The sequence below is a fragment of the Glycine max genome, chromosome 19 (genome assembly GCF_000004515.6).
Source record: "Glycine max cultivar Williams 82 chromosome 19, Glycine_max_v4.0, whole genome shotgun sequence".
In the NCBI taxonomy this organism is placed as follows: domain Eukaryota; kingdom Viridiplantae; phylum Streptophyta; class Magnoliopsida; order Fabales; family Fabaceae; genus Glycine; species Glycine max.
In genome coordinates this window covers 30699012-30771100 of record NC_038255.2, presented here as the reverse complement: position 1 = coordinate 30771100, position 72089 = coordinate 30699012, and the positions used below count along the sequence as shown (strand labels likewise).

At 33.2% G+C, this 72089-nt stretch overlaps 2 protein-coding genes across 3 annotated transcripts; one reads left to right on the top strand and one right to left on the bottom strand.

Annotated features, from left to right (window-relative positions):
* Window positions 1-17366: 17366 nt before the first annotated feature.
* On the bottom strand, window positions 17367-25687 carry LOC100819119 (lysine histidine transporter 1). Of its 2 annotated transcripts, none has more exons than XM_003555111.5 (8): window positions 25427-25687; window positions 20129-20286; window positions 19278-19661; window positions 18396-18789; window positions 18188-18293; window positions 17973-18064; window positions 17819-17887; window positions 17367-17728 (listed from the first exon to the last, which is right to left on the bottom strand). In XM_003555111.5, the coding sequence occupies exons 1-8, from the start codon at window positions 25475-25477 to the stop codon at window positions 17630-17632; spliced, it is 1353 nt and encodes a 450-aa protein (XP_003555159.1). In that variant the 5' UTR covers window positions 25478-25687; the 3' UTR covers window positions 17367-17629. The 2 variants fall into 2 exon arrangements, with proteins under 2 accessions (XP_003555159.1, XP_040868889.1); XM_041012955.1 differs by lacking the exon at window positions 25427-25687 and adding an exon at window positions 23571-25395.
* A 4930-nt stretch (window positions 25688-30617) lies between these two features.
* On the top strand, window positions 30618-31632 carry LOC102660538 (uncharacterized). Its single transcript, XM_006605067.1, has 3 exons — window positions 30618-30924; window positions 31270-31463; window positions 31558-31632. Exons 1-3 carry the CDS (start codon window positions 30618-30620, stop codon window positions 31630-31632), a joined length of 576 nt encoding a protein of 191 aa, XP_006605130.1.
* The last annotated feature ends 40457 nt before the right edge of the window (window positions 31633-72089 follow it).

Here is a 72089-nt window from a genome sequence, read left to right as displayed (position 1 = left end):
ATACATTAGACTTCCTACTGCTGACGTATAAGGAATCTTTTGCATCTTTGTTCTTTCAAGGTCATTAATGGGGCATTACTTGAGACTAAATTTGTCTCCTTTGGCTCTCGGGGTATTTCCTGGTTTACTATCTTTCATGCCAAATTTATCTAAGACCTTATATATATAAGTTTCTTGTGACAACCTTAGGATACCTTGAGAGTGATCTCTTAGTATCTTAATACCTAACACAAAAGAGGCTTCGCTAAGATTTTTCATTTGAAAATTTTTTGTCTGAAATTTTTTAGTCTCTTGTAAGAAGCCTATATTGTTGTTAGCAAGCAGTATATTATTGACATATAATACCAAGAATAAGTATTTACTCCAATATACTTGTGATATACACAATCACCAATTGCATTTTCCTTAAAACCATATAAGGTAATGACTTGATGGAACTTGTAATACCATTGATGGGAAGCCTGTTTTAGACCATAGAAGAATTTATTTAGTTTGCAAACCATAGACTTTGAGTCGCCTGATACAAAGTTTTTTGGTTGCACTATATAAATTGTTTCTTCAATGTTACCATTTAGAAATGCAGTCTTAACATTCATCTAATGTAGCTCTAACTCGTAATGAGCTACTAGTGCCATTATTGTTCTAAAAGAATCCTTTGAAAATACTAGAGAAAAAGTTTTTTTTATAGTCAATGTCTTCCTTTTGAGTAAAACCTTTAGCAACTAGACAAACCTTATATCTCTCGACATTGCCCTTTGAATCCCTTTTGGTTTTAAATATCCATTTGCAACTAATAGGTTTCACACCTTTAGGCAATTCGACAGGATTCCAAACGTCATTTTCTTGCATAGATTTCATCGCATCCTTCATGGCATCGACCCATTTTTGAGAGTTAGCACTATGCATAACTTGACAAAAGTTGATTGGATCATCCTCTATTAAACCAATGTCATCCTTATGTGCTTGGAGAAAGATAATATAATCATCTGGGATTGAACTTCTCCTCTCTCTAATAGATCTTCTTAATGACACTTCTTGAAGTTGTTGTATAGGTATTTGAGGGAGAACTTCATTGTTGTCTTGTTCTTGAACAATGTCATCAACAATAATTGGAACATTGTTTTCTATTATTAGAGTTGTTTCTTGAAAAGTAATAGGTATGAGGACTTGAGCACTATCAGTAATAGGTTCTTCCTCAAAGACAACATTCCTTATGTTTTCTTCCTTCTCAAGCTCAACTTTCTCAAGAAATCCTGCATTTCCCATTTCAAAAAAGGATCTTAAAGGGGGATCATAAAACTTATAACCCGAGAGCGTTCAACATAGCCAACAAAATAACAACTAATTGTTCTGGAATCCAACTTTCTTTCATGCGGTCTATAAGGTCGTGCCTCAGTCGGACAACCCCAAATATGCAAGTGTTTAATGCTTGGCCTTTTGCTAGTCCAAAGTTCATAAAGGGGTTTTGTTAACTGCTTTACTTGGCACTCTATTAAGGATGTAAGCTGTGGTCTTTAAGGCTTCTCCCCAAAGCGACTTTGGCAAAAAAGAATGACTAATCATACTTCTCACCATATCCTTAAGAGTTCGGTTTCATCATTTTGCTACACCATTCATGCTAGGTTTTCCTGACATAGTGTATTGCGGAACAATTCCACACTCTTTGAGAAAAAACGCAAAAGGTCCTCGATGTTGCTCTCATGATCCATCATATCTGCCATAGTACTCACTACCACGATCAGATTTGACAGCCTTAATTTTCTTTCCAAATTGAAGTTCAACTTCAGCCTTGAAACTCTTAAAAACGTCTAGGGATTGGGACTTCCTATGTATCAAATATAGGTAACTGTATCTAGAGTAGTCATCTAAGAGCGAGATAAAACATTATTGCCCATTCCAAGAAGGTGTTGGAAAAGGACCACAGATGTCCGTATGTATTAGTTCTAAGACCTCTTTAGCTCTTTTAACAAATAATTTCCTCATGTTTGTTCGTTTTCCCTTTATGCATTCAACACATACTTCAAAGTTTGATAAATCTAAAGGTTCCGTCTAAAAGACAGTACAACAAAAGTCTCAAATAAATCCAAATAAAATCCAGTTTTCAACTTTAATCTAAAAGTTCCTATAGCCTCCTCCGCAACCCTTTTGTCGTCGCCCACAAATATGAATCTGTCATCATCACTTGGCACAATAGGCTCCACAGGCATCCTCTGTATGGTTACACTTATATGAGTAGTAGCATCAGAATCCTACCAAGTATCTTTATGTACAAAAGCTAAATTAACTTCAAAACAAACAAGAGCTTTTAGATTTGTCTATTTACAGCCTCTCTTCCTCTTACACACAATGAGATATAAGATCATTAAGGGACCATTTGTCCTTATCAGTGTTATAGCTCACTTTGAATTGCCCAAAGTGTGCGGGAAATGGGATCAAAACTAAATACACAAGCAGGTCTTCACCAAACTCTAGCTTAAGTGCTTTCAATTTTGATGACAAGTTAGACATTTATTACTTTTGCCCTTATACTTCATGGAGATGAGTTTAGCCAAAAGGTTACTTGGCTCCACCTTCTTGTTTTTGGCAAAATATTGTTCAAGTTCCTCAAGAAATTTCTTTGCATTTTCACCCTTAGAAATAGAGCCCCGAAATGCTTTTATAGAGTGCCTCATGATCATAATGCACATTCGATTGGAACGACCCCATTTCTCAATTTTTGCCTCATTAGAGGTTAGAGGTTTCCAAAGTGAAAGTGAATCGTTCCATTATCAGTGCAAAATCCAAATCCATATCATCGAGAACAATTCTACAGCTTCCTTCCAAACCTTAAAATTTTATCTCATTCATTGTGAGACAATTCACTTGAGCAAGTACATTTGTAGCACTAGCAACATAAATTGAATAATAATAAACATGATAAATAAAATAATTACATGCTCACAAATAAGCCAACAAGTTATATAAAATATATATAACTTGACATGTGCAAAATAGTTCACATAATATACCCGTCACAAGATATCCAACACAACATTAATACATAGTCTTTGGACATATATAGATTAATTTGTAATTGATACACGCAATAGTAAAATATTGACAAATAGTAACAATAATAGACTATTATTCACATAAAAACACCTTATAATTGTCACACATTTATCATCACATGTACAATATTATTTGGCCAAATTACATCTTCCTTTGGACTGAACACAATTTGCATAAATCATTTCATACTAATATCTATGCAATTCTAAATTTACACAATATAGATTGTTTTAGCAACATATTTTTTGTTTCAATTAATTTAATCAAAATCACTAGACACACAAAAAGAGAAGGTTTATAATGGCTAAATTTGTACCCAAATATAACACTGGATTTGTATATGCAAAAACGTAAATCATATAATAATTCATAAAGAAAATAAACAAAAATTAAGATTTTATTCTCTCGGATGAAAGCAAACACTCTAATTTTTCCAACTTCAGGCATAACAATGACCATGTATGATATGTAACATAAAGGCGTGTATATCATGTGAATTATGCCATGTGATGGCTAACATGCTCACACCAATGAAAAAAACTTTCATATCTCTAATGTAATAAAGTCAAAAAGCATGCATGTAAAGTCATGTATATCATGTCATGACATAGCATGTGTTTTGTTTCACAAATAACAAACAATATAACACGAATAACAACGGCAGCCAACAATTACTGGAGTGAAAAAATCTCATGCAATTGCAATGCAAAAATGTTAATGGGTGACAATGACCATTTTTCCATGATTGAAAAAAAGAGTGTCCAAACTCACAATCACAATTTTTAATCAATTCGGTAGTAAAAAAATCCCAAAATAAAATTAGGATTCATGTAACAAAGCAACATAGGTATAACACAAACCAAACAACTTTAATTTCCGATAATCTAACAGTAATGGTGGTTCTAATACCACTTGTTGGAATTTTAGGAAATCCCTACAAAATACCAATAACTACCCGGAATACATTAGGTTACATTATCAAAATGGGTTATTAAGAATACCGGGATTCATAGTATGCAACGAAATTAACAATTATAAGGAACAATTGGTTTGGTCATCTTCCTCAACTAAATCACCATTTTCCTTTGTTGGAACCTTTGTTGTTCTCATTAGATGGGAAGAGGAGAATACAATTTCTTGATTTGGTGTATTGAGTACCACAACCGTGTTTTAGGTTTTTAACCTATTAGAATTCTTATTATTCCCTGACGGATCAAACTGATTTTTGCTTATTAAGCCCATATTAATTTTATGATAATAGTCTACTAAGGTCCCCAAATTAGATTATTTATATTAAACCCATAAAAAAATATAAATAACTAATATAAATATTATAATATAATATGTAGCCCACATTGATTAATTAAGAATTATAAAATTTCAACATAATATACAAATATAGAAGGGTTGTCCGTCGATTAACCAAAATAAAAATTGTTCTCATGAATAATTTTAATAAAGAGACGATAAAGTTATTTCTCTTTGTAAATATATAATAAAAGTAATTTATGACTGATTAAAATGATTTATAATTTTTTCAATATCACCAGAAAGTATGTTCTTAATTTGAATTTACAAAATTACAATTGTATATTACTATATTTTATAAATTTTTTCCAATATACATTTTATATATTTTGAATAATCGTAGCAAATACATATCTTATTTGCATGATTGACATCACTTGCATCACATATAACAAGTAAAAGTTTGAAATATTAACTTCATAACTTTGATTTGTGCTTTCAGAAAAAAAAAAAAAAAGAACTTGATGATTTGTTGCTACATCTATGTAATTTTCATCAAACAACGATATACGCTTAAATTTTTGTCCATTTTTAAACAAGTCATGGAGATATCTCCACTTGTTACTGTGAGCAACGCAGCATGTCCATTTCAACATTCTAACTTGGCCTTTTGGATAATAAAGGATCAGGATTCAGGAGTTATTTTGCGTGGTTAATTTTATTCAACCTATATAGTATGTACCGACTTCTACATGTCCCACCTTGCCTTGGAATTGAAGTAGCGAACATTGTAAAAGTAGTAATATAGTGTTGCTTGTGCAGCTGGACGAACCCGAGATAACTTGTTTTCAATTGAGCTACTGTGTCAGTTTCGTCATGATATCTCAGATCCCTCTGATTGCTAAGAGGAGATGGTAATTCCTATGCCTCCACATTGGGGAGGTCGTTCGTCTACTTCCTCGATCAATTACGTGCATTCTTTGAAAATTAGGTACAAAAGTATATTTAAGGAAAAAGTATTTTTGTAAAAGGATTCGGACCTTTATTTTTATTTCATTTTCCTTTTATTGGTTGAATTATATTGGAATACGCGCTGTAGCAATTACCTAGCTTATATAGTTGAGTCTAGCTCATACCGCCACGTGATTAATCAAGATTTAAATTCTTGTTAAAAGAAACACTCTTATTTAATACACAATTATTCAGTAAAGTTATTTCAATTAAAAAAAATCATGTTAACTCAGTTATGTCCAACATATAGACCGGGTTTAGGTTCGAAATTAAATACATGAACCTATTAAAATTTCACAACAGACAAGAATAAAGGTAAGTTTCATTCTAAGTCATCTTATGAACACCCTTAGTTCAAGGAGAGTACCTGACTTAAAGGCTAGAAGTTACAATAACTATGCCACAAGTTCACTGGAGGGGTTCTGATGAGAATTCATTGGAACCAAATAAATATATTACTAGAAAAAATAGATTTAACATTGTCACTTTAACATCCATTTTGAGAAAAATCGATATTAAGGTTAACACGGTGACATAATTGAAATTAATGTGCAGTGGTTAACATTGATTTTTGAGAAAATTGATGTTAATGAGCTTACGTTAACATCGGTTTTTCACAAACTGATGTTAACGTTAAATTGGTAACATAGAACTTCCCAAATCAAAATACTCAAAACAGTTAAAAATAAATAAATCTTCAAAACTCAAACTAAGTAGGTGCTTGGAAGATTGATTTGTACCTGTTTCCTAAAAGATCTTGAAGATGGATTATCATCTTCTCCTCTTGTTCTGAGAAGTTGCCTTGTTTGATTCCTGGCCTCAGGTAATTAGTTGATCTAAGTCTGCAACTCTTGCTGCATCTTGAAAACCCTGAAAATAACCCCAAAATGGAAAAATCAATTCAGATCCAAAGATAAAACAATGAAACCCAAATGGCCAATATTTCAATCAGAAACATTTTTAAATAATGATCTAATAAACACAACAAAGAACAAGAACCAATATTATGCAAAATAATAATCAAATTGAGTGTAGGGCTAATTAATTAACCTGTTTTGGCAAGAACTGCCCTCCAATTTCCAGGACCATGTTCCTGAATATAAGACACCAATATGATGTGTTGTCGGCTTTCTCTTTTTATTTCTGTAACCCTCTTTACTTGATAGGGTTCTAATGCATGTGTCCAAGCCTAACCTTTGCTTGATGCACATTTATAGCTAAAAATGAATGGGGTAAGGATATGTATGGTGTGGGGCGTGATGAGAAGCTGACTTAACTATATATGGGAAGCAAAGTTTTTGTCTTTCCTTGGTTGTTTTGTGCTTATGCTATGAAGATTCATCAAATAATTGTTTTTGGCTTTTAAAAATGTCATGTGAATCTGGTAAAGTGACCCAACATATACACACTTTAATTCCATAAACCAATTCAAGACACCTCTTGTCTAAATTAGAAACAAAATGATAAATCCAAGTTGAAGCAACTACATGAAAATATATATACCATACATACCTCATATTTATATTGTGCCCTTAGTCGTAGAAATAGTAGCAGTAGTCATGCTTTGTACTGGCGTTGAAGGCTCCGCAGGCATATTAGATGCAAGCATGCCTTCCAATTTGCACATATTTTTCTGAGTTGGTTCCATATCTCCTATATTTTTACTAGAGCACAAATGCATAGCACAAATGTAGCAGTAGCCATGCTTTGTACTGGCGTTGAAGTCACATTTTCTGTATTTTGTCTGTTGGTGATTACAATCTATGGTATTATAGCAAGACTTGTGTGGGCTCTATTTTATTCTTCATTGTATTTTATTCTAGCAATTGTTATAGGAACAAATCCTATCTTTGAAAGGCAGACTAGTATATTCATCAAGAAACAGGAAAAGCAAATAACAAAAATAATAGCAAAAGCTTCCACCTATGGAGAAACCTCCTAACCTTCCTTTTTCCTCTAAACTAACTATCAAATTCACCACACACTCACAATTTCAGAACTCTTTGTAATTTGGTTTTCACCTACAAAATAAAATTATATGGCCTTAGCTTTTGGATCATCAATTCAAAACATGTCTTATCCTCAGGGCAAAAGTATGGGGAGTTGACCTCTGATGTTGGTCTCCTCTTCCCAAGTGACCTCTTCTACTGATTTAGATTTCCAAAGGATCATGCATTCAATTAGTCTTTCCTAGGACATTGGTATGATTAGAAGCCAAGACTGTATTCAGTTAGACTTCCTTCCTATTAGTATCAATACTGTTTGTCATAGTTTGTTGTGCCCATGATATGTTGTAGTTGATATACTTGAGTGCCTAATATGTATCCCTCACCCAACATCTTAGCTACTAAGTCTACTAGTGTTGCGAGTGAGACAACTTATACTATGAGGGAGGGAAACCATATACTGCAACAACAGTAGAACTACTAGTTAAGCCTCTAGTGGTATTATACCCATACTGATTTAACTTTTTTTCTAACTGCCATACACCACACATATTCACAACAACTAAGCTTGTCTCAACAGGTGTACTCGGCTTGATCAATTGACATCAATGGTCTTTACCAATAATAAAATTTTTAGTAATACCATTAACCAATAATAACACCATTATTATTATTAGTATTAAATTTATCTTGGATTTTTGTCCATTCATTTGAATTGGATTATATTATATTTGATCTATTTTTTTCTCCAAAGCATAATTTTTAAAATAAATGTTCCCTTAGGCTTGTATTTCCCAGTGCAATTAGTACTATGTCTGAAGTATTTTCTGCTCAGTAATACATTGGTGACAATGTGCTACAATGCTTCTGAAGTGGACAATAGATATATTTTTCTTTAGAACAGAAATGTGAAAAATTTGTTAACAGATTACTTGAGCATCAAGTGTTGTAAGAATAAAATGGCACAATAAACATACTTGTTGAGTCTTTGAGCAGCACTCTATATAATATGTAGCTCCTACCAGTTTACGCAATTCCTCACCCTGATTAAAGACAAAACCCAAAAGTTTCAATAAACACTGCTTATTGAACTCTTTAGGTGGCTAATAAAGTAAGGCATTGAACTCTTATTGAACTCTTTTAAGGTTAAGTTCAAGACATACTGTGCAGAAGCCATAAATATGAACCGAGACTTGAGCTATCATTTTTATTGACACCTCTTCCATTTTGAATTGATCTGTAATTATTCCAACCACCAAAAAGCAATCTATCTAGCTAGGAAACAAAGAAATTCACGTATAATTAGGTATTTATAAGTTAAACAAGTGACAAGTATACTTAGAAATTTCTAAGTTAATTTTGTTATTATATATAAGTTAAATATGTGATTATAAGTTTCATTTGAAACAAAACTAATTGGTCATCATTGTTATTTTCACTCATTCAGCAAAATAAATATTTGGTCCGAAGCTTATAATTAAGCATGGTTATATATATGGTATGTCTATCCATTAGTGCATAAGATTTTGCATGCCGTGCAAGCTGGTAGGTTAGGTTTCCTCCTTTCAATTCTCAAAATTACGTGGCAGAACTTAGTATGAAACAACTCCACTGCATGCCCACAACACACTATGAAGTGAGAGTCAATGTATGACCATGAAGTGAGAGTCATACTATTGATAAAAGGATTTAATACATCGTGGCTAATTTTTGTATGCTTTTTTTAAGGGTTATCATTTACTACTGCTAATTGGCGTTGCTGTGGAAGCTCTTTGATTATAGCAACTCTAGGTAGGTATGTACGGTCTACTATCTTTATATGTATTATGATAGACTATTGTTTTGACATTTGTCCTAGCATTTATATACACATATACTGGTGTTAGATTTAAAAACAATTGATTGAAGTCTACACCAATTTGAAAGTATTCTGAGTGGAAAGCTAAGAAATTGATTGTGGGGCACAACCCCTCTAGACTTAATTAGCTGCAAGATCTTAAAACCTTCACCTATCTTATTAGTGAGGCACAACCCTTACATCAAAATTCGAAAAGTGTAATTCAAATATTACAAAAACATTAATTTCTATTAGCTTATTGGTAGAGCTTAAAACCTTCCAATATCCTATTAGTAATTAAATTCCAGGTACAAGCCTAACATATTGACGAGGTTAGCCACTAGCTAATATGCTGTTAGGTGAAATTCCATTTCTATCATTCTCTCTTCCTCATTGCTTAACGGGAAAATCTTCTATGGTAAAATGGTCAAATCTGCAATTAGAACAGTTTATTAGGTAGCTAGCTAGGTAATAAATTCCCAGTGTGAACATCACATCCATCTATTTATTGGAAAAATGTTCTATGAAATTGCATTCCGGGCAGTTTTGTAAAAACCTTCAATTAAATCAATGGTTGGTTTCCATCAGTTAGCTAGTTTCGATGTTGCTGCTCTGACACAACACAGCAGATGGGAAAGAACCCTAACCAAACAAGAAAGCAATGGTTGTGGAGTTAGGGCAACAGATAGTGGAGCTATCCACTCTTGTCACAGGCGTCACTCATGATAGCTCCTCCAATTCGTTAGCGGGGCTAACATATCGAACGACTTATCGTGAGCGGCACGTGTGACTAGAGTGGATAGCTCCACCGTCTATTGCCCTAACTCCGCAGCCAGTGCTTTCTTGTTTGGTTAGGGTTCTTCCCGATTTGGTGTGTTGTGTTATATGTCATTGTATTTAAATTGTATGTCATTAATGTGCTTTTCTTTAGATTCAACTTTTGTTCATAATGAGTGAACCTTAGATTCTCGTTTGCATTAATCATAGTATTGAATCTTGAATTGTCCGTTTGGACAGTTTGGGGAGAGAAACATTTTTATGGTAGATTCATTTGTAAGGTTAACATTATTTTGTTTAATTTGATGTAATTATGGTACAATGCATTTCTAGTTGTTCTCTGAGTGCATACTTGATTATCGGGGAATTAATGTCACCGATTTCATGTCGTGTACTTGGAGACCAATGCTAAATGCTGCCGAAATTTCTTCAAATTTAACAAAATAAGATTAATCTTGACGCCTGAATCTACCATAAAAATGTGTCTTCCTAAATGGGATAGGGCCACACATTAAATGAAAAAGTGAGATATCATGCATTGAATGAGTTTCGGAGTATGAATGAGTTATTATTTAGATGGATCGAAGTTGGATGAATGAAAGTCGATTGAGTCCTGCGTATGAGGAAGGCGTCGAACAGTTCCTACAATTTACTTCAGAAAGAAGTCGACCAGATGAAAACGACAAGTTTTTTTTGTCTGTGCATAAATTGTTTGAACGGGAGACGACAAAAAGTCGATGACATACAAAAGCATTTGTTGTGTGACGGAATTAAGAGGAATTATACGACGTGGATATGGCATGGTGAATTGACAGACATGCACAGTGGGTCCTAATTTGAACCGTTTGATGTAGAAATGAGAGATCGCTTGGAGGATATGATTTGTGACCTTGGACAAGAGTCTTTTCAGCAAGCACATGCCCCTATGTATGATACATTGCAAAGTGATTCAAAGAAGCCTTTGTATTTAGGGTGTAAGAATTCATTGACGCTGTTGTCGATGGTGTTAAGTATGGTTAATGTGAAGGTCCAAATTGGCTGAAGTGACAAAAGCTTTAGTTCACTGCTTCAAGTAGTGCACGATATGCTTCCAGAGGAAAACAGGTTGCCTAAAAGTTACTATCAAACGAAGAAGATACTATGTCCAATGGGTATGGAGTATCAGAAGATTCATGCTTGCCCGAATGATTGCATATTGTACAGACATGAATTTGAAGAAATGTCGAAATGCCTTAGGTGTGGGATATCACGGTACAAAGTCAAGGATGATGAGGAGTGTAGTAGTGATGAAAACTCAAAGAAGGGCCCCCCTAGCAAAGGTGTTGTGGTATCTGTCGATCGTTCCAAGGTTTAAGCGTCTTTTTGCTAATGGAGACGACGCTAAAGATCTTACATGGCATGCAAATGAGAGAAACTGCGATGGAATGGTCCATCATCCGACTGATTGCTCCCAATGGAAGAAGATAGATCGTTTGTTTCCAGATTTCGGAAAAGAGGCAAGAAATCTTAGGCTTGGACTAGCCAGTGATGGAATGAATCCATATGGCAATTTAAGCACTCAGCACAGTTCATGGCCAATTCTACTAGTAATTTACAATTTGCCTCCTTGGTTGTGCATGAAGCAAAAATACATGATGTTGTCTATGATGATATCGGGCCCAAGACAGTCAGGAAATGACATTGATGTTTATCTAAGTCCGTTGATTGAAGACCTGACAAAGTTGTGGGACGAGGGGATTTTAGTGTTTGATGGGTTTCGAATGAGACTTTTCAAATGCGTGCAATGCTTTTTTGTACCATTAATGACTTTCCAGCATATGGGAATTTGAGTGGTTACAGTGTTAAGGGTCATCATGCATGCCCCATCTGTGAAGAAGACACAAGCTACATACAACTGAAACATGGTAGAAAAACAGTCTACACTAGGCATCGCATTTTCTAAAACCTCATCACCCTTACAGCGATTGAAAAAAGCATTTAATGGAAGTCAAGAGCATGAAACTGCCGATACCGTTGACTGGTGAGCAGTCTTCAGCGGTTCAACACCTGAATACTATATTTGGAAAGACCCAAAAGAAGGAAAAAAGTAAGACTTGCATATGGAAGAAGAGGTCGATTTTCTTTGATCTTCCGTACTGGTCTGATTAGATTTAGACATTGTATTGATGTTATGCATGTGGAGAAAAATGTATGTGATAGTGTCATTGGGACGCTCTTAACATTCAAGGCAAGATGAAAGATGGTTTGAATACCGTCAAGATCTAGCTGAGATGGGATATGATCGCAGTTGCATCCAAGGTTGATGGAAAAAAATATACTTGCCTCAGCTTGTCATACTTTGTCCAGAAAGGAGAAGATCATTTTTGTCAGTGTCTGCGTGGGTCAAAGTCCCACAAGGATACTCTTCAAATATTAAGAGCCTTGTGCAGTTGAAGGAGCTTAAGCTGGTAGGGTTAAAGTCTCAGATTGTCACGTGTTGAATGCAACAATTGTTAGCGTGGCCATACGAGACATTTTCCTAACAAAGTCAGGTTAGCCATAACTCGCCTGTGCTTTTTCTTCAATGCCATATGTAGCAAAGTCCTTGATCCTGTCAAGTTTGATGACCTGGAAAACGAGGCTGCAATTATATTGTGCCAGTTGGAGATGTATTTTCCTCTGCTTTCTTTGACATCATGGTTCACTTAATTGTTCATCTGGTCAGAGAAATCAAATGTTGTGGTCCTTTTTTTGGTGGATGTACCTTGAGGATACATGAAGATCTTAAAGGTATACAAATTACATCGTCCGAAGCATCTATTGTTGAAAGGTACATTGCAGAAGAAGCCATTGAATTTTTTCAGAGTACATTGAAAAGGCTAAACCTGTTGGGCTTCCGAGTCTCGGCATGACGATAGAGTGGGCGATAAGGGTTCAAGAGGACTGCATGTTATCACTCCAAGTGTAGAAGATTTGTTACAAGCTCACTTGTATGTGTTGAATAACATAATGAAGTTTTGCCATACATACTTCAGCATGAAGGTTTAGTCAAACAAAGTAATCCAAAAATGTCAAAGAACTGGGTCTTGAAAAAGCATAACAAGACTTTCTTTGATTGGTTTAAAGATACAATCTTTGCTGATGAAAATGCTTCTGAAACATTAAGAAAGCTAGCAGATGGGCCTAAAAGAAATGTTATAACTTGGCAAGGATACGACATAAACAAGTATTCCTTTTATACAAAAGCACAAGACGAGAAAAGTACAATGCAAAACAGTGGGGTCACCCTAAGGCTGAATCTCAACACTTCGCAGTGTACATGATGACAATCCCTGTGTAGCTTCCATCCCTTACTTTGGGTTCATTGATGAAATTTGGGAGCTTAACTATGTCAAATTTATGTTTGTGTTTTCAAATGTAAATGGGTTGACAACAACACCGGTGTGCGACCGATGATGTAGGATTTACGTTGGTAGACCTAAAGAAACTAGCTTACCACAATGACCCTTTCATCATGGAGAACAAGCTAAACAAGTATTTTATGTGCAAGACCCTTGTGATGAAAGGTGGTCGTGGTTCTACACGGGAAAACAATTGGTGTTAATGTAGAAGATGATGATTCATACATTGATACTTATGTTAGTCCTTTTCCACACAAATGACTCCTAACGTCGTCGAGAAGAAGAAGCTGACGACGTTCATGCTAATCGTAATGATCATGATGAAGGAGAATTAATTAACATCGTCTAATGTAATTTTCTAATTATGTATTTCATTTGGTACATTCATTTACATAACTATTCATTTTTTGATAATGTTAACTAACTCAAGTTTTTTCTTTACAGGACCATGGCTACTCCACCTGCTCCCTCCTCCTCCTCCTCTCCTCCTCCTGAGTAGCATCACAGTCCCGTCTACCTTGAAGCGGACACGAAAGCACACGCTAGATCTTGGCGACTAGACCACCTGGGGCAGAGAGACCGTGGTCCACGTCGATCCTGCGACCGGAAGGCCGACGGTCCCCACAAGAAGAAATTAAGAACATATTTGGGATTGTCGCTCGTGATAAGGTCGACGTGACATACGAGACTTGGAAGCAAGTCCTGCTGCTCAGAAGGATTTGATATGGAGGATATTCAGGTATTTTAGTTTTCATCTTCATTTTCTTTATTAGCCAAAATTTATAATTTACTAACAATAAAACCTAATTTATTGTTTGTCAGATGAATTTGATATCCTGAAGCATCTGATGTAGGACAAAGAAGAAAATACTTCAGACTGTGGGAGCGGTGGAGACAGTTTAAATCTGATTTGACGGAAATAGGCACTTGCAGCCGACAAGGACGGTGTGGATGACACTGTTGTGAAAAATACGACATTAGCAAGGAGAAATGGCCCAGTTTTGTCAGACCCGAGAGACCCTCGTGGGAGGTATGTACTTTGTCATTTTAATTGTTTTCCACTAAAAATTCATTTTATAATACATTGTATAATGAGTTTCATTAATGTTTGATTTTTGCAGGATGTGCGAAAAAGGCACAGGCCATCCAGAAGCAAAACACGCCCCCACGTGTTGTCTCGTGGGGTTATGAATATTTAGAACAGAAGCTGATGGCTGAGAAGACAAAGAAAAAACTGGAGGAAGCTGCTCAATCCGAAGCACTGAGGCGTGATTGACCCTCCATCTCCCATCAGACGACACGTGAAGTGGAAGATGGCCGCACAAGAAAACTGGCAGATGACGTCTGAGGCAGCAAAGGAAATTGCTGAGAAGATTGTAAGTCATTTCAATTAAGAATTGTAATTATCTTTGTTTATTTGTGAATGACTAACAAATATATGTGTTTGTACAGATTCTTTGGAGGAGCAGGCGTCACAGGGTTCTTTGTCCCCATGGACGTCAGGATCTCCTGACTGCTGCCATTGGGCGACCAGAACACCCTGGCCGTGTGCGTGCTGCTGGAGCCGGTGTGACCATAAACAATACTTTGGATCGGCTCCACGAACTCCCGCATTCTTCCTCCATGCTCCCAAGAACTAGAGCAGCTGACTCAACAAATCAGGGACCAGCTGGAGGAGTCGATCACAAAAAAAGTGACTCGAGCTGATGTTATCCTTCAGCCAGATGCAGTCCCAGTTTCAATCACAGATGCAATCACAGGACTTGCACTGCCTCCGAGCCTGAGGTTGGTCCCTCAGCTGCTCGTGTCAGCACAAAGGGAGTTGTGTTGATCCCTCAGGACCGATCCAGACACGGTGACTCAGACAAATGCGGGTTGTACATCGAAGAAAATCCTTCCCGCCTGGTTGCCCTAGGAAGAGTTTATGAGGGATCCACAGGTTCACAACATCCCTTTGTTGCATGGCCAAGTGAAGGTTGGTGTTGAGGAGGTTAAAGATGCAGATGCTCCGTTCCTGTACCCACTGACGAGGTTATTTAGTGGGGCAGACACTTAACACCTTCCTTGCTTGGCGACACATCTCGTGAAGCGTTTATCAGAACATGTATTTTACTTTCATTATATGCTTTTTTTTCAATTGAATTGTTCACTGTAATTAATTATGTTAATTAACTATGTTGGATAAACAGGAGCTGTGGACCCAGCAAAACCTGCAGATAGGCGGATCATGAGGTCGATGATCCCCTATATTGATGACATTGACCATCCCACAACTTTTTTGAAGCCTTCAGGTTATGTGGGATGCTACCTGTTCGGGTGTTTAATCAAGACTTCCCTTGTACATAAAGCACGAAGATCTGTCTGAAATGCACACGGTGGTCAATGTCTCACATATCTGTTATACAGTTGTGGATTCTGTAAGTCAATTTAGATTATTGTTAATTACCTAAGTTATTGTTTTAAATTCATACATAATTAACTTTGTGTTAACAACAATAGGCATTGATGAGACAAGTATGCGAGGGGAATTCGATGTGTATGGATTCCTCGAGCCACAGTCCATCAGAGATCTGGCAATCACAATTTGAATAGAAAGTTACATGAAGATGGATGCAAATTCAAAACGATGTCTACCTAGGAGCCTACCTGAATGGGTAAGTAAAACTGAACAACTGAATTTAAATAATGTATAATACTACAATAACCATATTGTCTCCACTGCAGCGACACTGGCAAATGGTCGTCATTTTGCCTAAGGAAAATCTTGTTGTCTGGTTTTGTTCCTTGCATAACAGGCCAGACAACTACCTTAAAGGAATAATTAACAGGTCAGTGTTGTTTTTCAATACATTTGCATTAGCATTACTCACAACATCAATATTTTAATGTTCCTTGTATTCAACAGTGCTTTGAAAGGACTTGATGATACTCCACAACCTAAATCCAAGGCTGGTGCTAGGTGGATTGTTGTTAAGGTAAGTGATTTAAAAAAACTTCTACTTATATATATTTTATGTGTGTGTACACTAATTGTAGTTAACGTTTAATATCTAAATTTCATTATGTATTTAGTGTAATAGACAAAAAGAAGCACTGAGTGTGGCTATTACGTGATGCACTGGATGTCCACTATAATCTTAGGAAGTTTCAAGAATAATTGGGAAACGGTAATTATTTATTTCAAACAAATTTGATTTTCTTATCTTTGGTATTACATTATTAACTTATGTTTTATTTTATCATGCAGTATTTTAATGATGTTAGACCATTGGAAACAGAGATATTGAAGGCGCTTCACATCTAGTGGGCACAGTATTATCTCAAAGTTAGAAATCAAACTTAGGATGTTAGGGAACTATGTAATTTTAGGTTACTTAATTAGTTTACTAGCTTGCTTTACAATTTTTACAATTACAGTTTCATTTTAACATTGAATATTTTTTATTGATAGTTATTAATAAATTATTTATTCATAATTATCAATTGATTTTTTACAATTGATAGTTTACTAGCTAGCTTTCTGCTAAAAACTGTTTGAAAGCAGAATGCAAATGATATATGTTGTGTTGTGTGGTCTGATTTGAAATTTACAGGTTAAATTTTGGGTATTTTGTAAAAAAAGAAAGTATATTTTAAAAAAATCCTAATAATAACATCGATTTTTTTTTTAAAAAAACTGATGTTAATATCCAAAAACGTTAACATCGATTTCTGTAAAAAACCAATGTTAACTTATATGTTAAACATCGGTTTTTGTTAACATTTTTTTATGTTAACATCGATTTTTAATAAAAACCGATGTTAACGTATAAGTTAACATTAGTTTTTGAGTTAAACTGATGTTAACGTTTAGAAGTTGAAAACCGATGTTAATGTATAAGTTAACATCGGTTTTGTACAAAAACCGATGTGAACTGTCAACATTCATACATTTTTTTGTGTAATTCTTATTAAATAACATCGGCTATTTAAATAACCGATGTTGTCAATTTTACGTTAATATCGATTTTAACGATAATACTTTCAACATCGATTAAAAACCGATGTAGAAAGTCATAAATAACCGATGTAAAAAGTATATTTTCTAATAGTGATATGATAGCAAACACTTTAAACAGAGCCAAGAGAAAAGCGATTTACATTCATAAGGTAAAAATTGACAAAGTATATATAAAATTCCCTTTTCATGATTTTCTTTTCCACTAACAAGCAAGGTGTGGATGATCCTCCTCAACCAATGCATTCTTGAATTAAAGCACCCAACGACCTAACATAAACTAGATTCTATAACACAAATAACCTTATTCAGCTTTCATTCATTTCTTGTATTTGCAATTGCATGCTTCAGATTCCCATCATTGATTTAGTGAGGAATGAATTTATGAGTAGAACTTGTAGTCCTTGGCACTAATTATGATTGACCTCAAACCTCCAATTGGTGATAAAATCATCAACAATATGCCAAACACAATGCAGATCTGTAATTAATGGAGCAAGATCAATCCTAGCTTTAAAAATGGACTCAACTAAAGGAGAATAATTGAAACAAAAATCAAAATAATACATACCCAGTTGGCCCACCAAGACAAGCTGAATCTCCTTGGTTTGTAGATTGCAAGCCACATGATGCAGGGGAGCTGAAAATTTAAGGAAGAAAATGAACCGTTAAGGAATTTAAGCAAGATTACTGTGTGATTAAATTTACTAATTTATTTGACTTACAAAGTATGTTGTTGGTGCAAAAGCAAATCCCCCAAAAAATCCTAGGAGACCACTAAAGAATGGGAAGGTAATACCAACGAACATTGTGAATGCTGAAAACAAAGAGAATGATATGTTAATTGCACTGAGTCACAAACCAAAATGAAATATCCATGAACTGAAATATCTGCTTATGACCAAGCATATACTTTAATAATTAGAAAGTGTTTACTTACCCACATACACGTTGCGTACAATGAAACGAAGTGTACTACTAGGTTTGAAGTTCAACTTCTTCACCATCACAGTTTCAATCATGTCAAACACTGGCATTGCATAAATCTACATCAACAAAAAAAAGAGTTACTCTAGAGCACTTTAGTTTTTTGAACCAATGTTAAAATTAGAAGGTTTTAGATAAGAGTAAGAGAAACTGAATTTCACCTGATAACTACCAATAACATGGATCACAACAAACATGTTAGCCATTGCAATAAGCCATTTTGGTTTCTCTAAACTGATGAGAATGTTATCTTCAACAGAATTGCCAAACATCCAGTAACCAATAAGGGCAACTGGGAAGTAGCATAAACCCACAACTATGTAAGCAACAACCACTCCTCTCCACATAGGACCCTTGGATGGTTTCTCCGGTGTAGATGGAATTGTTGCTTGGATTTCCATCACCACATTGTGTCCAGCATAGGCAAAAGCAACATCCCCAAGGGCACTAAAGAAGTTGAAGACTGTTCCTGATGTACTCTTAGCTTTGTAACCATATTGTACATTCTCTTGAACACCCTTATGGGCAGAAGCTGCCCAGGCAATTGTAGAGTAACTGTAGGACAATTTAAACATCAAGTTAAAGTTAGCATGTTCAAAGCATGCTTCCGTTTGTATTGCAATTCAATCAGCAAACTCTAAGATGGTTGGCATCAGACAAGGATAATAAAAAATGGATATAGATAATAAACTTAATTGCATTTTTAATTCCCTAATTATCGATAATTAATAAATTTGGTTCTCCTATTTTTTTTTTATCTTAAATTTTATCTCCCACTATTTTAATCGTGCAATTTGAGTTCATTTGTTAACTTGACAAAATAGAAATACTAATATCACAATGTAATAGTGTCACACACCCATATGGATGTTCTTACGTGACAGTGAGTGTCGCGATAGATCGATCAAGATTGCATAATTAAAACAGTAGAAGACCAATATGCAGGAGGAAAAATGAAAAGAAACCAAATTTGCCAAATGACAATAATATCAGGACCAAATATTCAATTAAACCTAGATAATAAAAAAGATTATGACTTTTACCTCAAGGACATAACTGCTGCTGCCAGAGATAAACCAGAAATGGAGTTAAAGCTGGGCAGGTGAGATAGTACAAAGTGAACAGAGGCAAAGATCATAATGAAGAAGGTCAACTTGATCTTTTTGCAGCTGTCACACACGGTGTCATGGAACTTTTGCAAGGATTTTCCCCCAGTGACCATATAGACAATGTTGACCCCAATTTCCACCACAAGTTGTTGAGGCACCACAATATAAAGTCCTAGCTTCTCCCCAAAGGCATACTGCCCAAGTTCATGGTACCTATCAAAACGTTTTCCAGGAACCATTTCATGCATCTCTACCATTTGCCATAGGGTGTACAAGGTAATGATCCATGACAGGACTAGCACAGTTACACCGGGACCCCTGAAGAAAGCATAGTGATTCTCAAATTAAAAAACGCATAGTACATTTTTCTTTCCATAACAAAAACGCATAGTATATATACTATAATGTTGTTTATCTATTTTACTTCTTTGAGATCATAACAAGTGGCCTAGACAAATTATAAATGACAACCTCTAGGAGTTAGGACTACTATTGCAAATGCTAATCAGTATCTTTCCGTGATTTTCAATTATTTTCAACATAACTTTCAACAAAAATGTTCTATAATTGATTTCTTAACCAAGTTGACAAAACCCAATAAATATTTGGAGTGTTATATCCAAGTCATTCAATTTGAACCTCTAACATTATAATTAGAAAATTAATTTACTAGAAAAATTCATAATATTTCGCAATAAACATTTTTCCCTTTTGTGCATTAAAAAGATGCTTAAATAATCTTTTATAATAAAAAGGTTAAATGCAACTTGTGTTTGAGGATATACCATCCTAGCTCAGACATGGCATATGGGAGACTAAGGACACCAGCCCCAACCATGCTAGTGACATTGTGGACGGCAGAGTACCACCATTTTCCATTCCTTGAAGAAGTAATTGGAAGCCAATCATTAATTGCCTTCTGTCTCAGTAATTCTTCTTCAGTCTGTTTAATCAACAATGACAAATATAATCATGAGCTTTTTTTATTTATAAAAATAAAAGATATATACTAAAAGATTTATAATAATTTATGAATTTTGTTGAATCCAATTAAGTCCCTCAATATCTAATAGTATTAGTAAGTCTAACAAAAGAACAAGAATAAACATTTTACAAAGAATCAAGAGAAAGAAAAAGAAAAAATGACACAAGGCTTAGTTTGGAATACATCTTCGTATGCATGAGGGGTCTCTTTTGATTTGAGGGGCGACTCAAGGGCCAAGGCTAGGTTTACGGGTAAAAGACGTGGCAAATGAATTGTGGTCCAACCACTGTGGAACACGTTGTCCCGAACTTCTTGGAAAATGCAGCTTAAAGGTTGTCAATGTAACATTCTATAGTGTTTGTCTTTAACTTATAGTACTTACTTTTGTGCATCATGTGACTTTGACTGTTAACCATTATATTTTTCGAATTAAAAAACACATAATTATGTAATTTAAAATATTTTTAATCTAAACTGATTTATTTGACATGTGTTGTAAACTGTTAAGTTAAATTTTAAAGAACTTTGGCAATAATAATAATAATAATAATAATAATAATAATAATAATAATAATAATAATAATAATAATAATAATATGTAAAACGTAATTGTTGGTAAAAAGTAATTAATACTGATATATAAAGCTGCACCAAATAATCACTTAAAAACTTACAATAACACAAATCAAAATTAAACTTATTTTTTTTCATCAACAATAACAATAATAAGTACTTTTTTCAGAAGAAAATGAAACGTTAAGAAAAATAGTATAGAAAAAACACGTGAAAAATATTCATAATGAACAAGCAGTAGTTCTAATTTTACACCAATATTTTTAACCCGCAATTTTTATTATTATTATAGTAGACATTTTAAATATGCCAGAAAATATCATAAAAATAAATGATGCAACCTTGTCAGTTGTTATATAGTACACTACACATAATATATCCATTTTTCTTGAATATTTTTTGCTAAATTGGTGTGTTTGAAAGATTTTAAGAAAGTGATAATAGAAAGGAAGAACTATCAAAAAGGATCAATTGAAGTTAGTCTACATTGAGATAAGCTCAAAATGAGCCAATCTAGAATATCTAATCTGATTCAAACCCATTAGGTGATTATATTAAATGGGTTGACCCGCAAGACTCCGTGATTGGTTAGTATGAAAAGTCTCTCCAACAGGTATCACACTTTCAACCTTAAAAAAGTAAATCAAAAAACCAGTCTCAATCCAACTCAAAATCAATACGCAGGTCTAGTCAGTTAGTTCCTATCAACTCGAAGCCCGTTATTTTGACTAATTGGGTTGAGAGACTATATATAACCGATTTTAACAATTTTAAATTAAATTTATGAAATATGTTTGCTGGTTGGAAAAGATTATCCTCTAACAAGAAATAAGAAATAACATGAAATTTAATAAATTCTATGTTATTAGTTTTTGTTAAATTATTAGTCAATTATGCATTTTTGGGACCCAATTAATTCAATTCGAATTAAATAATTAAAGAAAAATATTTTTGCGATACTTAAATTTATCTATTCAGATTTCAAAACCATTTATTTCTAAACGCGTTTCGACTTCCCAGTTTTCCCGTAACTGATGGAAGAGGAGGAATTTACGAAGTAATAATCGTTTCATTAAAACTTCAGATGTTAAAATATACAGTACTATATTCTGTTTTGTCTGGAAAATTCAAATTCTGTTTACAAAGACTAAAGAAGTATTGAAACATCTTCCTGTATAAAATATGAAATAAAAGAAATGACACGCTACAATGACATCTCCGAAGAGATTTGTGTGTGCTTAATATATACTCCGTACAATAAGGTAACTCATGGTTTCCCATAATAGTGTTTACTAATGGATGGAGTAAATTATACTAGTAATAAATTAATCTCTCATACATTACACTAATCCCTTAATTACTTGAAATACATTATATTAAGTTATTAACCTCCTTTCATAAAGGTTAATGTTAATATTAAACAAAAAGAGATATTGGCGTAATTTTATATAACTTCAGTGATTTGTGTAATTTATTCATTAATATTTATGTATCAAACCACGTGCAGCCATAACAACAGGCAGAACTAAATGCCAATGAAAAATTATATTTTTTTCAACTTGTTAAGAGAACGTTGGAATCTGGACAAGCTGACTGAATGTTATGGTAAAACATGACTATGTTTAGTTTAGAGAATGAAAATAAAAAAAAATTAAAATAAAATAGAGGATAAAAAGTATGAGTCCCAAAAAAAAGTAAAATATTTTTCTCTAATATTATTTTGGGTAAATAATCATTTTTGTTTTTAAATGTGTTGAGAGGTGATAAGTTAGTCCAAAAAAAATAAAAATTCAAATTTTAGTCCTAAAAGGTGAAAAAAGTGCGACAAATTAATTTATCCATTAACTTTCATATGTTACTGTCAATGAAAGAGTGTACATGTCACATAGGGACAGACATGTTACAAAAATGATTACCAACATGGTTATTGAAGAGATTAGACCAAAATGTTAGTAAGTTATCATTGAACGACAATGTCAGTAAGTTATCATTGGATCAAAATGTTATTAATTTCCAGGAGACCAAAATGTCAGTAAGTTTTCATTGAACCAAAATGTCAGTAAGTTTTCATTGGACCAAAATGTCTGTAATTTTTCGTTGGACTAAAATGTCAATACGTTTTCATTAAACTAATTTATTGGACCCCAAATCTTGTTTCATTTCAGGCCAAAATATAATTTGATATTCATCTTCCCTCCCTTCCTTTTTTTATCGTTGCAAGCATAATATTACAATAAACACTTGAAAAAATAGGAAAATAAACTTAAGTTAGAACAAACATAATAATAAACATAATATTGATTAATAAACATAATTACTTTAACAAACATTCTAACTCTTGCAACTACAACAACACCAGTAACATTTTTTAAAATTTGATTAATTAATTTTATTGTTGCTTACAAGCTATTTATGTTAGATGTTACATATTTGTAGGATGATATTAACTACTCTCGATCAATCTGCTCCACAAGTTAAACAACCCCTAGCTAATTTTGAAAGTACTCTAACTCATAATGCTGAAAGTGTTCCAACTCCAACTACCACTCAAAGTGTTCAAACTCCTAGTGTTGTGAGTGACTTTTACCTATTACTAATTAGTTATTGTTAAATTATGTTATACATAACTAATCACTATTTATAATCGTTGTAGGAAATAAGCTTCATACCTTCACCATTGTCAATTGTGTTTAGACCACCTCCAGTTAGGCCTTCAGCATCAATTCGAATTATATTCTCAGATGTACCATCATCTCATAGGAAACCAATCGAATAACATGAGCTTCATACTCACACCAGGGTTGTCCCGCCGCCAAGATTCGAAGAAGTGAAATATGGGATATGCTTGTCTTTTGTTTATAGCAGATTTTGACTAATTATTATAATTTGGATAAATTTGTAATTATTAGTACACTATTACAATGTTTATTTTTGTGCATTGGTAGAATGTTTATTTTGGAATTTTTCTATTATGACAATATTAGGTAGTGACAAAATCAAGTTGGATCTAATTTTTTTTGTAAGGATTAACTTTATGGTTGTGTATTTTTGTTAGAGTATCATATTTTGGGTAAAATACTATCACATTATAAATTTTATAGCAACAGACAAATTATATTTATTAATCAATATTATGCTTATTATTATGTTTGTTCTAACTTATGTTTGCTTCCCTATTATTTTAAGTATTTATTGTAATGTTATGTTTGCAACAATAAAAAGGGAGGAAATTAAAAATTAAATCATATTTTACCCTTAAATGAAACGAAATTTGGGGTCCGACAAATTAGTTGAATAGAAACGTACTCTCAGTTTAGTCTAATGAAAAGTTACTAGCATTTTGATTCAATGGTAACTTACTGACATTTTGGTCCAATGGAAATGTACTAACATTTTGTTCTAATATTGACATTTTGGTCCAATCTATTCAGTAGTCATGTTGACAATCATTTTTATGATTTTTTGTCTCTCTGTGTCACGTAATCTCTTTCATTGACAGTAATGAATGAAAGCTAACAAATGAATTGATTTGTTGTAGTATTTTTTAACTTTCGAAGATTAAAATTTGAATTTCTATCTTTCGAGGACGAATTTGTTAGCGTCCTACACATTCAGGGACAAAAATGATTATTTATCATATTATTATTTCCTTCCTTTCAAACACACCCCAAAAGAGTATAGACTCCTCAATAGGCTTCCAACATGCCACTAGCCCCTATATTCACACGTATCATGAAGCGAGCATAGGAAAACGGGTTTTGGCTATTAATGATACCTCACATGAAATGGACCAATTTCTCAGCCAAGAAAGGGAGATCAAGGAAGAGAATTCTAGACTCAATATTCCAAAACGACTTTTAGCCCTATAAAATATAAATTCCATAACGACTATTCACTTTAAAGTGAGCGATCTCAGTAGGTAATAAAAAATTAATGGTCAATGCTACGTTTTAGAAAATCGAGATTTGTGGGTTTATCCCATCGGTTGCTTTTACCAGAAATTTCTCACAAAATCAAGGATAGAACGATATTGTGATAGCAATTTAAAACCTTGTTTGTATATACTTAATAAAAAAATATATATTAAAATATCATCAAAATTAAGATATAAAATTGATTTGATAGTAAAAAATAAAAAAGAGCAGAAAAAACAAATTAATTTCGAATTTTTTCAACAACATAAATTAATAAATTAATAATTAATATTTATCAATAAAAAAAATAATCAGAATTGGAAGTGTAAAATTGTAGAATAAATCAAGGTACCTCTGTCGAAGGATTTAAAATAGCAGTCACAATTTAAATTTCCCTGTGATTCTTGATATCACATATGCTGCCCAATTACATTTGCCATGTGATCGTGGGGACAGAAAATTTCTTAACGTTTATGAACCGTTTTTCAAGATCTTCATCTTTGGTTTTAATTTTATGTTAGCAGATACCATAACTTTGTGTGAAACCCAAAGGCAAATAAGCAAAACAATGATAAAATTATAGAAAGAGAGAGACAGAGAAAGAGACTTACAGCGATTTTGAGATAATTGTTATCGACTGGTGTCTGAGACTGAGTTCCCATGATAACCGGAAAATCAGTGACTAACGAAGAATACAGAACGCGCTTTCTGAGCTTTCAGCTTTGTTAGAAAATGTAGAATGGAACTTCTTCACCTTGCTAGTGTATAAAATTATCACCGCTACATACAAAAGTCAATGTGTTACATGTTGAGAGAGAGAGTTCTTGAACCGAAGATGGAGAGATTCTTATATATATATTCTATAGAGACAGAAGCCTACGTATTAGAGTTCTGTTTTCTATTTGGAAGTTTCTTCGTCCCGATCTGCCTTTATTTTTTATTTCTTTTTCTTTAAACTTACTATCATTAGGGCAAGAAGGTATTGCGAATCTGGTATCCATCATCACAAGAAATAACTTGTTAAATAGGGGGAAAATTATTTATTTTTTAGCAGAAACTTTTTAGGAAGATGAAATGCTGTTTTATTTAAAATGAGTTCACATGTTTCAGTTGAAATTTAGTTTAGTGTAATTTTAAATTTCAATTTAGTGCTTTCTTTTGTTGAATTTAGTTCTCTAACTTAAAATCTTAATTCTAATATTATTTTGTCAATTTGATTTCACCAACTCAGGAAAATGTCTATGTGACATATACGTGCTACTGACATATAGTTAATTATGAGCTACTTGTTGAAGATTAAATTGTTGACAATTTTATTCCCTAGTTATTCACTAAGGGTGTAAATTAGACAAGAGATTAAGCATGAAGAGTTTAATTGACTTGCATTAATTAGATTAGAAATTCAGGTGACAAATTTGCTCATGTTCCAAGAACTCAATTACCATGCGGATTAATTAACAATTAATTAATTAGGGTTTGGAGTCACCAATTTCAAATAAAGTGAAATGTAACACAGTAATTCAGTTGACCAAATAAACTGGATTCAATTAAAATAGAGCAAATTAGGATTCCCATATATCTCCCTACACCACAACCCTACCTTAGGGATTTTGCTAATCATAGACATTCGAGAGCTTAAAATCACATAAGGTAACATAAAGAACAAAGAATAAAAAGGGAGAAAAATCTTTACAAGTTTTGATCCCACAGTAGTCTTCATGCTTTTCCCTAATTCACAACTCTCTTAAATACTATCACTGGCTCACTTAGAGAAAATAAATTTCAAAATAAAACAAAAGATGAAAAAATTTCCAAATTTTTTTCTCTTCCTATTTATAGGTATCATCAATGTAGGGTTATGCACAACCATGCATAATTATGCACAGCCCTACTTTGACGATTAAATTGAGCACTCTTCTTCCTTATAAACTAGACTTCATACATATCGTGCTTCAACATCATAGTTGTACTTCATTTATGAATCAGGGTCTTGTTTCCTTTGCATAACCATGCTTAGTGAAGCATATTCGTGCTCCTTTTCCAAAGCGGGGTGTGATATGGAGGCACAATCGTGCGTAGTTATGCACAACCGTGTCACATGTTCTAGGATAGATTCTAACTCTTTTTTAGGCTTCGTTTTCTTTTCTTTTTAAAGAGTCATCTCAATCTTGTATCAAAGTAACACTTTTTAGATGACAAATAGTCATTTAATTTGAAGTGCCAAAGATAGCTAAATGGTGAGAGAAACCCCATCAATAACCATAATTAAAATGAGGTTTATCATCACCTTACCTTTTTATTATTTGTATGGAAGACCTTTCTTGTTTACTGGAAAAAAAAGTAGAAGCTAGGGGTGATATTCATGGTATTATGGTGTGTAGAGGAGCTCTCATCCTCACAAACTTCATTATTTGTTGATGATTGTTTTCTTTTTTGTAGGGAAAACCAAAAGGAAGTGAGTCTTTACATGTTATTCTTAATCAATTTGAGCAAGCCTTAGTCAAGTAGTCAACCTTTGAAAATCTAAAATCTTCTTTAGTAGGAACAATCTTCAAAGCTCCCACAAATTAATCTTCAATTTTCTCATAGTCAATGATATCTAAGTTGATTCTATCAAAGTATTAATTTCTTAAATGCAACATTGATGTTGCAATTTTCAGAGAACAACAAAATTTTGGTGTTGGCTATGCATATGAAACAGAAATGGAGATTTTGTTTTGGCTAAATCATCTTGGAAACATGGTTCCTCACTAGTGTTCAAGGCAGAAACAACAACTTTATTGGATGGCATCACTTGGATCAAAGAAATTAATCAACATGTTATTATCAAATTTGATTGCAAGCACATTGTTGAGTGTTTGGCCAATGACAATCTGAATCACATTGAACTTGGATCCATTTTGCTTATATGCAAGTAAGGGTGAAAATAGGTCAGGTCACTAGACCGAGGCCTATGGCATAGCTTATATCAGGCCCAAGTGAAGCTAGACTTTTCGAGAAAATCAACCAGACCAAGTCTTTTAATAAAGTCTATATAGTTAAAAAGGTTAGACCCTAAGCCATTTGCAAGGTTTTTTAGGCCTAACCGATTGAACTATTTAAAAAAACATAAAGGCATGTTTTTGGTGTTTGATAAATACTCATTTTTTGCGTTTGGTTCCAAATAAATTTTTCCTTTGGATCGAGCCCCTGATATTTGAAAAATTTTGCCGGAGATCCCTATCTTTAGTTGGGATCCGTTATCTGCTTACGTGGCCATTAAAAAATTAGGAACCAAACGTAAAAAATAAATATTTATCAAGGATCAAAATCATAGTTAAGTCAAACATAAACAAATATTCAATAATAATAATAATATGATACTAAATTTGTTATATTACATTACATTTTACATTTATTTTGTCTTTTTAAATGTTAAACATATTGATCTACATAAAAAGTCAAGGTAAAGCTTATAATTAACTTTATTGAAAAATAAATTTATGTCTTATGTGAAGGTCTTATCACAAAATATATTTTTAATAAGTTATCATGTTTTATTAAATCTTAAAAATATGTTTATATAGTATAAATAACTCATAAAGCCTAAATTACAATTTTTAACCTCTATTTTGATATTAAATTATTACAAAATAAACCCTTAAATAGATTTGTCGGCCAAACTTTCACGTAGGTTAGGCCAAATCTTTTTAAAAAAGTTTTTGAAATATAAATAGGTCAAACTCATGCACTGTTAATTACTAAGGCCAGATTCATGCCTAGTTCTATTTTCACCCCTATATGCAAGGAACTGCTTAAATAATCTCAAAATGTTATGATTTGTTTTATTAGGAAATAAGCTAATTGAGTCACTCATATTCTTGCAAGAACGTCTAGATTTGATGCTAGTCACAATGACTATGATTTCATCCCAATGTATATTGAATAGTTTATTACGAATAAAGTGATGCAAGTCATTTCTTACATAAAAAAAGGAAATATCCTAGTAAAAAAACAGTCAAAATTGAGAAATTGTATTGCATGCTGCAACTTTCTGATTGTAAACTTTGTGGAAACTTTAAGCTAAATCATACATAATTACATATACTGCCAACTCTAATTGACCAGAATTCAGCTACTGGGTGGTGGTTATGCCCGCTTTTGCATGCTGTTTTTCCAAACTCTGACGTCCAAACTTAATAAATATTGTGAAAAGCGCTTCTAAATTTGAAACTTATTATTTAGTAAATAAAAGAAAACTGATTATTTAGTAACAGCTTCCCGAAAAGTTAAAAAATTAGATGCATGTTTTTTGATAAATGTCTGCATAAACTTGGATAATAAAATAAAATGAGCTTGTTTTACAAATTAAAATTAGTTTAGGCACGAGTTAAAAATATATTTTTTAAGTAATATGAGAAAAAAATTTAATATTTTTATAGAAAAAAATATAAGTTAATTTTAGTTCATAGAAAAATATATTTGTTTCTCTTAGAAATATTTATAGAATAGTTTATCCAAGCATAGCCACTAAAAATTAGCTTTCACATATTTCAATTAGATAATAGCTTATTATTATTATTTTTAATTATAAATTATTTATTCTAACAATTACTTTATTCACATTCCATTTATATTATTTTTAATATTATAATTCAAGATATTTTAACCATTACATTAATTAACTTATATTTTTAATGTCAGATGTCTACTTAAAAATATGTTTTTTATTGTAAATATGATTGAAAATATTTAGGATATAGTATAAGATGAAAAGTAAAAAACATAATATGTAAAAAAACATTATAATTGAAAATAAAAATACAATTAAAATAGTTTATCTATAAATAAAAAATTATAAGTGTTTAAACTTAATTAAAAACAAATTATAAATACTGCAAAATATATTTCCATCAATAAAATAAAATTGAAATATATATAAAAATGTCACATAAATATGTCCACTCATGTCATTTTATATTCTTTTATCCACTTCTATAAATAATTTATTTAGACACTTACAATTTAATAAACTCACTTAATAACTTTCAACTACCATTTGCAAACTTTCAGTTATCGACTAGCTTTTTAGCTTTCAGTTAATTTTGCCAAGTATAACCCAAATGTGTGACAATTATGTTGTAAGTAATTTAGTTTTGCTATTGTTAGTTAGTGGTTAAGTCGATCAATTTATGTTATGTTAGTTAATGGGCCTATAGGTTTGTTAGTATCCAACTATTAGTAAGTGCGACAATTAGTGTGACCAGCTGTGTATAAGATCGTATGTGTATACTTATGGTGATAATGTGTGTGCAATATCGATCTGTTTTCCTTCTTCTCTGTTCTTCTTCTTTACACTTTTTGTTGTAAGTGTGTGTGAGATAGAGTGCCCTTTCACTAACTATGGTATTGTGAGCTTTTTTTGAATTCTTGGAGTGAGAGATCTGAGGAAAAATGGCTTCTGCAAGTGGAAATCTTTCATCCTCCCTACCTATGTTGCCCAACAAGAACTATGATAGGTGGTGTGCCCAAATGAGAGTTGTCTTTTGATATCAAGAAGTCATTGAAATAGTGAGAGATTGGCTCCAAGAATTGGAGAAAAAACCATTTCATGCACAAAGAACAACCCATCACGAAGTAGAGAAGAAAGATGACAAAGCATTGTTCATCATTCATCAATATGTAGATGCAAATAATTTTGAAAAGATTGTCTTAGCCAATACAGAAAAGGAGGCATAGGACATCCTTGAGAAAGCACATGGTTGTGCTAATAAATTGAAGGTGAAGTTACAGACATTGGGGATGTAGTATGGGCTATTAAAAATGAATGAGGGCAAAAGTGTTGCCGACTACTTCACTAGGTTGTTGACCGTCACAAACTATATGAAAACTAATGGTGAACAACTGACAACTCTGATGATTGTTGAGATCAAGGCCATGAGAACCTTGACCCCAAGGTTTGATGATATCCTGGTGGCAATAGAGCAGGCCAAGGATCTTGAAGAAATGCAAGTGCAGGAGCTACAAGGTGCTCTTGAAGCACAAGAAATAAGAATGGATGAAAGAAACATTGAAAGATTCAATACTGAGCAAGCCTTACAAGCACAAGCTTCCAAAAAGAATGATGGAGGTAGCAACAAAAACAAGAAGGGGAAAGGAAAATAGAGGAACAACAAATGGACAAATACTAGAGTAGGTAGTGCAATGGATCAAAATCACAATGAGAGTAAAATCAACAGGAATGGATGTCATGACAGGTATAGCATGAAGAATTTCAACAAAAAGGGAATTCAATGTTATAATTGTCAGAAGTGGGGACATTTTGGTGATGAGTGTAGAAGCAAACGACTGCAAGATAAAAAAAAATGAGGCACACAACTTGCACATGATGAAAATTTTGATTTAGAACATGTCTTGTTAATGGTAACTACAAAATCTAAAGGTGACTTCTTTGATCTTTGTTATTTGGACACAGGTTGTTCAAATCATATGTCAGGGAGAAAGGAATGGTTCATTAAAAGCAAGGTGAAGTTTGGTGGCAACTCAGTAGTTATTGCTGAAGGTGTTTGTAAAGTGATGATTAAGAGTAATAATGGTGTGAAGGCTTGCATTACAGATGTTCTTTATGTCCCAAAACTGAAGAACAATCTATTATGTCTTGAGCAATTGGTAGAAAAAGGATATTTTTTTTAGTCTACGATAGAACTAAATGAAGGAATATGATGTTAATAGAAAACTGATTTTGAATGTTCCTTTGTCAAAGAATAGAACTTTCAAGATTGAAATCCAAGCACTTAAGAAGGAGTGTTTTGCTGCCACCTTGAATGAAGTGCACTAGTTATGGCATTACAGGTTTTGACACCTGAATTTTAGAAGTCTAAACTTATTGTGAAGTAAGAAAATGATGCAAGGTTTCCCACAGATAATGGAACGATGACGGATAAGTGAAGATTGCTATGTGAGCAAGAAAACCAAAAATGCATTTAAATCCAAAGCTCCTCTCAAATGAAGGGATAAGTTAGAAGTGATATATTCATATGTGTGTCGACTGTTTGAGATCCAATCTCTTAGATGTAACAATTAGTTTGTATCTTTCATTGATGAACATGCAAGGATGATATGGATGTATTTGCTAAAAAGGAAGAGTGACGTGTTGCATGTTTTTAAGAAGTTTAAATTGATGTGTGAAAAGCAAAGTGGGAAGGCAATTACAGTGATAAGAACTGATGGTTAAGGTGAATATACTTCGCACGAATCTCTTAATGATTATGATGAAGAAGGGATGCTTCATGAAGTAACTGCTCCTTACACATACCTCAACATAATAGGGTGGCTAAAAAAAGGAACAAAACTATCATGAACATGGTTAGAAGCATGTTGAAAAGCAATAGATAACTTGTGTCAAAAACTTGATTTATTCTAAATAAAAGTCCTATAAGAGGTTTTGAAGAGATAACTCCAAAAGAAGCTTGGTCTAGAAGAAAACCTGATTTGTCTCATCTCAAGATCTCTGGCTTCTTATGTTATGAGCATGTTCTAGAACAAGTGAACAAGAAGTTAGATGGTAGGACTGATTCAATGATCTTCCTTGGATATCATCCAACATAAGCTTATAAGTTGTATGATCCAAAAGGTAAGAAAACAATAATGAGTAGATATGTGATTATTGATGTGACCAAATGGTGGAATCGAGATGAGTTTAAGCAAGTGTGGAGATGAGATTAATTAAGGACTAGATGACTGAACCTGAATCAATAAGAGTTGTTCAATCAGGAAGATCTCAAAAAAATAGGCAACAACATTAAAGGTTGAATGATTGTGAGATGTTTCCTAACAATCTTGTGATAGAAGAAGGTGATTTGGTCCACTTAACCTTGTTCATAGATGCAGAACCTGTGACCCTTGAGGAGGAAATTAAAGATGGGAAATAAGCGATTGTTATTAAAGATGAGTTAAATTCAATTAAGAAGAATCACTTCTGACAACTAGTTCCATTGCCTCAACATAAAAACCCATTAATGTAAAATGAGTTTACAAGATTAAGAAGATGCTAAATGGAACTATTGCTAAGTACAAGGCAAGGTTAGTAGCAAAAGGGTTTCTACAAAAGGAAAGAATGGACCATGAGGAAATGTTTGCACAAGTGGCCAAGTTAGAGAAAATTTGGTTAGTGACATCAATTGATATTTCAAAGGGTGGTCTTTCAACCAATTAGATGTCAAATCAACATTTTTGAATTGGCCATTACATGAAGAGGTCTATGTAGCCACCTGGATTTGAAGTAAATGGAAAAGATGAAAAGGTTTATAAGCTTAAGAAAGCCTAGTATAGCCTTAAGTTAGCTCCTAAAGCATGGAATAATCTCTTTCTAATGCAACAAAATTTTCTAAAGTGACAAGTGAATATGGAGTCTATACTTGAGCATCACAATCTATTGATCTATTAATTGGGTGCTTGAATGGTTATGAACTTTTAATAATAGGAAGCAATGAAGGAAAGATCAATGAATTCAAAGGATGTATGATGGCTGAATTTGAAATGTCTGATTTAGGGAGCTTACCTACTTACTGGGAAATGAAATTATTCCAACAAATAAAGGAATGTGCATGCACCAGAAAAGGTATGCAACAAATATTAAATATTTAAGATGTTCGATTGTAATTTGACATCAACTTCTATTGAAACTGGTACAAGGTAGACCAAAGAAGGCGATGAAGATCCTATGAATTCAACACGATATAGACAACTAGTTGGATTGGTAAGATATCTATGTAATACTCTACCTAATTTGGCTTATGGAGTTGGCCTGATAAGTAGGTTTATGAGAAGCCAAAAGCATCCCATCGAGTATGTAACATCCCAATTTTTCGTAAATAAATTTAAAAAGCTTTTTAGTAAAAATAAATAAATAAATAAATATAGAGCAAATAATAGGCTGAGTACCCTAGGTATAAATAGCTATGTTAAGTCAGCTGCCTCCTTTTGGCCTCATTTTCGTTTTTCCTCTTCTCCTCTCAAAACCCTTTCTTCTTCCCGCAGCCCACCAAACCTGTCTCAGTAAAACAACAATCTCGAACTCGTTCACCGTTGGATCGTCGTGAAATTTGAGTATCATGTTTGAAACCCAACTCCGAACATTCTCACCGTTGGGAATTTCAAAATCATATCTGAGCTTAGAGAAAAGCCCTTCGCGTTGTAGCATTTTAATTTCCCGCAGAAACCCAAAACTGTCTTGGTAAAACTACGATCCTGGTTTCGTTAACCGTTGGATTTTCATGAAATTTGGATATGTTGTTCGAAATTCAATTCCGCACGCTTCCACCGTTGGGATTTGCGAGACAATATTCGTGGAGGAAGAAAAAGGAATCGCATGAAGACAGTACAAGTGGAGGTTTTAATCTCTTCTCCGTCTCTCTGACGTTTGGGAATTCTATCGGAGCAGTCAGAGGAATAATTGAAAGAATTTTAGGGAACCGCTAGAGATGTTGCTATCGCTGGCTGAAGACACGTGAGTCCGCTCAGAGGTAAGGGATGAGTTATTCACAATTGAGGATTAGTGAGAACATGTGTAGGGATCCTTAGAGGATTAAATTGAAGTTTTATTTTGGGATGTTTGTTAAATTACAATTTTTTTTCCTTTATGATTATAAATAAAATATTGATGTCCTAATGAAGATTGCTTGATAAATTGTGCTCTTGATATTTGTATGTTTCGACCTATGATTTTGATATAATTGTGTAATATTGTTTGAGGGGTTTTAGTCCTCATGTTGTGATGGTCTTTTATATAAATTGTGATATTGAGGATATGAAATGATGATTCAAATTGTGAGTATGTGATGAATTGTAGAATAACAAGTTGCTTTGAGATTATAATATTGTTATTGAGGTTGAGTATAAGTGTAAAGTTGAACATATGTTAATTTGTGAGATACGTGTAAACATGTGATGGTGGATTGTCACACTATGAGATGTGAAATTGTGAATGGGTTCTAGTTGTGGATAAGTGTGTAGTTAACACTTGATGTAAAATTACTTGTGTTGTAAGCTATGAATTGTACAATAACCCGACCAGTGTTATCTTGAGAAAAGCGTTGATGCGCAGTGTTAAAGAGAAAATGTAGGTTTCCTATTTAGGAACCAGTGTTAAATCGTAGCGCAATTGTGTTGAACGTGTTTAAAACACGAGTGTAAGGTCGTGGGTGTTGTATAATTCATGAGCAGTGTCTGCATGCAAAAAAAAAAATTATTTTAGGGGTTGGACCTGAATCAGGAGGGAGAGGCCCTGACGGACTCTTCGGAGTGTAAGCCTTGGGGGTCACCGGGTTTGAGTGCTCCTTTAAGCCTATGTTGATCTCATATGGTTGGAGCATTCTCGCAAAACATCGTGACCCTGACTGGTCTCCCTATGATCTTACTTAGTGAGAGTGACCTGACAAACCCATGGTGTGGTGTGTCTTGTTATGTACTCCTAAGCGCCCCAGGGTGGTTTTTCACTGACATGGTACCACATTGCATATAGGATTGAGTCTTAGCATAACTATTGCATATGCTTGCTAATTGATGTGTTATTATATCTTGATCGAAGTGTGGAATTCTTGTGTAATGTGATTGATAATTGAAAAGTGAATTTTGAATGATGAAGTGGTGAAGTTACGTGAGCTATGTTTAAGCAAGTGGTATCTCATTTATATAATATGTATATTTAATTGTCTTGTTTCTCTATTAGCTAGGAATGTGATAACTCACTCCCTGTGTGTTGTTGTGTTTGGATCCTGTGATGATCTTGAACTTGTGTTCGGGGGAGCAGATGAATAGGTGAATGACTATGAAGAACCTCATGCTAGAGGACACGGGAACACAACGCTCTGATAGGATGTGACATTAGGGTATAGGTTCTATATTAATTGTATGAAGCTTAGACGACCTTGTTGAGTCGAGAATACTTTATTATTTATTTGGACAAGTTTGAATATGATGTAAAAGAAAATGAATGTGAGCCTTTTTCCCCTTTGAAAGACTTGTTTAAAAAAAATGTTTTAAAAATACTTTTAATTAATATCTGAATTTTTTTTATTTCCTTATTAGTATATATGTGAGGGGTAGAGGGTGTCACAGAGTAGCTAGAAAAAGGATATTAAGATATATCAAAGGAACACTTAATTTTGGCTTGTTGTTTCCAAGTGACTTGCAATGTAAAGGATCGGAGATTGTGGGCTATACTGTTAACTCCTTGGCAAGTGTAACAATTCGTCCAAGTAGTATTTAAAATGAAAAGTTCAAGTGTCGAGTCCACAAGGACTTTGATTGTACTTTGAGTTTGTATATTTCTAATTTTAAGCAAATAATTGACTAAATTCAATATTTTTCTAGTAATGATGCAAAAATGTAAAATTAGACCATAAATAAAGATAATTAAGCAAACCAAATGCAAGAGACAGAAAACAAACACTAGGAAAGGAAAATTGTCGTATGATGCCGGATTTCATGGACGTGTTGGGTTTTTGGCCTATCTAAACTACTCTTAATGCAATGTTAGAGATTTTTCACCATTTAACATTATTCCAACTATTACCTTCATCCCTAAACTACTCTGACCATGATTCCTCATGTGAAAAATTTCACTCCTAATCCCTCAAGAGCTACATTAAATAATTTGTTTTAAGAATAAAGATGCATAATTAAGGCTAGATAACACCATTCAATCCCTAGACATGGACTACCTAGAAGTTTTTTTTTCAAGTTCTTAGGGTGAAAACCATTTCCCAATGAGTAAAACCATATAACATACATGTGCATGGGTGATCAAACCATAAACATGACAATAAACTCATAAAAGAGGAAATAATATAGAAATAACAAAAAATGGATAGAAAGAATCAATACATCAAGAGTGTTTGGTTGTCAAGCCCCCAACAATAGGTGATTTAGCCTCTCATGACAATTAGAGGCTCACAAATACAAAAAAGAGCAAAAAGGAATGGAAGAAAATAGAAGAATGAGAGCTCCAAGTGAGTGAAATTCTCTATTCTCTCGTGCCCTAACTCTGTGTATGAATATGAATGGCACATTGCTCCCCCTCTTTTTATCTTCAAAATGCTGCACAATCATATTTTTTTGACAATGAATGTGCACTAAGTCTGCATGTGTGCGCTAAGCAGACATAGAAAGTCTAGCTAACTTAAGTGATCATGCGCTAAGCCGCAATATGGGCGCTTAGCATACCTGCATATACAATTGGCCTCTAGATTAGCTCCTTGCGCTAAGAGAGTGCTATTGTGCTGAGCATGTTGCTCCAATTCTTCAACATCTTCCAAACCTCCTATTGTGTCAATTTCTACAAAAAAAAAATAGACTCAAAACAATGTAAATTTACTAACTTTAGCATCCTCTGCATAAAAACTCAAAAGAAGCTAAATTCCTAACTTTTTAGCTCAAAAGAAGCATTAAAAGAGAGCAAATTAGATAATTTCTATGCAATTTAAATATACAAATTACATATGCATAACAATTATCATATACAGACTCTAATTGGTGTGGAGATAAAGATGATCAATAGAGTACAGATGGATAAGTGTTCATGTGAGGAAATAGATCAATCTCATGGAGTTCAAAGAAGCAAGATGTAGTTGTTTTATCCTCCTTTCAGACTTAATACATAGTTGCATCATTTGGAACATGTCAAGCTGCATAGTTAGAAACTCTATTGAAAGAGATGAATTTGAAAAGTAGTTATGCCTTCAAAGATGCAAATTGACAACAAATCTGCAATTGATTTGGCAATCCATCCAGTTTCTCATGGAAGAAGTAAGCATATTGAGACTTGATTTCACTTCTTAAGAGATCAAGTAAACAAGGGAAACTTAAAGCTAGAATACTACAACATTGAAGATCATATCGCATATATATTCACTAAGTCGTTAAAGGCTAATAGATTTCACAACTTAAGAGACAAATTTGATGTTTTGTCTTTAAGCAACTCTGAATTAAGGGGTGTGTTATAAGTAATTCAATTTTGCTATTGTTAGTTTATGGTTAAGTTAGTTAATGGGCTTATAGGTTTGTTACAGCCCAACTGTTACTAAGTGTGACAATTAGTGTTAGTTGGACTAGGACCAACTGTATAAAAGGTAGTATGTGTATACTTGTAGTGATAGTGATAGTGATAGTGATAGTGATAGTGTGTGTGCAATATCAATCTATTTTCCTTCTTCTTTGTTCTTCTTCTTTTAACTTTATGTTGAGAGTGTGTGTGTGAGATAGTGTTCTTGCACTGACAAGTTAGAGATGAGGATGGATGAATAGTAAGGAAGCGACTTCTCATGCTACATATGCATTTTTGAATAAATTTTTATAATTTAACAAAGATTAGGGACTTAATGATTTTTTTTCAAAAATATAAAAGAACATTAGTTGGCTTGCTTTCATTGTCCAAGCTTAATCCTCTTAGTATCCAGTTCATTACTTAATTTTCCACTCATTGTCGATATTTAGTGACCCTGTGGGTGAATTCTTCTATTATATATCTCCATCAGTAATTTAAATTAGTCAACAACCTCAGTGCAGTTCCAGGAGAAATTTTGTGCTAATATTGATAAGTTAATTTTTTTTTATAAAATAAGAGTGCAGCTATAGTACTCACACAATAATGATGTTTAGTTATTAAAAGCAAAACATTTGTCATTTGAAGTTCTTGATGAAAAAATTGCTTCTTGAAAAGGAAATTATCAATAGGTTATCTTTTGGCAATTTGAATCCTTTTAAATGAGTTCGACAGGGTAATATTAATTCTTGTAAGCACCTCCTAGTAAGCATCATTTTTTTTAATTTCAAAGTTTTTTTTCTTTCAATGAGGCCCTGTCTTCAAAATCTTGTGAGTGTTGGACCAAGGAAGAAAAAATATTCAACGAAGCACATCCAAGGTGTTGACAATGTATTTATATTTTCACAATTAAAATATTCAAGAAAAACTGAAAAAGTTTATTTTTGAATTGGATAAGACTTTTTTAGCCTTTAAATTTTAATGAACACCTAAGATGAGTGCAGCTACTAGAAGAAATGCTTACTTAAAAAAAAAAACCCTTTATTTAGAGAAATCTTATTCCATTAGTGCATAATTTATGGCAAACATCCCCTCCCCTTGCAAGAAGAAGAAGAAGAAGAAGAAGAAGAAGAAGAAGAAGAAGAAGAAGAAGAAGAATGATGTAACACTTAAGAATAAGTAAAATAGAACTTGATGATTTGCAGGATTACATGCAAATGGGTAGATCTGGTCTTGGACTCTATAGTCACATTTCATAGTGGTAATGAATCAAACCAACTCAAAAATAGTTCAAAACTTGATTTGATAATTAATTCGTTGAATTTAGTTCATTAATCAAATGAGCTAAACTTGAGCTAAAAATTGAGCTCGTTAAATAAATTAGTCAGACTTGAGTTATGTATAGCTCGGCTTTTTTTATTTGGTTTTTTAGTATTTTATATATACAAGGTGGGGTAGTTTTTATTTATGCAAACTTTGTTTATAATTATATTTTTTGTCATATCTTGTGGCCCAACAAAGTTAATAGAATAAGTTCAATTGTCTTTTTTTTTTTAAAATAATCTTTTTATCTAAAATCTACTAAAAAATTAAAAATTTGAAATGTATAGAATTTTAAAAAATTGACTCTTAGTCCATGTGATTGGAGCTAACGAGTTGTTTGCAAGCTTGAATCAAGTCGAGTTCGAGTCGAAAAAAAGCTTCATGTTGAGCTTGAGTCGAAAAAAAGGTTCATGTTGAGCTTAAGTTGAATTTCAAGATAAGCTAAATATTAACAAGCCTAATTGAGCTAAACCGAATTTGACTCAGCTTGACTCATTTCTAGCCTAGTCGCATCTTATGTTTTTTCAATGCACAGTTTGAATTATAGTTAAGTTGATTCCATTTTGGGACTAGTCAACTAAATATCTAGTTTGATACCAAGTCAAACTACATTTTCTAAGCATGTAGCTAGAGGCTTGCACGCAATTACTGAAATTGGTAATGTGAAGCATCCAATTCATGAAGGTATATCTTTGATTATTTAGACAATGAATTAATATATGATCTTCATATTTCATAAAAGGGGAATCCATAATTTTTTCAGAATCCAGAATTTGTCATTTTAATTTACATTCAGGATTGTTGTGGTGTAATCCTTAAATTTTTAGAATTTTATTTGCAGTGAATGTTGTTAGTTTAAAATTGTAGTAGTTATAGAGGAAGCTTACTTCAAAAACATGTTGAATGAAGTCAATATGGATGAAGATATAATGATGTAGTCTGATGGAGACATAAAAAATGATGATTGTAGAGAATTTTTTACAACTACAGAGGTCATTATTTTGTGTATTAGTTATGCAATTGTTGATTTATGTACTATTTAAAAAGATGAACTTTGACAAACTTATGTTGTATGTTGTTTATGTAGATATTTTATAACCAAAATAAGTTATTGAAATGGGCTTGACAGTTGCATTTGCGTTGGGTTTTGTAATTGTCATTTTGAGATTAGACACAACAAATGGGTAACCTGGAAGGAAGACATTTGTTGTGTTGGGTTGTGAGATGGGTGACAAATATAGGCGATACAAAATGGATATTGACAAAACCACTAGGACTAGAAAATGTAAGTATCCCTTTAAGTTGAGAGAAAGACCATTGAAGAATGGTTATAGATGGGTAGTGAAGGTACTGTGTGGGTTTCATAACCATGATGTTGCTAAGACGTTTGTTGGTCATCCATATATTGGCAGACTAACTACTAATGAGAAGACAATTCTTGTTGATATGGCATAGAGTATGGTAAAACCTAAAAATGTACTACTCACTTTGAAAGAGTACAATGAAAAAATGGGACAAACATCAAACAGGTATATAATGCAAGAACTACATATCATTGATCTAAAAGAGGTCCCAAAACAAAAAATGGAACATTTAATGAATTTGTTAGAGCATGAAAAGTATATTCATTGGCTTAGAATGAATGATTATGAAGTTGTTCGTGAAATTTTTTAGACATATCCTGATGCGGTAAAATTGTTGAATGCATTTGACATAGTGTTCTTGATGGATAGTACTTACAAAACCAATAGACATACATTGTCATTGCTTGATATTGTTGGTGTCACATCTATTGGGTTGAATTTTTCTATAGCTTTGGTATATTTGGAAGTTGAATGAGAAAAGAACTTTGTAAGGGCACTTGAAAGGTATAAAGGGCTTTTTCTCATACTAGATGAATTGCAAAAGTGTTTGTCATGGATAGAGATTTAGCCTTGATGATGTAACAAAAATTGTCTTTGTTAAGTCACATAATTTGTTGTGTCAATTTCACATTTGATAAGAATGTCAAAGCAAAGTTCAAAACATATGTAACTCCTAAAGAGGCATGGGACCAAGTGATGGATGCATGGGGTAGTGTTATGAATAGTCCTATAGAGTCTGACTATGAAGACTATGTAACAAAGTTTGACGTTGTTTGTGAATCATGGTGTGAGTTTATTAAGTACGTGAAAGATACTTGGTTGATCTCTCACAAGGCAAAGTTTGTAAAGACATGGACAGATAAATTCATGTACTTGGGGAACACAACAACCAACATGTATTAAACCTTTAATCTATAATCTAATAAAGTATTCTTTGTATAAAAATTCATTGTATTGAAACTAATATGAACTTAATTTGTTTGTAGGGTTAAGTCTGTGCATTGGACCTTAAAGAGGTTGCTCCAAACTAGCATGCGAGACTTATGTAAGTGTTGGGATACAATAAACAACATGATTATCCTCCAGTATAATGAAATTAAATCCTCATTTGAAAAGAGTATTCACATTGTTGGTCACACTTTTAATGTGAAATTGTATAAAAGACTACATGGAGTTGTTTCAAGCTATGCATTGAATCATATTGCAGATGAGCTCGGTAGATCAATGTTTATTGGTTTAGACACTCTTCATTATGGATGCATTTTAAAAACTACCCATGGTTTGCCCTATGCCTATGAACTAGATAGATATGCTTTATATTGCATACCACTTCAATCAATTCATATGTGTTGGACCACACTAAGTTTCAATGACATGGGGTCTAATGACCAACATGAAGAGTTGTCTTACTAGCAGGAATTTGATGTTATTGCTCAACATTTCAAAGAGCTTGACGTAGTTGGCATGATTACGATCAAAAGTAAAATTCATGAAATTGCATACCCTAATATGGCTTATATGTGTTCACCTGTTGACAAGGTCAAAACTAAAGGTTCACAAAAGGGTCGTGCAAATAAATTTGAAAGGTCAACTAAGCATCATCCTTTTTTTCTTTGAGTATGTGGATGCATTACATTCTGTTCATGATAGTTCCTCCATGTATATTGATATGATTACAAAATTATTGGAAGAAAAAAAACATGTATCACTTTATCACAATTGAAGCAAAATCATTCAAATAATACAACCAAAAACATAGAAGAATATCAATTTGGAAAGTGCATTTCGGAAGTCCCTTCACTTCTAGAATAGGTAATCTGGAATTCCCAACCTTTCTAGAACATGTAATCCATAATTCGTACCTTTAAATTCTAAATTAGGTACTCTGGAAAGTCCTGAACATTTCGAAATAGGTGTTTCATAACTGCAACAAACTTGTTATGGGATCTCTATTCCAGAATGTTTAGGGCCTTTCGGAGTACCCAGTTTGGAATTCAAGGGTACAAATTCTAGATACATATGCAACCCATTGAACCTGAACCACCCTTAAACTTGGTCCATTTCATAGTTGAGGAAAGGAAAGGGTAGCAAACTCATGAAAGGGAAAATGAATGAAATCGAAATGGAAAAAAAAGATGTTTTACCTTCTTTATCATACCTGTTCTTGGACTTTTTCCTTCACTACTTTACTTTGTTGTCACTCTTGAAGCTTCACCTACACCTTCACCTTAACTATTGGAGGAATGTTAGGGCATGGGTGAATGGGTCAGGGTGTTGGGAAGCAAATGGATCAGTGTGAGGGTGTTGAGGTTAGGATGCAAAGAAGGCTAACAAAACAAGGTGGGTGCGGCATAAGAAAAGAGAGGCAACAATGGGTGTCTTGTAGCGATGCAAAGGATGGAAGTGAGTGGGTTGGGAGTGTTAGGGTTGGAGGTGTTGAGTCTTTGGCTCTGAAGGACAATTTTGTCCATTCATTATTTTGATGTGTGCAAGAAGTAAAAGACTATGTTTCATGTGTGGTTAGCATGCTTATGTTAAACTAGTGTCCCAACCCGACATTGCCTAGGTATTCAAGTCATTGAATAAAAATTAAAATTAATATAATATAATCTATAAAGGTAGTTAAAGCAAAGCCAATCTATATATATATATATATATATATATATATATATATATATATATATATATATATATATATATATATATATACCCTCTTTATATAAAATATTTTCCGTAGAGAAAAATCTATTATTTTCACCATTACAAGTAACCTTTAAACCTGACTTTCTTTTGACTCTAGAAAACACAACATATATTTGTCCATGAGTAAACACGGCCCTTAGAAGAAATACACCAACTTCACTCAAACTTTTTCGTTGACTTTATTAATAGTCATTGTGAACCAAACCATAAGAGGAAACTGATGTCTCTGAAATTTGGAATGAGTCGTTCGAATAGACGAAATCAAGTTTGATCTTGGTATATACACCTTACTTCCAATGTTAGTTCCTGTAACAATAATAGCTCCAATTGTATTTATCTCTAATTCTTGAATAATGAGCCTTGTACCATTACATAAACCAAAAGACATGGCCCAATTTCTCATTACCATCACAAGTATACCTTTCTTCAAAACTAAACGATGAGCAGGAAGACCAAATAACCTTATATCATTTAAAAATCCAGTAGTAATCCAATCAATTTGAACACCAATCCCTTCATAAAATTTTAAAATTGAATCAAAACTAAGATAAATTTTTTCATCTCGAGGAAATAATATCATCACACATTCATTAACTGTAAAACAACCTCCAAAGTAGGTGTCAATATTGATCTATCTTTAAAGTATTCAACATTTCCAACATTTGTAAGACATTAGAATAAAAAGATTGAATAATATCCTTCATAAGTTCCTTAGAGTTATTAACGATTAAAGAATGAGGGATTTCAACAACAAATTCAACATTAATGTAATCACCAACTTTACCATCACCCATAGCAAGAATCCAATTTGAAAATTTCGTTGTATCTTTCTAATCATTATCATTGTTATTACACTACAACCGCATATTATGAGACAACTTCATAATTTTGTAAAATTCCATAATCGAGATGAGTTAATAGTTGCCAAGAACAACAACCTTACCCCCAAAAAGGTTTATGCACACTATTCTTCACATGGAAACGTATATCTCTTAATGTTCTATCAAGAGCTTCGAAAGAAAATTGATTAATCATGGGGGCTTCATCCCAAATAATCAAAGTAACATTTTGCAACAATTTTGGTCTTAAACTTCCTTGATTTATATTACAATGCGAATCCTCATTCAAGGTCAATGGTATTGTAAACCAATAATGAACTATTTTCCCACTAGGAAGCAAAAAAGAAGAGATGTCACTTGAAGCAACATTTAACACTATATTTTTCTTAGAATGCAACTTGAATGACAATGTCTTTTGTAAAAAGGTCTTTCCAATACCTCCATATCCATATACAAAAAAGAATCCACCTTGTTGGGAATTACATGAATGGATTACACTATCATATACAATCTTTTGATCTTCATTAAGCATATTAATATGTTCATCCAACAAAGATTACATATCATTGACATCATAATTTAACTCATTGAACAAAAGTGCATTACCATAGTGATTAATATCTTCACTAGTAGGAACTAACATTGTTTCAAATTCCTTCAAAGATCTCCCATTAAAGATCATTAACTTTTCAATCTCCAGCAACCAAAGTTTTTGAAGTGAATCTTCCTAAATGATAAGATCCATAAAAGAATAACAATTACTCTAAAAAATAGTTAATATTATAAAAATAATTTAAAACGCAAGATTCATTACCTAGTAAATTCAATTTTTTATTCTATCATATAAATTTTCATCCACTAAGAAAGTTCAAGTTTCTTCCCATATAACAGAAGACTTAGACAAAGAAGTTGATAAAAGCAAGCTAACAAATAATCTTCGAAGATAATGTCCAGATGAAAAATTAAAAGCTCATTGATGTCGTCAATAAATACCTTATCATCAGATAAAAGTCCAAGAGCAATGCATGTATCATAGAAAGATTCATAAATCTTCTCGTTAATGGTCTTCAAGTCTTGAAATGAAATGCAACCAACCTGAACCTTATGCAACCACCGAAGATAATATAACTCACGAGATCCAACTGAATAGTAACTTGACCTTCCAATTGAAAAACCATTTTTTCTTGGTCGTCATTGTTGTAAGTCAACATTGAACACAAAGTACTCAGGAAATTATGAATAAGTAAGCTTACACACTTCTGGGTATTTAACATTAACATCCACCCAAGCAAGAAGCAAGGTTCTTTTTTCATAATTTCGTGCAAGAACATAATCAATTTTTTCTCTATCACTAAACATGGCAACTTTTTGATTAGGTAAATGAAAGCTTGATTTTTTAATAGCTAGCCATCTGACATGTATGTTAAAGGCAAAGATACGCCACATTGATTCATATGGAGACAAATACCTATAAACCATAATCATTGTAAATATAACAATAAATATATAAACAATGAGTCATTATCAAACAATTTATGAAATAGAAAAATACATGCAATCATAATACTAGTTAATTTCCTCAATTGACTCTTGCTCGTTGCTTGAAGATTCATGGTTGGACAATGAAATTGTAACTCTATAAACACCTTTATTTATATACTTGAATAGATATTTGATTGAGTTACTTTTGTTGCAATACTTAATATTTATATGAATTTGATACTTCATTAAGAACAATGGATTCTATGGAACAAACCTATTTCCAACACAACACCCTTATGCACAATATGAAAACCTTTATCTCATCTTCTATATATAGCAAAATTGTCACTGTCAATTGACATAGTATCAACAAATCTTTTTGGAAAATATTTTGAACATTTACCATCCTTTATACAAGGATAATTTCTTCAATTAATATAACAAGGGCGATGAACCATGAAAGTTGAAACAACTTCAAATAATTTGGAACATTTATCAGGATCATGGAACTTGACAAATATAACTGCATCAATCTTGTCAATTGAATCAATCTAGTGGCTTGAATCTAACCATAATAAGATATGAGCATGAGACAATCTTCTTTTCAGAAATTGCATAGAATACATACCTAAAAAACAGAGGCAACATTAAAACACAAAGTAAACTTGTAAACAATGACTAAAGTTTCGAACTATAAACAAATAAATAAGTTAACATTACCAGCAATAAGAGTTCCAAAAAATTTCCCCTTTTTAAAGTCCTTATGATCTTCTGCAACTTTATGTGAAACAATCTATATAAGATATTAGGATGATCAAACGTATTCAATCCTTTTGAGTCAACATATCTTTCAATTTTAGGCCATTTAGGATTGCATGTAATTGTTAAAAATAAATCTGGATAACCAAAACGGTTACATATGGTCATTGCATCATGACAATTATTAAACATATAACGAAATCCATCAACAAAGGATGAAGGCAATACAACCCTAGCACCAATAGTAATAGCATCAACATCACCATTATCAACAACTTCTTGTATTCCAATTAAAAAATATTTTCAAATGTCTTTTTGATGTTGTCTGATAAATGATAATCTTTGAGATTCAATCATTGAGTATGCCCCAACAACAAATTGTTGGAACAATCTCTGACAACTACACAATATAGGAGAGTCATTAAGCTTGTCTTGAATTCTATATGATATAAACTCTCTTCTTGAGATTCTTTTTAGTCTACCAATTCTTCGATCATAATTGGGATAAAATAATATATCTTATTGATAATCATCTTCTTCATAAGGAAACAACAACAAATATTGTAGGGGAATAAAAACAATGAGTTTCATGAATTCTTTGAAATTAACCATTGTGACGAGAAACAATGTCTCTTCCACAATCAGAGGTATCAAAATCACCAACTATCAAAACACTACTGCAAAAACAATTTATTACGACGCGCTAATAAAGACGGTCCACAAAAACCATTTTTGAAAATAGTGCAACGATACAATTCATTAACAACGAAGATGGGTTTTAAAAAATGCCTTAAAATGATATATTTAAGGACGATCATTTAAAAAACCGTCTTTGAATGGTTGGCTTTTCAAATTCCCTTTTTCCTCTCTCTTATCGAGCAGTGTGCGCGACCCTTCCTCTCTCTCTCATTCTCCCTTTCTCTATTCATAGTGAAACCCTAAATGAGTAAGCAGCGTGACTCCTCCCTCTTCGACCAGGCGCCACAACAAGATCTGCATGATGGGTGTCGGCATCGTGGGAATGGCTATCGTGCATACCATCCTCACTCGGGACCTCACCGAAGACCTCGTCCCTGTCGACACCAACGCCAACAAGCTTCGCGGCGAGATGCTCGATCTCCAACATGTCATTCTATTTTGGAATTCTTTTATGGGGTTCCCATGGTGGCGTGGTCGCTTTACGCGGAGCAGAAAATGAACGTGTTTCTACTGTCGGAGGAGCTTGGGGTGGCAGTGCGCATGGTGGAGGAGGAGGGAGAAGTTGTGCAAAGAAAACATGGATAAGGGTTTTGATATTTGAAGCCTCAGCTAGTGGAAATCTAGAGGCAGAGCGTCTACACAAGCAAATGTGTTGTCATTGTGTTGATTCTCTCTTTCTCCTTATTCTTCTCTTTCTCAAAAACATTATCTTTGTCTCTGTTCCTGCAAGTGTTCCTCCACCGCCCCCGTGTCCACCACCACCTACGAGGTATCATCAATGTCTTCCTTCTATTTCTTCCAACACAAACAAAACCAAAATATCTAAATAATTAAATTGAAATTTTAGGAAAATGGGTAATTAGTTGACTAGGACCTAATGATGGATAAATATATCTCTGGAGTGGTTAATAGTGTCGCGAAGACATCATGGAGTCCTAGGAATCACTTACTGCAGGATCTCCACAACTTTTGCAAGGGACATCCATCTATATTGTTGGTGATTCAACCGAAATCAATCAAAAAGGGGCTCAAAAACTAGCAACTGATCTCGGGTATCTTGAGTCCATTTGTGATTTTAATTATCAATATGAATCTTCTGCCCAATAACATATGAATCTTGTGATTGCTTTGCCATGTTAATTCTGTTTGTTGTCTTTTGTCAGGTACTAATAAAATTCACATTTATGTGAAGTAAGCTAATCAAATTAACCTGTGACAAGCAAAACGGAATGGATATTTCAGCTATCTAAAGTGAAATTTTTTATGTTTCACTTTAATCCAATGTAGTGCTTTGACAAAAATATTCTTGACTTGAGTGATATGACATTGAATTTGAAAAATGAGAACTTTAAATAAAATGTATTTTGATTCGTTGGTGAGTGTAAGTTTTGCTATGATTAATTTGATTCTTGAGTTTGACAGAGTTATTCACAATACATGTTTAGAATGGCAACAAATAAAGGAAGCTGCAGAAAAAGCTAGAGAAGCAGCAAATTCTGAGACAAATAATACTTCTCGTGATATATTTATTTGAAACAGGTTCTTAAATGTTGTCCATAGTTTAAATTGTTGAAACATGCTAGATCTTTAATGTGTTAGGTAGAGTTTGACATGTGTTGCAATACCTATGTTCTGATTTTATTCCCTTTGATCACTAGATCGCTATTATTTAATGAGGTTAAGAAAATGTCAGTTATCCGTGGAGGATGATCAGAAGGAGGGGGGGAGGTTGAATTGGTTCCGCAAGGTGAATGTATAGTATAGCTGAAAATAAGGAGGCTTATATTGGTGATCTTGGGTGTTGGGAGGTTAAGGAATGGTCATGGAATTGGTTCCTGTTTTTTGACGTATGATTTGTGTATCTTGTTCGTAGTTGGAAACTGCCATTGCTGATGAGATGACTACTTTTAAAGAAGAGTGGGAAGCTGTTCTGGATGACCTTGAAATCGAAAGTGCCCACTTACTGGTTTGGTTTTATCTTTGTTAGTAATATTTGCTTTTCTCTTTGTGCTGTCTTCAATTTTTATCACTATCAATACTTAAAAAGTTGGTATAATCTGTATTCTGCTTCATATGATATTGATTTGGGTCTTTCTCTTTATTTCTTTTTGGATATGATACTTAAAAATGAGTTGTGATCTTAAACCTGCCATGCTAACCTTTTATTTGAGTAGACAGTGGGCAGGAGCTTCGGAGTTTTAAAAATGCTAGTGATTTTTATCTCACCCTTGTGCCTTGTATTTGAGATTAATTGATTTTAAATAATTTTTATCTCACCCTTGTAGGCTTTTAAATAATTTAATACATTATAGTGAATGATTTTGTGTGATTTGGATCATAGTTGAATCGCATGTTTCATGATTTTGAAGCAGTGGTTGTTTCAATTTTTGGGTGTTTTCATTTTTCAATATTTTTTAGAAGAGGGAGAAACCGGGAAAATGACAAAAAGTTCCCTCCTAAGTCTTGAGAGTCTTCTCATTTTTCATATTATATAAAATGACACTGCATTGTGGTGCCTTTTCAAAATTCTTAAACCTTTCTATTATAATTCTTAATGCAGTATATTTTTTATGGACAAATATGATTACAGTTTAATACTTCTTGTTTATTGATAATCAATGTTTCTGAAACTATTATGTTTGTTTTAGATATTCAAACGATACATCTTCTTATTGATAAGCAAGAAGCTTGGGCATATTCAAAAGATATATCTTCTTATTGTGGAAGGTAAGAGCCAATTGATCAGTAACTTGATATGGTTGGGATAGTTCACAAAGTCAAAATGATCAAATTAAACAAAACTACAATGCTTGAGACTAATTGCTTAAAGACTTAAATGCATTGAAGTTGCAATTACAATTTTGCATGTCATTCTAAATTTTCTGTTTTAAAACTGAAACCTGAAATTAAAGTGCATTAAAGCTGAAATTAAAGTGCATTAAACCCACAATATTTGGCCAATTGATTAGTAACAAATACTCTATTCTAAATTAAACGAAACTACAATGCCTGCCTAATTGCTTAAAGACTTAAAGTGCATTAAAGCTGTTTTAAATATATATGTGCACAATAAATGCCTATGTTCAGAATCAAGGAAAAGAGAGGCACTGCATTGTCTGATATAAAATTAATGGCCTTTGTTTATTTGTTCAATAATTCAATTTTAGTTTTTTTTAGTGATATTCTTTATTGCAATTGTAATTTTATTTTGATAATTCATATAATAAAAACTGATATTCAAACTTATCGTTAATTATTAAGATAAAACTCTAATTTTAATTGATAAATAATACTTAAAAAACTAAAAATTATAATTAAGTTTTTCTTATTTGTTTTTCATAAATTCTTATTGTTAAGTAGTAACAAATAGGCATTTTAAAACTCACTTATGAAGCACATGTCCCCATCTTTTGTTTTCTCCTCCCAATAATTGAAGTGGTTATATTTTCTTTTCTTTTATTTAGAAAATAGTTAACTTTTTTCTCATTGTCTTGTAATTTCGAATTACCTTCGAATAATTTATGCTTAAAAGATAAAAGGTTATCTTCCTTCAATTGCTAGCACTTAATCCTTGGATTTATAACGTCATTCTCAAAGAAGCAAGTGATCATTTTTCCTACGTATATGTACATGTGGGTTAATATGGTGTACATTGGAATCCCTTCTTCTCATTTTTCCTTCGTATAGGTACATGTGGGTTAATATGGTGTACATTGGAATTCCTTCTTCACACTTGCTGTTGTGTCAATCCTTACTTCCTTTATTAATATTTCCCCTCAATATTCTGGAGTTATTGGTTCACTTGTACTAGTAGGTACTTTTTCTATTTCTATCTTATTCTTATGTCTTCTAACATAGTTTGATAGGACAGTTGACCATGCAACTTGCTTTCTCTCTTTTTAACAGTTTTCTTTCTTATTCAATAGTTGTGAAAGTAGTTATGCAGCTAATATCCTCATGTCACAATTAATATCCTTATTTGTGCTTACACCATAATTCTAGGTCCAAGGTGATGCTAAGGATAATGATTTTGATGATAATGTGGATTTTGTTGCTGGGAATGTGAAACTTATTACCACCAAAGAAGTGTGGGACCAATATTTGGAAGAAGCAAGGAGGGATAACAAAATTGTAAGTTTCCCTCTTTTTTACTCTGTAAGATAGTAAATTTAATAATGTAATTCTACTTTAGTAATTTTCCTTGATCATGAGAGTTCTCTCTCTTTATTTAATCATAGCTCTCAGTATTATGTTTTTGGACCATTCTTATTGTTATTTGTCTTAAAGGTCTAAAAGAAATAAATTTAGAGTTTGTTTGAAATAGTTGTAAAAAATAAATTCTTATGTTACTAAGTCCCAAAACATGGAAACTACTGATAGCAAATAATGCTTTTATTATTTTTTAAATTTAATATTTTTTTTGGGTCAAAATAACATTCTAAGACGGTGGTTAATTAATGACCGTCTTAGAAAGTTACATTTCTAAGACAGTGGTTAGCTAGCAACATCTTAGAAAGGTACTTTTTAAGACGGTGGTTAGCTAAGAAAATGTCTTAGAAAGTACCTTTCTAAGACGTTTCCTAGCTAACCATCGTCTTAGAAAGTTATCTTTCTAAGACGGTCGTTAGCTAACGACCGTCTTAGAATGCAACGTTTTTTAAGACGGGTTTTATAGGTCTGTCGTAAACTTTCGACGACGTTAGATTCAAAAACAGTGCTCCACCGTCTTTGTATGTTATTTTCCACCGTCTTTGTTTGTATTTTTTGTAGTAGTGAAACTAACACCTCATCTAGAGATGATAAATTATAGGTGCAAGAATCACATGTACAACTTTGACATAATTTAAGAGCAATATAACAAACCTGACTGCTTTGAACTTCATTTTGGGTATCATAAACATAGAGTTGACAGACTTGGGAGTTTCTCCTGGAATATGTAGCAAATTACCAATACCATGATAATTTTGACCATTAACAACAAATTGAGGAGGCCCTCCACCATCATTATGTTCAGTTTGTATCTTTCCTCCCATTGATGTAAATGAAAACAGAATTATACGCTCTAATGCTATTCAAAAAATGTATACTACGACCAGTAAATAAATTCATCAACAACATCGGTTTAAATATGAAAAAAATATTTTCCTTTCAAGCAACATAAGGAAAAATCAGCATCAGTAGCTTTAGTTGACTTTTCAAAGCGTACCTCAAACCGATAATTTGATCAACAATAGTTGCAATATAGAGACATATCACCAATGTCAATGTATCCTATAAAAAAATTAAGTCATATATTGAATAAATAGAAAATTGATGTCAAACAAAGAGTATGTATAATAGATTATCAAAAAATTACAATAAATCACATATTTTTAAAGAATTAAAAAGAAATAAAAACAATTTTCACCTTGATATTCACGATAAAAATGATTCATGATGATTAACTTGATTATTTTCACCAATTGCATAAAAAAATGAAAAAGTTAATTAAAAGAATAATTAACTTAACTCGGGAGATAAAAAAACAAACTAAATGATAAAATTATGTACACAAATTGAAATAAAAAGATAGTTTAAGTTACTTAACTGAAATGAGCATGTGAATATCTCGTGTTCCGGTTTGAACTCCATGTTGCAAAATTTTCTTTTCCGCTTGCCATCACTGAAAAATGGTGATTCAAGAAAAAAAAAAATATTGTTAAAAAAAGAAGAAATAAAAACTAAAAACTAAACAACCATAACAAAGAAAAGTATATACACATACTTTAAACTATCTAAAATCTCCACTTGTTATTAATTGATATGTCTGCAAGATAAATGAATCTTAAAAAACGAAAAAATGATACTTAAATCTTAATCAAAGATGAAATCTTGAATGTAGAGATAAATTCCAAGATAGTGAGGTAGTATTTGAAAGTGATAGATTTTCTTATGTTTAAGAAAATAAAATAAAGAAAGAATAAGACTTTACCTTTATACAGGAGAATACAATACGATGAATGTTAAAATAACAAACAAAATTTGTAGCAAAGGAAATTGAAACATAAAAACTTCGAAAGAGAAAAATGGTTGGATCTCAGTGGAGTAGAAAACGAAGGACCAGTAGAAAAGCTTCTAGAATTAAAAATAGTAACATAGAGATAAGGAAGTTTAAATAGTAATATAGAAATAAGGAAGGAATCTTGTACTACAACCAGAAAAAGAATATTACAAGTAAATTTAGATAAGGGGTACATAAAAAAAAGATATCTAATAATTTTAATTATTCTTCAAATAAAATAAATTAGACAAAAAATAGAAAATAAAAAAGTAAATTTGTGTATGTCAATGAGAAAAATAATAGAATATACGTAAACAAAGATATACTTCGATTGTGTTGTAAAGGGTTACGGTTAAATCGAAAAACTTTAATCTTGTAAAGTGGAAACCAAAACTTTGATTAATAAATTGAATATAGTACAACTTAGAACAAAAGCCTATTGGTATACCCTAAACAAAATTCAAAATAATAAACGATGCATTCAACATAATTATTTAAAAATAATATAAAATAGCTATAGTTTGACTTTTGTTTTTGCTTAAAAAACTCATATTTAATATGTTACAAATAATTAAGGAAGATAAAATAAAATTTTAAAATGACCAAATTCGGAAATAAAATAACAATAACATAAATTAAACAACTTGAACAAAGACATGCTTTAAACAATTCGAATAATTTGGAAATTAATTTTTCCTCCAATTAAAAGTGTGAAAATTTATTTTAAAAATCGCAAAATACTATTTAAGGTTTGTTACACATTGAATGCTTAAAAAAACGTAATATTTATGTGTGTGTAAGGTTTGTTACACATTGAATGCTTAAAAAAAATAGAGACATAAAAACATAGATGAAAGAAGCAATGAAGAGTAATATTTTTTTGATAATGGATGAAGAAACCTTGATAGGATCGACATATTTGTAAAGTAGAGGTATATTGAAACCAGTTTTTTAGTTTTGAGTTTTTATATATTGATTATGTTTTATACCTTAAATCAAAGAGATTATGTAGACAAAATGATTTTTTTATAGATTATCTTTTGAATGACGACAATCCTAAAAATTTAAACAATTGTTGACATGATATTCTTCTATAAAATAATTTAATCAAAATTTTTAGAAAATAAATAGAACTTGAATTTTATAAATGACAACGATTCACGTGCATGCAGTCTATGGCTATGTTAAATATATGGGTATATTTATTCATATAAACCAAACGGGACAAATAGATAAAAGACACAATAAGAAATCATCAATATCTATATCTTTAATATAAATTCAAGACAAAATAAAAGTTAAACTATAATATGGAAGAATAATAAAAGATTAAACATAAGTAGAACACATAATAAACTTGAGTTTAATAGAGACTTTCAACAAAATATAAATGAAAGATGAAAGCAGTAAAAGATAGTTTAATAGGATCTCAAATCCATTTTGCATCAAAATGATAAAAATAAGATTGTTATCATTAACTAAAGAGATGCAAATGGTACTTGACAATAAAAAAAAAATAATACAAACATAGATTAATTGAATGAGCCAGGTTACCAATATCACAAGAACTTGAACATAGAAGTAAAAACTATAAAATCATCTCTAAGACAAAGATCATGTGTAGGGTCAGACAGCATTCGAATGAGAAGCTTGAATTGTAAATTACCAGCAGCAATGCAAGAAATAAATATAATAAAATAAATTACAATTTAGTTAAAATATAATGTATAAGTAACAAATAGTTTTAAAAAATTGAACTTACCTTTTGCTCAACTTTGTAACCTCTTCAATATTAGGAGGATTGACTTGAACTTTTGTGGCAGTGATATAACTTTCAACAATAGCATCGCCTAAAAAAAATTCATCTCAAAATAAGAAAATAATTAGAAATAACAATATTGACTTAAAATAAAATAAAAAAACAATGAAATAGTAGTAATATCTAACAAAAATAGAGTATGAATTGCATATTTAAGCTCACAAAGCATATAAGAATTACTTGACAAAATCTTCACAAATTGGAAAACTAATATAGGAATGGAATTCCTAGAATTAGAAACCAGATTTTTGAAGGTGTTGATGTGCTCATAAAAAGAACCACCTCAATTTTTCAACTACAAAAAATAAAGTCAAGTGAACAACAAAACAAATAAAAAGAACTTAAATTTTTTAGTTTGTGATTTATTACATGATTTTTTAGTTTACATTTGTTTTGAGTTAAGAAAATTTAATTTTTTAATTAAGAAAAATATTATTATACGTCATGAATATAATGAGGAAGGAAAAAAATATTTCCATGTATATAATAAATACTACTACAAATTAGGCTTTCTACATCGATTAATTGACCCTTTTAACATTGATTATGACCCGTCGTTGAAGCCAGAGTCGTTGAAAATCCACCACCCTACAACGACGGTTGGTTGACCGATGTAGAATGTTGTCCATAATGGCCGAATTCTACATCGGTTGTTGCGTATGACCGTAAATGAAGAAGGAAAAGGTGGGACCAAAGCAAGAAGACACATGGCAAATGAGGAAGGAGAGAGACGAAGCATGAGGGCCAGAATAACTAACTCCAGACTGACTGGTTTTGTGTGGTCCCCAAAGTAGTTTAAGAAGCAAAACGTGTGAGAGAGGGGGGCAGTTATGAAGTGATATCATTTCCTCCTTCCTTGTCAGTTATCTTTCTCTCTGTTCTTCCTTTCTAAGATTTATGTAATTGTACTGCTAAAAGGGGATTTTAATCAATGCAAGTTCTGTTTTCCATTGCCTTTTCTTGTTGCTTGTAGTACCACTGTTATAATTAGTGCTTTCATTCTTCGAACATGGCAGATAATACACGTCTTAAGGAGCTTTCTGTGAACATGTCCAAGATGCTCGAGATGTTAGAAGCCGATAGGCAATAGAACAAAGCACGATTCAAAACTCTAGAGGCTGCAATGGACACATTGCTGAAATCGAACAACGCTGGTGTGAATCTGCACATGAATGTAGCGGGAAACAACTCCATTGGAGGTTCGTCGTCTCCTCCACTGTTTCAGGTACGCAATATGAAACTTGACTTCCCTCGTTTCGACGGATCTGAAGTTCTTCAGTGGATTTTTTAGGCTGAGCAATTTTTTGACTACTACAACACTTCGGATACTCAATGTCTTACCATTGCTGCAATTCACATGGAAAATGAGGTAGTCCCCTGGTTTCAAATGACTAATCAATCTACTCCATTTCAGTCATGGATTGATTTTACTCGTGCTTTAGAACTGGAATTTGGTCCATCTCCATATGAATGTACTAGATCTCAGTTATTCAAATTGTCATAAATAGGATCTGTTCATGATTATTACACTCAGTTCACTGCTCTTGCAAACTGCGTACAAGGTGTTACTAGTGAAGCTTTGATTGATTGCTTTGTGGGAGGACTTAAACCTGATATTCAACGTGATGTAATAGCCAAATCACCAACTACACTACTACGTTGTGTATCTCTGGCCAAGCTATTTGAGGAGAAATACTTACCCAAGCACAAGCCATTTCAAAGTCCCTACCAAAACCGTAACCAAAACACAAACATAAATACGAGCCTACCTTCTTCTTAGTCAATCAAATCCACAAGCCTACCACCCTTACTTCCAAGCCCCAAAAGGAATTACAACTCCAATTTTCCAAAACCAGGAAATGTTAGAAGAATGTGATGTAAGCTTCATTGGAGCTTGTAGGCCTAGGATCTTCTTCATCAATGGATTCCTTTGCTTCTTGGAAGATGAATGGCAGCGGAATGGAGAAGGAAGAGAGAGAGGAGACACCACTTCAAGGAGAAGATGAGTCTAGAAAAAGCTCACCACTATAGGAGGCCATGGATAAGAGCTTGGAGGAAGAAGAAGATGAATGAAGGGAGAGGGAGAGAAGAACACGAAATTTTATGCTCTAAAAGAGCTCTGAAATCTGAAGTTTAAAATTCAAATGATCAAAGTTCCAAAAAATGCACACACATGACCTCTATTTATAGCCTAAGTGTCACACAAAATTGGAGGGAAATTTGAATTTCAATTCAAATTTTACTCGAATTTGAAATTGAATTTGTGAAGCAAAACTTTGGAGCCAAAATTTCACTAATTATGATTACTAAATTTTAGTTATGGTTCAGCCCACTAATCCAAGATCAATTCCAAGATTCTCCACTAAGTGTGCTTAGGTGTCATGAGGCATGTAAAGCATGAAGGACATGTACAAAGTGTGACTATACGATGTGGCAATGAGGTGTAGTAAGCAAATGCTCACCTCCCCCTCTAAAATTTAATTGGATTGGGCTTCTACCAATTCAATTAAATTTATTTCCAACCACACACATCAAATATTCACTTAGTGCATGTGAAATTACAAAACTACCCCTAATACAAAAACTAGTCTAGGTGCCTTAAAATACAAGGGCTGAAAAATCCTATATTTCTAGGGTACCCTACCTACATTATGGAATCTAAATACAAGATCCAAAATTAATGAAATCTTAATCTAATATGTACAAAGATAAGTAGGCTCATACTTATCCCATGGGCATGAAATCTACCTTAAGGCTCATGAGAACCCTAGGGCCTTCTCTTGAATCTTTGGCCCAATCTACTTATAGTCTTCTATCCAATGCCCTTGTAGAGTAGGATTGCATCATTCCCTTCCCCTTGAAAAGGATTTGACCTCAAATCCCGTGGTTCTTGAAACTCTGGGCTTTTTTTCTCAACACCCGTAAAAAGAACAAAAATATACATATTAGTGGTGTTTGGGAAGTTGAAGTAAGGTAAGGTCTGAAAACCCATTTCCTAGGCATCTTCCCATGAAGGAACATGGTTCCTCACCAACTCAATGAGTAGTGATACAAGTATAGAAAAATATGGGACAAACCTTTTGTAAAAGTTTATTAAGTCATGGAAGTCCCAAATTTTCCTTATACTTGGTGGAGTGGGCCTCTCACGAATGACCTTTATTCTCTTAGAGTTCATGGGAACCCCTTGATCACTATTTAAAAAATTAAGAAAAGTAATGCAATAAAACATACTTTTTTCTGTATTTTCATGTTGATTATTCCTACCAAAAAGTATGACAAACCTAAGGTGTCCTATATGAGTACCTAAGTTTGTATTGAAACTAAAAATAAGAACAAACCATCCTAATGAGTCCCTATGTACACAAATCATGAAGTTGTTGGGTGCACGAGTGATTTCACAAAAGAGGGTTGCACCACTCAAAACATTCACCATACCACCTATTTTAGGGATTTGGTGCCTAATAATACCTATTTTGGGCACCAACAAAGCACAAGGATTTAAGCTCTTGCGAACCAAACCCTCATCCAACAACTCCTTTACTAGAGGAATAAACTCAAGCCCAAGAGGTGTGGCAATGCTAACAAGTGTCTTTTTACAAAGGAGAAAATGTGGAGGTTGTCTAAGAAGGGAAATTTCTTTAATATTTGTCTTTATTTCAAAATGTCTTTCCTTCTTAGCTAACCTCTTGGAGGAGACACTTACCTCCTTACACTCCTCCTTAACCATTAAAGGTTTTCCTTCTTCTTGGGGGTAGATTTCTTCACTAGATTCTTCCCATTTTGCTTCTTCACTTTCACTAGAGGAAGGTGAAGTAGTAGCCTCATCTTGGCTACTATAAATGTCTTGGCTCCTCATAATCATGGTTTTCTTGGTGGGGCATTGAGAAGTAATGTGTCCTCTTCCAAGACATTTAAAGCACTTTATAGAGCTAGTCTTTTCTTGCATACTAGCCTTAGGGGGTTGCTTTTCTATTGTCTTCCCCTTATCATCATTGGGCTTAGAAGGTGCTGCCCCTAAGATGCCTAGACCTTGGTCTTTCTTTCGATAAGAATGAGAGCCATAAGATTTTAAAGTAGACTTTCTTTTAAGTTTTTGCTCTACCCTTATTTCCCAATTTAAGTAAGCCTGTGCATTGTCCTTCCCATGGAAGTATGGGAGGTTAATGTTAGCCTCTTGAGGCTTTCTTTCATTTTCTCTTCTATGGGAGTGAGGTCTAAGATGTGACCTATGCCTTCCTTCATAATAGTCACAAAGTTCTTCACTTAGGCTCTTGCAAGAGTTATGACTACTATAGGAGACATGTTTTTCTCTTTTCATTTCTTTCATTATTTTTCTTCTTTCTTCTTCTCTTATTTTCTCTCTTTCATCTTGACTTATTTCTTCCAATCTTTTTTTTCCTTTCTCTTTTCTCTCTTGGTTTTCTTTCCACAACTTAAGGGATCTCAACTCATCTAATATCTTATACAAGGGGTCCTTAGGAGTATAACCCTCACCATTAACACTAGATGAAGAATGAAGACTCATGTTGGTTCCTAAGTTATGGTTCTTTCTTGTTGGGGGTTTGAAAACAAAAGGTAAAAGAAACTATGGTTGAAACTAGCCAAAATAAACTCTAAAAGAGGTGTGAAAGATAAGGTCAAAACTAATTGGTAAAAGGCAAGTTATCTAGGCGGTTTGACAATGGAGAGTAAAGGAAATAAGGTATGAAAGTAAGCAAGAAATTAAAGTGCAAGAAATGCAAACTAAGCGGATCCTAAGAGTATTTGGATGACCTCATTTAAGGTTCCCAACAAAACACTCACTATCCTAAAGGAAAATTGCCTAAAATTATTACACACAAATGGAAGTAGGGTGACCTAGCAAAGGCTCCCAACTTACTTACAATGAAAGGCCTTTTTGTTACAAAATTTGAAAGCAAAGAAAATTACCAATTAAATTACAAAGAAAAAATTCCTCAATTGTGGTGACTATTCTCTCTTTAGTGTTTCACTTAATTTGGAGTGCTTCTTAGTCCAATAGCTCTTAAGGTGGTTGGCCCCTTGCTTCTTGACTCAAATTCTTCAAGATATGGCACCAATCCTCCTTTCCAATTCCCTATATGGCAACTCACAAGCAAGGAAACAAAGAGACAAGCAATAACCAAAGACAAAAAAAATAAAATGAAAGCTAAACCAATAGAGTTTTGACAAGACAAATTTTCAAGGATTATTCAACAATTAAAGCAATGAAAAGCACAAAAAAACAAGCTAGGACTCAAAGAGTAACCTAGAATGGCTCTAGAGTAGAGTAAAAAAACTATAAAAAAAAGACTCAAGAAACCTCTAGTTTTGGCACTTGTTTTCACAATAATTTTCAATTGAAATTTCAGAACTAGGATTGGTATAAAATAGGCACCAATTATAGAACAAATTTTGAGCCAAAACAACAAGCACACTTCTCTTTCATTTTTTTTCCTGGACACTGATTTTTCTGCCAACTTGTGTGATTTTTATTATTTTTTCCTTTAATCCAAATCGCTTGGTTCTTTTTTATTATTTTTATCCTGATGTCTAGAAAATTCAGTAAAAATTTCAGCTCAAATAACGTAGTGACCATTTCCCAATAATTTATACAATTTCGTATGTTCAAGCTGCCAGCATAGCGATTTCAACCAAGAAATCAAGAGTAGTGTTTATATTGCTTAAGGCTTGGATAGTTACAATTTGTGTTTGCTTATGCTCAATTATCTTGAATAACAAAATTCAAGAGAGCTTAAGACTTATTTGATTCACAAATCCAGCCACAACTCAGCACCACAACTCAACTTCATCATAGGCATCATCATGTAGGAATCTTAGAAAAACAAAAAAGAGTTCAACAACAAGACTACTTCTAGGAATTGATTTAGAACATGTTATGAACTAAATAACATGCATGAATTAGACTCAAAATTCAAAAGATAGGCTAAGAATGACAAGAATACATGAACAAATGTATCTAGAATTCAATAAACAAAATAAAAATTCAACACAAACTTAGAGCATAATGTGAAAATTATTATGATTAAACATGACTCTAAGACAACATGGATTAAGTGATTTACACTTAGATTTTTGTGTTTTTTTTTCTAACCTATATTTTGGAAGAAAATTTAGATCTAAAGGTTCAGCACAAGAATATTATGAATGAAAATTGATAGAACCTAAAATCAACACAAAAACAAGATTCAAGAGTATATCTACAAAATTTGAACCATAGAAATGCAAGAACAAGTGTAGATCTAAGATTTAATCGGTTTATTTTTTTTGAATCTACTCTAAACAGCACCAAACCACAATACAATGGAGGATATACATGGAGAATAAGATAAAGAACAAGGAATTAAAGAGAATTCACAGAACAAAAAGATAGAGGAAGCAAAAGAACATCACCTAGATGAAGATGCTCTTGATACCACATGATGTAAGCTCCATTGGAGCTTGTAGGCCTAGGATTTTCTTCATCAATGGATTCCTTTGCTTCTTGGAAGATGAATGGCAGTGGAATGGAGAAGGAAGAGAGAGAGGAGATGCCACTTCAAGGAGAAGATGAGTCTAGAAGAAGCTCACCACCATAGGAGGCCATTGATAAGAGCTTGGAGGAAGAAGAAGATGAATGAAGGGAGAGGGAGAGAAGAGCACGAAATTTTATGCTCTAAAAGAGCTCTGAAATCTGAAGTTTAAAATTCAAATGATCAAAGTTCCAAAAAATGCACACACATGACATCTATTTATAGCCTAAGTGTCACACAAAATTGGAGGGAAATTTGAATTTCAATTCAAATTTTACTTGAATTTGAAATTGAATTTGTGGAGCAAAACTTTGGAGCCAAAATTTCACTAATTATGATTAGTGAATTTTAGTTATGGTTCGGCCCACTAATCCAATACCAATTCCAAGATTCTCCACTAAGTGTGCTTAGATGTCATAAGGCATGTAAAGCATGAAGGACATGTACAAAGTGTGACTATATGATGTGGCAATGGGGTGTAGTAAGAAAATGCTCACCTCCCCCTCTAAAATTTAATTGGATTGGGCTTCTACCAATTCAATTAAATTTATTTCCAACCACACCATCAAATATTCACTTAGTGCATGTGAAATTACAAAACTACCCCTAATACAAAAACTAGTCTAGGTGCCTTAAAATACAAGGGCTGAAAAATCCTATATTTCTAGGGTACCCTACCTACATTATGGAGCCCTAAATACAAGACCCAAAATTAATGAAACCTTAATCTAATATGTACAAAGATAAGTGGGCTCATACTTATTCCATGGGCCCGAAATCTACCCTAAGACTCATGAGAATCCTAGGGCCTTCTCTTGCATCTTTAGCCCAATGTACTTAGAGTCTTCTATCCAATGCCCTTGCAGGGTAGGATTACATCAGAATGTCACCAGCTGAAATGTAGATTCGAAGGGAGAAAGGGCTATGTTATACATGTGATGAGAAGTTCACTTCTTCTCATAGGTGTCCTAATCGGCAATACCTACTATTGCAAATGGATGAGGATGAAAATGTTGAAGTGCAACCAGAACCACCTCCTAGAATTGAGGAAGCCATGGGAAATTTGAATTTAGACCATCATCTATCTTTTAATGCCCTTAAAGGTTCCTCTAGCCTAGGAACTATGAAGTTTAGTGGTACAATTAATGGCATGGTGGTTCAAATATTACTTGATAGTGGTAGTTCAGATAATTTTTTGCAACCAAGGATTGCTAATTGTCTGAAGCTTCCAATTGAACCTGCTTCCAATTTCCAAGTCTTGTATTTAGTAGAATCTACATCGGTTTTTCAATCAACCGATGTAGATTAGTGCCCATAATGGTCAAATTCTACATCAGTTGTTGCATATGATCGTCATCGTATTTAACAGAATCTACATCGATTTTTCAATCAACCGATGTAGATTAGTGTCCATTCTAAGACGGGTTGGTCTTCGAACCCGACTTATAATGATATAATTCTACATCGGTTGTTTCGGATTACCGTTGTAGTATATCGCGGATTCTACATCTATTGTCACAAACAACCGATGTAGAATGCTTGGTTTTTTTTTGTTCGTGAAATTAAGCCAGTAACAATATGCAAATATGATGTACTACCAAAACGTGTGTCATATCAGACTTAATTTATAAACCCTGGTGAAATTTCAGCAATCAAAGTAGTTAATGAATAAGTAAATCATTAAAATTAAGATGCTACCTAGCTAGCTTATGTTTTAGTAGCTAGCAATATAGTAAATTTAAAAAACTTATAATTAAATAACAATTTGCCATTGAGACAAATAAGGCACATATAGTTATGATCTAATAGGTACATTCAATGATTTTAGTACCTTTATCCGTATCTATATATACAAAATTCCATACTGACAACTAAAAACATGGGTGAAGAGTCACAACTAAAAATAGCATGTCATCAGCTGTCAGTAAATTTAAAATTATATACTGCTTTCTATACTAATACTAATATTGGAAATAACTGCAATTCATACTTTGCATGCCAGACACAATAATTTTAGATCCCCTACATCGACTACCTAGAGAAATTAAAAGGCTCGTTAACAAGTTAATGTATTTAAGTTAAGTCTATCAATCTATCAAATTACCATACCCATACCCTTTAACACAAATACTTTGAAAGATTGAACTGTATTATATGACAAATTAATGAATCAAAGTAGTCAACCATTGCTCCTAATTACTCTTTTAAGTTTGTTAATCGGTCCATTTAATATCTTAAATTAATAAGCATGGGTCAATAATAGTTTATTTGTTAAAAATTTAAGAACGCGTCACTGTTTTTAAGATTTATTTGATCTTTTAGCAAATTTAAAGTTTTATTAAATAAAATGAGAGAACATTAGTAAAATAAACATAATGAAATTATATAAATTTATATTTTTTACATTAATGATATTTTACTTTAAGTAAAATTTAAATAAAATATCTTGAAAATAAAAAATTAATAAATGACTCTTGAAAGCTTGGCAATCCATGTAAAAGAAGCAAATCATATAGAAGGATAGGCTGCAGAGAACCAGTCTGGGGCAGAAAGAGAATAGAACAAATCCTGTTTGTAGCAAATAAGGATGAAATGAGTTAAAATGAAGTCAATTTGCATGAAGATAGGCAAAGGTTGTTTGGATGAACTTCTCCATAATCATTTATAGGAGAAGAAAATAAAAGGGTAAAATGAATTAAACCTCTCATATAAGTTAGAATCAACTTATGCACTTCAGCTTTTGGAGAAGTTAGATGAGAGAGCTATTATAAAATTTAACTACTTCAAATGATCGTAACTTATAGGAGAATCTCAATTCAAGTTATCTTCTTCTGTTCTTCTCCAATAAGTACTTATTACAAAAGTTTATCCAAACAGAACCTAAGCCATCTTAAGAAAAACAGGCTAGAATGACAGAAATTGTAAAAGGTCTTGTAAGTTTCTTGAAATCCTAAGAACCACGTTGAATCCAAAATTTGATTTGAACACACAAAACAACCAAATCCTTTTACTCAACCAAAATATTAGAAAACAACAAGATATTAATCTCTGAGAAATCTTGTAATAAATATAATACCTACAAAAGGCCAAGCAATGCAAAAGGAAAAAGAAATTCCCACCAGAGTTATTCGAAGCAGAATGCAACTATGCAAGTAATCATTTCATATATAAAATCAACCAATAAAAGCTTTTGACTGGAAGTACATTTAGAACAAACTTGAGTCTATAACTCCCCCACAAGAGGGCAATACATGATAAGTTGATGACACAAAATTGGCTAATATCTATAATCTATAACAATAACAAAGGGATGTCCCGTTTGATTCACTTTTTGAAGAAAACTTGAATTTCTTATGCTTAGTTGGCAAGAAATGCTGTAGCACCAGGTTAAGTAGAAAAGTCTTATTTAGCAATGAAAGAAGGAACTGGATAACATTGCATACCTCAAGAATATAGAGACGAGAATTCTGAGGCAACTCGGGATATAAAACAACAGATCTGATTCCAAACTACAAGGATAAAGAGGGGAAATGAGAGAGAGGAAGAAATAATGACTACAAAATAATCCCACTACAACTATAATAGCCTAGAAGCATAGTTGTAGAAAAAAAAATTAGCTAAAAAATACAACCTACTTTAGGATATTCCAAATTTGATTTAAATCTTAATCCAAACATTTCAGAAAATAAATTAAGAGGGAGGAGGGGGGGGGGGGGGGGGGGATTCAAAGCATAGAAGTGTATTATCCATTAAATTGATACAGTATGAAAATCAATACAAATCAAAATATAAAAAAAAAAAGAATCACACTTTTGCTAATTTTGATGTATGCATGTATTGAGTATGACCATTGAAATGCCTTGTTTCACTTAGTGAACTAGGTATTGAAAAAAAGGAAAGAAAAAGAGGAAGCTTATTTTTACAGGAATAAGCCCACATGGAGGCCAGATACCAACTTTGCATTTAAATTTTCTTTCATCAATTTTTCCTTCACTTCTTACATTCTGACCCCAAATCTTTGCTTCCATGAGAAGTAAGTGGTTCATGAACTTTTTCTTTTGTATAGAGGAAAAGGATATTGTATGAAAAGTCCAATATACCAAAGAATAATTTCAGTTAAAAAAAGAGACATAAGTGTAATATATTAATTATAGCAGATAAGGATTATGTAACATCTGACATATATATCTTTAAAAATATAAATGTATTTTTTTTCTAACTTTAGATACACAGAGATTTAAAATACAATATTATAAGCATCTTAAACTGATCATATCTACTAAATATATAAATTATACTTGTATAGAATTAAAGTCGTTGAGAGCTTCTACATGAAAATACTAGGGAGAAATTTGACAGTTTCTACTTAATGTATGTGAGAATTTTTTACTTACTTATATATATATATATATATATATATATATATATATATCGGACTGCTTAAACTTGCTAAGTAACCAGTCATATAAAATAATATGACATTAGTTTCACCAGACGGCTTTAAGGATTTAATTTGGAATGGCAAAGCGAAGACTCAAAATAGAATAGTGCAGGTTGATGCAAATATTAGGTGCATTAAAAATTGTATTTTAGAATTAAAAACTGGCTTTGTTATTGGCTTCTTTATAAGGCAATATAAATTGTATATGGTTATCCTTTGAAAGAAAATCATATAAATTCTTGCCTTGTAAAATTCAGTATCTTGCTGTTATATCATATAAATTCTTGCCTTTGAAAGTTGATTTTGCTCAAATTTTAGGAGAAATTATGCCATATTTTTTATTGCTCCATAGTTAAATTGATATTATGTTTTTCAGTACAATCTTTATTATTAGTCTTCTCAAGCTAAGTCATGATCGAACCTTGTGTTCAGGTCACGCCCTTAGTGTGGTTCATGACAATTGTACCCCATGTGTTTAAGAATAGCCAAACAAGAATTCCTATATTATTAACACGCTAACGCCTAATAGTGTGACTTATAAGCAGTACCAACAATGAAATTTATCAAGAGCACACATATGGAGAGACTGTTGACAACATACCTTCAGGCATTTATCTCACAAAAGTAATTTCTCTGGTTTTGCAAGCTATACAACTTCATTTAGGGATTCCACATAAGAGCACTTTGTACAGGCACTAATTTTTCTGATTTTGGGATGATGCAATCTTCCTCATTAGCTTCTATCCCAGCAAATTTCTTCTGAGTAATAATAATCACTGATAAAAATTAGTGCATGCATTTTCTACAAATTAGCTAAGGGGTATATATCATCCAAATTTACAAGAGAAGAAATTTTATACCAACTATATTATATTGTTTATTTTAATTGATTTTTTTCATTTTCTTTATGATTATATTAATACATGTGTTTATGTTATGTGATCAGAAGCAAAGATTCTGGAGCTTATGATTTGGGGGAATTGGATCAAGCCTTTTTTGGAGACACCACCGGTTCACGGAGTATCCAACTGTCCAAAACATACAATCAAAAAGCAGGGGAAAAAAGTGTCCAACTGTCCAAAACAAACATATAAGCTATACAGGACCATAGAAAGTGCAAAACATGGCTTTGTATTGTTTAACTTACGGTCCCTAGTCTTTGACCTTCTCCACGGCTCCTCTGGGAGCCTCTAGGCCCCGATCAAGTCATTCATAAAAAATCTCCACAATATAATCATTTGATTAACCCAATCTCTGTGTAATATCTAAATTCGATAGTACAACTACAGCTTAAGCTAAGGCAAATCAGATAATCAAGGTCAGACCAAAATCTTTCAATAAAATCCAATATACACACCAGAAAAACAAAACAAAAATAAAACAACCACTAAAATTAATCGATTATCACCAGGCAAACACTTAGCACCAAACCATACTATAGCAGAGGAAAATCAGTACAACATGCAATCCAAGAGAGTGTTCTGTTATTCTAGACAACAAAACACAATCAATCCAAAAAATTCAAGCATTCACTTAAAAATTAACGAGCAGCACTCACCATCGTAGGCCAAGCAGGGAATCCCTTAACCTTAGCGAGCACGAGATCGCCGAGCTTAAACTGCTGGCAGGCGGCGGCATCGCTGTTGCTTTTCTTTCTACCCTTTCTACGACTAGGCGGCATGGCACGAAACCAGTGTCAAGCAATAGCACCCAATTTGCTCTGAATTGAAGCGCGAGAGTGAACGAGAAACCAAATTCGAAGAGTGATCGAAGGAGTTGGAACGGTTGCGAATAGGCAGAGAGCATTAGAAGGCATTGGGAATGGGGAAAACCCTAATTGGAGAGAGTGAAAGAAAACATGACATAAGAGAAGAAGTGTTTGGTTAGGTGAGGCGAAAGAAGAAGAAGAAGTTGATGCTGGTGATAGTGGTGGTGTGGTGGCTTAGGGTGCGGTGAGTATATGCATTCACACTCCGTGAAGTGCACTAGCGTGTATTAATAAGCTCCAGAAAACAGGTTTCATAAGACGCGCTTTCCACGGGCAAACAGGTTTCAGCGAGACACTGGTTCACGACAACTACAGTTCTTCAATATGGTAGACTGGGTCACGGCGCACGTGAGCTCACTATGAGGGAGACAATACTTACGGCTACCTAGAGTGTTGAGGGAGCGAGAGCAAGGTTTAAGCTACAGGGAGAGAGAGCGAGAGCGAGAGCGAGGGAGACACTACTTAGGAAGAAAGAGCGAGAGCGAAGGAGACACTACTTAGGGAGAGAGAGCGAGAGCGAGGGAGACACTACTCAGGGAGAGAGAGCGAGGTTTGAAGGAGAAAGGGGTTTAAACTATAGTAGTGCTTCAGGGAGAGAGGGGTTTAACGTCCTAGGGCACAAGAGGTACATTGAAGGAGAGGGTGCTTGCTTCTGCTGGTTCGAAAGTAGTTCGCGTACGGGACAGGGCCGGTATACAAAGACGGGCTTACGCGATAACCATTTTTATCTTATTTCTGCTAATTACAACATTGCCACCAGGTTACATTCTAAGACGGTTCTTTGTAACCACCTTAGAATGTGTGACGTAAAAAACAATATTTCTCCCCCAAATTACAAAATTGCCACCGCTTCCTATTCTAAGACGGCCCTTTAGAACTGTCTTAGAAATAGCGTTGTAAAAACGCGCTTTTGTAGTAGTGAAAACATCATGGTGGGTATAAATGTAAACCTCATGTCAATAAGTTCAATCGTTATAAATTTTCTGACTTCATGGGCAAATGCATACTCCCTCTCGTTTGAAACTGCTGTTATGGCGCCAACAACATCTAAAGAAAACCATTTAAAGTAAAGAAATCAAAACTCAAAGAAATAACCAATGAAAAGTCTTTAACCAGAAAAAAACATAAGAAATATAAAAGTAATAATCCAAACCAAACCTATAAGATAATTAGTGTGTTGTCTACTACGAACAATATCAACACAGTTCTTGAAAAGCAGTCCAACATTAGGCACAAAGTCATCATAAGCACTGATATAGGATGAGAACACGTTGAGAAAGTGTTTAGGGATTGTTCCTTGAATCCTTTGTCCCTAGGAAAAAAGAAAAAAAGAAAAATGATATATGACCACTTAATATCAAAACTATAGATCGAAAATAATCTGTTTAATATATGAAATATTCATGTTAAAAAGTGCAAATACCTAGAATATTAAACGTCACGAAGAATATAACAGACATTAATTTTACAAAGAAACATATCTAAAAATAAATATGTTTAGTTTATAAGAATGAATAACCTGGTAGTCAAGAAGAATCATCTTTATAGAAAGCAACTAATTAGCATTGTCTGGATCCAAAACATCCCATTTTCTAAGAACCTTCACCTTGACGATTAAACCTTCGAAATCGGGAACAACTTCACTAACCAACTTGAATCCTTCCATGAAGGTAGAAAAGCCTTAGAATGGGCCAAAACAAAAGGAATATAGTGAAGATGATGCAGATGCTGATGAAAGTATGACATTGGAGGGTGAAGATGGGGAATATAGTGAAGATGTTGATGACTGTGGTTTTTAAGAAGAGTATACAGAATATGAAAATGATGACGAGGTGGAATATGAAAACATGGGTGTTGATAATTTTTAGATTTTAATTAAGAGGATTCGATTATTATAAATAGCATGGTTGATATTACGATGTTTCAAATGCAATCAATGAAGATGTTGTGAGATTGAGTTTTCTGATTTGGAGATGGCATATCAATTATATTGTTGGTACGGTAGAATTGTTGGGTTTTCTGTCCGAAAGGATCACATATTCTGAAACATTGGTGGGGAAGTTGTGGAGCAGACATATGTTTGCTCACGAGTTGGTTTTAGAACTGAATGAGGGCCAAGGTTGGAGAAGCGAAAACGACTATCGAAGAATGTATCACGGTGTGGTTGTGAGGCGATGTGTCGTGTGCATGTGGATGTCCAGACTTCGAGATGGTATATGTCACTATGGCATTTTGATCATAATCATTCTTTTTTGGAAACACTACAGTCATTGTTGTTAACCCTACATAGAAAAATTGGACAGTGTGATATGATGCAGATTTGTAATTTTACAAAGGTTGGTATTTAATCATGTTAGATTTATGCTTCTTTTGTGAACCTTGTTGGTGGTTATCATAAGGTAGGGTTTATAAGGAAGGATATTCATAATCAACAAGCTAGGATGAGGAAATGGAAAACAACACATGTGGGTGGTGCATTAAAGTACCTAAGTCTATTATGTCAAAAGGATCCAATTATGGTTGTAACTTACTTTGATGAAAGGGAACGACTGCAATATTTGTTTTGGTGTGATGCTGAAAGTCAGATGAACTACAAGGTGTTTGGTGATGTCCTCGCATTTGATGTGACCTACAAAAAAAATAAGTACTTATGTCCATTCGTAATTTTTTTGGGTGTTAACCACTATAACCATACCATAGTGTTTGTTGTTGTTGTTGTTACGAATGAGATGGAGGAGATATATGTGTGGCTGTTGGAGCAGTTCCTTCAAGCTATGAATGGTAAAGCTCCTTCGCCAGTAATTAATAATGGAGATGTTGCAATGAAGAATGCCATCAAGATAGTGTTCCCGAATGTTGATCACAGGTTATGTGCATGGCATCTGATGCGCAATGCAGCCAACCACGTAAGGGACAAAGGTGTCTTAAAATATTTAAAGAGTTTTATGCTCAGTGATATTGAAGTCGTTGAATTTGAAGAAAGGTGGACAGACATGGTGGGCAAATATGAATTACAAGATGGAGTAAACTTTGTTCACTACTAGAAAATCACTTTTCTACGATGCATGTTTTACAACGGTTGTATAAAAATCGATGTTGTAAGTAAAACGGTGGCATTTTTATAAATATTTGAAAATGCATTATGACATCGATTCTTGTAGAGCCGATGTAGAATGCGAAAGGAAATGCGAACCATGCTCTAGCCATATTTTAATCACTTCCTTAACAAATTAATACCCTAAAGTTCTAATGCGAACCAGCCAGCGCCATTTCTCTGTTCACCAGAGGGAGGTAGCTCAATCCCTCTCCCTCTCCCTCCCCCTCCCCATTCGTAACAGAATCACCCCTCTGTAACCACCTTCCTCTCTCTCTCTCTCTCTCTCTCTTAATCCAAGCTTTTCACTTATAATTATTTCTTTTTCTTCCTTTAGGGAGCATAAGCACAAAGTGGAGCAGAAGAAGCTGGAAGAGCTCCGCAAACAGATCCAGGAGGAGAGAGAGCGCATCGAGTTTCGTCTTCTTTAGGAGAAAGCTGGTCTCGTTTCGTAATTTGCCCTTTCCCATTCAATTTTATTTTTTTAGGGTTTTCAATTTGTATGCTTATTCCTATTTGGAATTAGGCATTGGGAGATGTTACAGTAAATTGCTTTTCTTTTTTACATCGTGAACGAGAATGAGAGAGGAATGGCGTGACGGAGTTGGCGTCACGGAGAAGGAAAAAGAAGAAGTGGTGTTGACGAAGAAGAAGAGTAAGAGAAATGAGAGGGTTAGTGCCACAAAGAAGGAATATGAAGAAGCAACATTTAAGAAGAAGAATAAGAGAACGAAGAGGGAGCAGTGGTGCTCCGCTGTGCATGGTTGTGAAGCATCATCGATAACGACTACTTTTCCCTTTTTTTCCCTTTTCTTTTCTTCCTTTGTTGTTGTTGTTGTTATTTATTGTGCATATTCTAATTTGTGTTTAATTTTAAATGTTAATGTGGTGCTTTTGGGTTTCATTTGCTATTTTGGGTAGACAATACTTCTGATGTGTTCACAGGTACTCATGGTAGAGCAATTAATCCATAACATTAGACCAGTACATGGGAGAGCAAATAACACACTACAAAGTAATTAATCGCAGAGCCTTGGAATGCTTTATTGCAACATGATCAAAGAAATCATAATTTTTTTGGTTTGTTTGGTCTTTTATGTTACATTATTTGAATTGGAAATTTGGTTTTGCTTAATTTGAAACCTAATTATTATGACAACTATTCCAAAATCTTTTATCCTTCATTTCATTTTCTTTGTAAAAACTTTAATTTAATCAACCTTTTTGTTCCTTTTGTTTTAAGACAGTCTTCATTAGATTGATTTGGGTTTTGGTTATCAGTTTCGACTTGGGTTTTGGTTATTAGTTTTGAATCTTGAGGCTGTTTTGGTGCATCATTAGCAATTTGGAGGCTTTCTATTGCTCTCACACGACCCAAAGGTAATAGTATTT

What these genes read in the sequence shown, in the direction of transcription:
- LOC100819119 (XM_003555111.5), bottom strand. Translation starts at nt 25,477, where the DNA reads ATGGGAACTCAGTCTCAGACACCAGTCGATAACAATTATCTCAAAATC. An exon ending in ACAATTATCTCAAAATCGCT is followed by an intron (nt 20,287 to 25,426) that starts GTAAGTCTCTTT and finishes TTGATTAAACAG; the next exon opens with ACTGAAGAAGAATTACTGAG. An exon ending in ATGTTATTGGTAGTTATCAG is followed by an intron (nt 18,294 to 18,395) that starts GTGAAATTCAGT and finishes TTGTTGATGTAG; the next exon opens with ATTTATGCAATGCCAGTGTT.
- LOC102660538 (XM_006605067.1), top strand. Translation starts at nt 30,618, where the DNA reads ATGAATGAGGGCAAAAGTGTTGCCGACTACTTCACTAGGTTGTTGACC. An exon ending in TTCCAAAAAGAATGATGGAG is followed by an intron (nt 30,925 to 31,269) that starts GTAGCAACAAAA and finishes ATTTGGACACAG; the next exon opens with GTTGTTCAAATCATATGTCA. An exon ending in TATTATGTCTTGAGCAATTG is followed by an intron (nt 31,464 to 31,557) that starts GTAGAAAAAGGA and finishes CCTTTGTCAAAG; the next exon opens with AATAGAACTTTCAAGATTGA.